Below are 71,657 nucleotides of genomic sequence, written 5' to 3'. Positions count from 1 at the left end.
AAGGAAGTGGAATTTGGTTTTTCCCTCTCTCCAGATCTCCAACATATCCAGAGATCCTGAAAACTTCCAGCCTAACTTGATTTTTTGAATTGAATTTGAATTTTATTGAATTTATATACCGCCCTTTCCCGAAGGACTCAGGGCGGTTTACAGGGTATATAAAACATCAATACAAAAATTAAGAGCAATTTAAAAAGATTAAACTAAGTCCCTGAAAAAATATAAAACGATGGTTTTCATTTAAAAGCATTCAATTAAAAATGGACATTTTTTGTGTGTTTTTTTCCCGCCGTACGGGAAAAGCTTCCTCAGGTTCTCGCGCTTTCTCTCTGCCGGAACCTTTCAGAGCTGCTCGCGGCCGGCCCCGCCCTCTCTCGCTCTGGCGCTTTCGTTTCTTTTGTCCCGCGTGGCACGCCGTAGCTGTTGGTTCTCGGAAACATGGCGGCGGCCATGGGCAGCGGCTGCGAGGCTCCGGTGCGTCTCCGCCTGCTCTTCGATTACCCGCCGCCGGTGACTCCGGCCTGCGGACTGTGTTGGCTGTTGGTGGAGCCCAATCAAGTGCGCTTCATCACTGACCTGATCAGCCTCATTCGGGAGAAGTTCGGCTTTAGCCGTCACGCCAGGCTCAACCTCTTCCTCGACGGGGGGCTCCTGCCGCCCACCGAGAGCGCGCGGCTGGTGCGGGACAACGATTGTCTTCGGTGGGAGCCTTGCAAAAGGAAAAAGGGCCGGGGTCTCCTTGGGCACTTACACACGGGCCTGGGCTACGGTGGTGGTGGGGGGAAACGGGCTCCCCCGAGTGGCTGCCTGGTTTGGCTTGGCCAGAGATTTGGTTATTTTGTTTGCGTGCTGGCAACTTTACTTAAATAATTTTACTTTTTCAATGTTAGCTTGATCCTGTTCTGATTTAGGTAGAAGCAACCTTCCTTGAATTGTATCTTCCATTAGATTCCTATCCAGTGAATGGGATTTGTGATCCTAAGTAGTTGGAGGAAGAACGCTGGTGAAAGCCAAGTGCATCATAATTATGTTAACTCTGTGAACTCTGTGCATGTTAAAGTTAGTACATTTAAGGTGGAAATAAGCACCCATAAATGTTTTAACATCTAGAGCAGGTACTCACAAACTGCTGAAGTTAAACTTTTATCAGGTTTATATTAGCCAGGCTTTATCACTCTTGAGGTTTGCTCTCTCTTTTGCTTGTGCAAGCTCATAAAATTTGAGAACACTGTGCCGGCTACATTAAAATGTAATGTGTAAAAGGCACCCCCACCCCATACACATGTAAGCTCCACTCGTTGCCAAAGCTATGGGATGCCCCCCCAACCGTAAATGTAAACTACTTAAAGTACTCTTGTAAGAAAACATTCACAGCAACCTTGACCCTGAGTGGCATCAGAGGGAGGAATCATTGGTCAGAGATAATGTGGGTGCCATGCTGACCTAGTAATGAATAAATAATATGTCACATGGGTGTCTGTCTATCTAAAACATTCCAAGGTCGTGCTGTCTTTTTCCCTTGTCTTCACAATGAAATAGGCCAAAGGTATGTAAGCTCTAGTTCTGCTTTTACTCATGGCTGTTCAGCAAAGTGCAGAAGCATTGCTGGGAGCCCAATATATACTGTTGTTTGCATGCTAATAAAATTAAGTGGTATATTCAAAGGTTGTTTTTGGTGAGCCAGGTTTTGGCCACAACAGTAATTATTACAAGTAAGCAATACACTGACTTGCCCAAACTTGGCCTTAATGATATTCATTTTATTTATTCATATGAATTCATTTATCATATTATTGGGTGATGGTAGTGCTCATTTTGAGAAAACATGACCTGGTGGAAATTACTTGTTCTTCCAGGCTGTGGTTCTAAATACAGAGAAGGCTTCACACATTATGTAACCTTATGATTTATTTATTTTTTTGATTTAATGTGATATATGAACTGAAACAAATGTGGCATGCTTAAACTATGATTCAATAAATCATGGTTTCATGTGATATGATCCCACGCTTTCAAGTATACACATGTAAAACTATTACTCTTAAGGCATAAAGACTCAAAAGAGAATATTGTACTGAGATCAGTATTCCTAACCTGTATCTTTGTTGGATTAAAGGCCAGCTGGATGGCTTTCATTTTTTAGCATGATACTATGTACAATGTGCTGCAACATTAACATTTTCTTTTGTTTGTCGATTTGATAGAGTCAAATTGGAGGAGATTGTTGGACTGAACAGTTACGACACCGTCACCAATGGTTCCAGCAGCTTGTCAAAAAAACAAAGAAAGCGGCAGAAGAAATTGGAGGCAAAGGACTCTGAAAGTGAAGATGAGGAGCCCAACAAAAGAAAGAAGAGTAAATGGAATTTTGAGCAGAAAGAAGAAAAATCTACAAATATTCAAGATTCTGTGACATTGGGGAAAAAGAAAAAAGTGGCACCTGAAAGGAGTGATATGATGGACACTGAGAGTGAGGATGATAATTCTCATTCCAAGAAACCTAGGAAAAAAATTGTGCAGGGGAAAGAACAGGAAGCAAAGAAAGAGAAAAAGAAGAAAGCAAGTACATGTCCATCAAAGAGCACCTCCCAAAAGACTGAGAAAAGTTTCAGTCAAAAAAGCAGAAAGGGAAACACAACAGCACAATCCAACCCAAAGAAAGGCAGTTCCTCTAGTGAATCCTCTACATCATCGTCTGATAGCGACCATAGTACACCGGGCACAAAACAGACCAACACACATGCATCTAAAGGGACATCGCAGCACATGAGCAAACCACAGTTGGCTTCTTTAAAATCTCTTTCCACTGGGAAATATAAAGACAAAATTTCTCTTAAAACAGGAGAAACTAAAAAAGCCAAGAACCAGTCCTCTAGTTCAGATTCAGATTCTAGTTCAGAGGAAGAGCAGCAGAGCAGCGACCTGAGAAATAAGCTACCATATCAGAAGCAAGCAGCAGTGACAGGCCATTCTTCAAAGACTCAACCTAAAAGCTCCTCGTGGGAAACTGATGATAGCGCTGAATCAGAGACTGATGCTTTAAAGAAACAGAAGGCGAACGCCATAGACAATCTGTCTGTCAGAGGGAATGACAGACAGCCCTCAGCTGTCTCTTATGGACTAGCTTCAAACCTGAAGGAAAATAGAAGGGGGCGTGGAAGAGGAGAAACCCCTTTGTGGAGGGGACCTAGAGTTCGCGGATGCCGTGGGATGACTAGGGGAAGGGGAGAACGCGTTCATTTTTTCTATAATTACAGTAGCGAAAACCAGAAACGAAAACAGTTAAACGAAGCAGCAACAAATGCCTCTGTTATTATTCAGGTGGGTATAGATAGCAGTAACATCTAGTCTATGATTCCGTGGATCAGCGATGAAACATTCTTAGAACAATTGAAGCCATTACATGCCTGTCATTATCATCAAATGATGGAAGTCTGGTTTCTAATTTTTTTCTGCGGAAATTGAGCATCAATTGAATGTTCTATTTCTGACATTGTCTAGAAACTGAAAAGCATGGTATGAGGCTGCTGGAGTTTTATTCTGATTTATTTTGATTTGGCATTTAATGCAACGCTACGAACTGTTTCTGCGCTGCGTCATTTTCCTGTTATCTTTTCTTCCCTTTATGTTGCACCTTTGTATAGTAAATGCTGGGAAGGTAGCCATTCCAACTATTTTGTGCAGTAAGCCAGTTGCATGTGGTCATATGCAATCAGTAGACTTTTGCCAGTACCTTTTCCCCCCCTCTAGGCTATGAAGAAAATCCAGTACTTTAAAATAATTACCTGCCTGGAAGAAGTTGCACCAACTAGAATTGTGGAGAGTTTGCTGTCCTATTTAGAAATAGATAGAAGAACTCCTGAGTGTTGGATGTGGTGAAAAGAACTCTCTGGAACTTACCAGAAACCTATTTTCAAATGTCCACACTGCAAAAAAGAATATTTTTATGAAAAAGTTGGAATAAAGGAACTGTTATGGATGGAGTTTTTTTTTTAAATCCAATATAGGATCATTGGTAGTTTCAGTACTTCAAATCAGTATTTCTCAGATTTTTTTCTTTTCCAGTCATGGATCACTAAACATTAGGAATATGCAGAGACTAACCAATGAAATAAGCCCTCCATACCTCATGCATTACCGTCTTTAAGAGCATGAGTGTTTACATTTATCAGCAAATATATGAGTATTATAGTTCAAGGGTTCTCAATCTTTTCTTCACCCTGGACCCCCTTTAAATATCTTCTGTGGCCCTGGGACCACCAAGATGCAACTCAAGATTTAAATCATAACTTTTCTTCAAGCCTTTGCGGATCCCTGTGACAACATCGTGGGGCCTCAGGGGGCCACAGACCACGGGTTGAGAACCACTGGTATACTTCCATGTATGGGGATTATCTTCCCACCCCTCCATTTTAAGGGGCCTTGTAAACTTTTCTTTGCCAAAAACTTTCCTGAGTGGGCACTGAGCAGTAAGTGGTTTGTCAGCTGGCTGTGTGCATGTGGGGTGGTGAAGCTGAGGCAGCTACCATGAAATAGCTTTGGTAGACCACACACTCTGGAGAGTTACTGTCTCAGAAGATTGAAGGAAGAATAGACAGGCAGATCTATTTTCCCCCCCTCCAGCCTTCCGGACGTGGCCTGTGTGGAAGTCCACAAGGCTAGAAAGGTTTTAATTGAAATAGATACCGTGCTCGTTATCTCTGTCCGGCTTAATTTTTCATAGATTAAATACTCCAGTGAGTGGGTAGTGCCATCACTGTCAAGGCAGCTAATGTGTTAAAAGTACACCTTAATTGGGCAACTTTGCATTCCAATATCTTAGTACTGCACTGATTTTGCACTGATGGTATTTTTAATGATTGTTTTGTAGAATCCCGTGGAAGCCCCGAAAAAGGACTATAGCACACTACCTCTCTTAGCTGCTCCTCCACAAGTTGGCCAAAAAATTGCCTTTAAGGTATTCTTCTTTCAGCTGTATAATACGAAGCGGGGGGGGCATGAAATGCAAATATAAACTGTGAGGCAGGGGGAGTAGCACATTCTGTTTTGTGAGGTAGGTTTGTTGAAACATGATTAAACTCCCAACACCGGAATTGGTTGGTTTTCACAAGGCACTAAATCACAAGCAGTGGTTTACAAAATTAAGTGACACGAACAAGCCTCATCATGGTTTAGCGTTATAGGTGTACCTGGTGTATTTTCTCTGCAGACCCAAAATTGTATTTAAAAGCGACCCAAACCTGCGAGTCCTCTGACGGTGGAAGCTTCTTTTTAGAAGACACATGTGTTCTCATGTCTGAAGATTCTCAGGCATCCAGGTCATAGTTATCCCAAAGGTGCTTTTTTCACAAGGCAACTGGACTTCCTTGTTTTTCTTAGAAGACATTTTGCTTCTTGGATGAGAAGCGAAACGTCTTCAAAGAAAGTCCAGTTGCCTCATGAAAAAAAAGGCACCTTTGGGAGAATGTGTTCTCATGTGTAAAAAAGGGGTAGAGTATTCTTAATAAAAACGAGCATCGCTTGAGAATTAGGATCCATCTTAATGCAAAAGCCATTTAACCACCTAACTACTTTGGATGATCTTGAGAAGCTAAGCCAGGTTGGACCAGGTTATTTCTTAGATGAGAAGTTACTAGGAAATCTCAAGACTATATCTTGGATTGGGAAGTCAAAACAAACAAACAAGCCCCAAAACCATCTTGGAAGAAGCCAGTGGCAAGCCATCTCTGTATTATTGTTTGTTTAGATCAGGGGTAGGCAACCTCGGCTCTTTTATGACTCATGGACTTCAACTCCCAGAATTCCTGAGTCAGCATAGCATAGCTGACTCAGGAATTCTGGGAGTTGAAGTCCATGAGTCATAAAAGAGCTGAGGTTGCCTACCCCTGGTTTAGATAAACAACATGGATGTGTCCATGAGGTCAATAGGCTCCAGCTGGTGCAGAATGCGGCTGCGCGAGTTGTGATGGGGGTCTCCCAAGTAACACCTCTGCTCCACGAGCTGCATTGGCTTCCAGTTGTCTTCCGGGTGAGATTCAATGTGCTGGTGATGACCTATAAAGCCCTAAATGGCATGGGTCCGGGTTATTTACGGGAGCACCTTTTGCCGGCGTTAACTTCCCATCGCCCTGTGCGCTCCCACAGAGAGGGCCTCCTCAGGGTGCCATCGGTCGGGGAATGTCGACTGGCGGCCCCCAGGGGGAGGGCATTCTCTGTGGGCGCACCTGCCCTCTGGAATCAGCTTCCAGTTGAGCTCCGGATGGCTCCCGACCTTCGCTCGTTTCGCCGCGGCCTGAAAACTTGGCTATTTGAACTTGCCAGCCTGGACTGAGGGACTGGGATTTTAGATCTTAAATTTTAAAAAATTTAAATTTTAGCATCTGTTTATTGTTTAGGGCTATTTGATTTAATCTCATTTTAATTTTTTATACATTATGTGTTGTTTATAGTGTTTTAATTGCCCTGTACACCGCACCGAGTCCCTTCGGAGAGGGGCGGTATATAAATCCAAATAAATAAATAGGAGTTGAGGTTGACTGGAGACTTTTGTTTTAGAACTTTTTCTGCCAGTATCTGTATCAGGTGAAGTTTTCCTCCTCTCTCCCCACCAACTGGGAGAGAACATCATTTATCACTGGCACTTATTGTCCAGCCTGCTTGGGGTTATGGATTCTATGAAAGCCCTAATAAGCAGGCATATACATAGAATGAAGGCTACTGCTAAGCTTGTAAGCCGCCCTGAGTCTTCGGAGAAGGGCGGGATATAAATGGAATTAAAATAAAATAAATAAATAAATTTCTGGAGAGCTATAGGTTCTTCTACCTCTCCTGAAGGGTTATTAACCTACTTATTAGCGGAGCTTTTTAGATGGGGTACTCTGTAAATGTTAATAATATTGTGCATTGAATTTATCAGAAGTAATTGGCTGCATTTTTTTATTTTGTAAAGGTTTTTTTTAAAAAAATCAATAAAGCTTTTGTTACTGATTTCTAGTTTCTACGCTAACTTTAGGTGGATGATACAATTTGCGGAGGCTACACATGTATCTGGAGCTTAAACAGTTTGGTTTTTCTTTTAACAGCTTTTGGAATTAACCGAAAATTATACTCCTGAAGTATCCGATTACAAGGTATTGCCATCAACTTTTCAACGTACCGTAATTTGATGCTACTTTTCTATTTATTAAGTATTGCTGCTTTGTTTTGTAAGACAGACATGTTAGTCTGTGGTAGCAAAAAATCAGAAGGAGCACCATTTCTGAATAACATGTTTTATTAAAAGGCCTAAGCTTTCATGAGCTGAAATTACAAGCCAATAATTCAGGTTTCCTTTTGTAATCTGTTTCACATGTTACCTGCATCTGTATAATCATTCTGTCTTCACCCCCCACCCCCATTCCCTCCACCCCAGTTTAAATCCTACGCATCTGATGAAGTGAGCAACATCTAAAAACTTACACCTTTTAATAAAATTGTTCTTATAAAAAGGCCACTACCTTCTATTTTTATTTTTATTTTTGCTTTACTGGCAGTGTTTATTTTAATATTGAATTAAGCAAGTGAGATATCGATTTGGGGGGAGAATTGTCCGATTTGAATCTAATTCTTTGACCTTGTTGTCTTCTTTGACAATAGTGCTACTCTAATTAACAGATGATTGAAAGGATTCTTGAGATTATACATTAAATCTCAAAATTTTTTAGGAGCATAGAGTCTTGTATGAATTATGCTATTTTTTGTTGTTGATGTTGTTTGGGAAATTATCTTTCTTACTCTATGTGTGTAATGGGGAAAAAACCCAATCCATTAAAAGGCAAACTAAAGCAGTTGAGACCAGAAGTTTCCTTACTGAAATATAGAACAGTGAATTCTGGGCTCCCAGACAACCGGTCCAAAAGCACTAAACACAGATTTGTAAAAGATTATATGGAAAAAAAATACATGGTCAAGAACGAATATTTAATGACATTTGCCCAGGCAAGAGAAGCCCCCAACTCTGTATCAACAAAGAGCCAGTTTGGGGCAGGGGTTAAGGCGTTAGGCTAGAAACTGGGAGACTCTTGAGTTCTAGCCCTTCCTTAGGCACAAAGCCAACTGGATGACTTTGGGCCAGAACTTTTTCTCAGCTTAGAGAAGAGGCAAGGCCAAACCATTTCTGAAATCTTGCCAAGAAAACTGCCAGGATTTGCCCAGTGAGTTTCCAGGCGTTCACACCAATTCAAAGGCACACATCTAGACATAGTGCACCAACAATAAACTCTAATCTAGACTCTAATCAATCTAATCTAGACCTTGAGGCTGATTGCCTTAGTCTTGCGGTCAACCTGATCTAATTCCCTTCGATATTCTACTATACGAGCCTTTTTGCATTACCCATTGCTGGATATGTTTATGCCCTGTTACTTGGCTTCCGCTCCAGACTAAACTTCAGGGGCAAAACGTACCTTGGATCCTCATTGCTTCCTTGATTTTTACATATGTTCGCATACTTCCTCCCACTAGCGCGGGAATATAATTTTGTACAGGAAAAAAATATATCAATTTTTAATTAGGAAAATCTACCTTTATAGATGTCTTTTCAACTTTCAAACAGCACAATCTGTAGTTCTGAAGCTTGGGCTAATTGTTGAGAATGATATGAATGTGGTTTCTTCTTTTCTCTTTGGAAATATGATAACAAGGAATTTGAGAATTACTAGCGGAGTTCACTAGTCAAGTTCTCATTGTTAGCTTTTGTATGAAATGCTAGGCATCATGAAAAAGAAAAGTAATGCATTTTACTGGAAAAAACCTTACCCCTGGACATCAAACTACCCAATACAGGTAGTCCTCAACATACAAGAGTTCGTTTAAGTGACCTTTCAAAGTTACAACAACACTGAAAAAAGTGACTTACGACCATTTTTCACACTTATGACCGTTGCAGCATCCCCATGGTCACGTGATCAAAATTCAGATGCTTGGCCACTGATTCGTATCTATGACGGTCACAGTGCCTCGGGGGGTCACGTGATCCCCCTTTTGCGCCCTTCTGACAAAGTCAATGGGGAAGCCAGATTCGTTTAACAACTTTGTTACTAACTTACTAAGGGCAGTGATTCACTTTACAATTTTGGCAAGGAAGGTCGAAAAATGGGGCAAAACTCACTTAACAACTTGTTTAGCAGCAGGTTTTGGGCTCACTTGTGGTCATAAGTTGAGGACTAGCTGTACTTTGCAGAGAGGATGAATTGCTCTTATTTAAACAGCTTCCCCATTACAATAAAAAAACCCTATTCTTAATGTTGCAGTACCTGTTGGGGGGGTTTGGTTTTTATGCTGATTATACCAATATATCATTTTACGATACGGTAAAATACGCGTTATTGAATGCCCTTACAAATGCCATTATTTAATTCTTTCCCATATTTTAAGGAAGGAAAAATTGTCAGCTGGAATCCTGTCAATAAGCAGCTAGAACTTGAAATCCTCTCTTTTTCATCCGGTAAGTATTGCGCAACACCTTTCCTTAAAGTGTTGCTCTTGTGAAGAGGGATCACAGATTTAATACCACTTAATAATGGGATTTTGCAAAATTAATCTGGCTTAAGGATAGAATTAAACCACCATTGGAAAAAACCTCATCTTGGACGAGCGGAATTTCCTTGTCTTTTGTAGCTCACCAGCCCTGAATTGATCCAGAGGGAGGTTCTCAGGAGCAGAGGTTGAGGCCCTGCTGGGGAGGGCGGGTTCCTTCTCTGTGCTGCTGGTGGAATCTCTTCCATCAGTGGAATCCATTCATTTACACCCGGGCTTTTCAACCATTTCACCCATTGCACCACTTTTAGGATATGGCAACATCTGAGTACCACTAGTCGCCTAGCAAGCAAGGTGTCAAAAACTTGATGACCAAAAAAAAAAAAGGAAAAAAGTGATGAAGTACAGGTAGTCCTTGACTTACAACAGTTCTCTTAGTGACTGTTCAGAGTAGTCCTTGACTTACAACAGTTCTCTTAGTGACTGTTCAGAGTTATACAATGACACTGAAAAAAGTGCCCCCCAAGGCACAGCCGAGCAAGACAACTGCCTGCCTGCCCGGCGGCGCTCTTCCTCCTGTCCGAGGTTCTCATTGTTGTGAGGATTTCTGTTGAGGATTGGCAGCGGGGGTGGGGTGGGGGGCGTTTGGTTTTTATTCCCCCCACACACCTCTGCTGGGTGGTTGCAGCAGGTTTTGGTCACTTCACATGACCCTGGGACACTGTGACCGTCATAAATATGAATCAGTTGCCAAGCATCTGAATGTAAATCACAAGGCCCTGGAAATGCTGCAACATTCCAGCTGATCAGCGCTTCTAGGCTCAGCAGAAGCACCAGGATCAGCGCTGAGCTCCAGCTGGAGCCTGGCGCTGATCCTGGTGCTTCTGCTGAGCCCTGACAGCCCTGAAGAAGCGCTGATCCTGGTGTATCCGCTGAGCCCTGCAGCTCCAGCCGTCTCTCACTCAGGCTTGTGCGGTGCTGCCTCCGGTTCAGCTCATTCCCCTCCCCCGCTACCACTTCTCTAGGATGGTCGCGTACCACCTGCCAGGTGCCAATGTACCACAGGTGGTACCCCGTACCACTGGTTGAAAAGCCCTGATTTACACCATCCGTAGACAAGTCCTGCAACCTCCTTGGAAACATCCTGATCTAATTTACATTTTGTTGTGGTCTTTTTTTTTTTTTTTTTTAGTCGCAAAAGAGCCAGGGAAATTCGACCTGGTTTATCAGTCTGAAGATGGAGATGAGACAATTGAATATGCCGTCTCTCAGGACAGGAAGGTATGACAGCACTTTCTTGCAATTGATTGACCATATTCTAAGGCTTTCTTTACGCCTGCTGCAGCGCCTATGCATGGAGTATTTCTTTGCTTGTAAAAGTTACATTCCCTCAGAAAGAGAGCAACGTGAAGGGGGGGGGGACGGAAATTTCTCAGTTCAGGAGCATTTTTCTTGGGCAGACCCTTTTGAGGCCACATTTGGAACTAGTACCAGTATTGTGGAGGGGGAACAGTTCCAAACTTGGTCCTCCTTTCATCCCTTCATTTACACATATCTGACATCATTCCACAATTCTCTCTCCTCTGCTTCCCTTATATACATTTTCCCCTTTCCTCCATTTATACTTTCTTCTGTTTCCCTGTCCTATTTCCCTTTTCTTCTCAGCTGCCCACACTTTGAGGCAACAGTTATACGTATCAATACACACACACACACACACACAACACTTGCATACAGGTAGTCCTTGATTTACAACCATTCATTCAGTTGTTAAAAAGGGACGTGGTGGCTCAGTGGGTTAGGACGCTGAGCTTGTCGATCAGAAGGTCGGCAGTTTGGCGGGTCGAATCCCGAGTGCCGCGTAACAGAGTGAGCGCCTGTTACTCGTCCCAGCTTCTGCCAACCTAGCAGTTCGAAAGCATGTAAAAATGCAAGTAGAAAAATAGGGACCACTACGGTGGGAAGGTAACAGTGTTCCGTGTGCCTTTGGCATCTAGTCATGCCAGCCACATGACCACGGAGACGTCCTCGGACAAGCGCTGGCTCTTCGGCTTTGAAACGGAGATGAGCACCGGCCCCTAGAGTCAGAAACGACTATCACGCATGTGCGGGGGAACCTTTACCTTTACCTTTATTCAGTTGTTGGTTTTTTTCTGTTTACTTTCAAACTTTTATTGATTTATCAAAATATAAAATACAAAGAGAAATTCAAAAAGGTAGTAGAAAGGTAAGGGGGTGTGAAAGGGAAATAAAAAGATGTAAAGAGTGAAAAGGAAAGTAAAAGGCACCAACGTCCGACTCTCTTTAGCAGAAGTGGAAGATATCATTACAACCACAACTTTTTACTTTTACACAGTAGTCGGTACAAGCCATTTCTGTAACAATAAACTTACCTAATTAGCGAAAACACAATCAAAAGTTTCTTTCTTTTTCTTCATTACGAGCACAAAAACCGGAAGCAATTTCAAAATAGAAACAAGGTTAGATATATTCTCTTCTTTGGATAAAAGAATCAATTTGACTATCTGTGCTTGTCTTTGCTGTGGGGAATAACATATGCTTCTGTTAAGTAATTAATCTTTATCATCAATCATATTAAGACAATCCACTAAATAGCCCTTCATTTAGTGACTGTTTGAAGTTACAAGGGCATTGAAAAAAAAAGGCCTGATGACTGTTTTTCACACTTAGGACTGTTGCAGCATCCCCAGAGTCACATGATCAAAATTTGAGCTTTTGGCAACTGGAATGTATTCATGAGGGTTGCAGTGTCCCAGGGTCGTGTGGTCACCTTTTGTGACCTGGCAAGCAAAGTCACAGAGAAGCCAGATTCACTTAATCACCACATTACTAACTTAACAACTGCAGCGATGCACTTAACAACTGGGGCAAGAAAGGTCGTAAAGTGGGGCAGAACGCAGTGACAGCTGTCTTGCTTCATAACAAATGCTGGGCTCAATTGTGGCCATACGTCGAGGACTACTTGCATGTCAATTAGAGGAGGTGACCAAATGTTAAATGCAGTTCAACAGCCTTTGAACAACTCGGTACCGTAGATGAGAGGTCGTGACTACAAGACAGGTTTGCATTTTTAGCTTTTAGAAAGGCTAAAATAATATCAAATGCTTTGCTCATAATGAAACACTTACATTGTCTTGCACTGGTTGAATGTCATTCAGTTGGTGTCTGCTGGCTGTATCAATTTTCAATATTTTATCTATGTTTTTCTCTTTTAGATAACTCAGAGTTGGGAGGCACTAATTGAACCCAGATTAATAATTGATTCTCCCACTAATGAATCTGGCCCCCAAAAGGAAATCCCTTCGAACGTGAATTTGCCTGACCCTCAGATGTTAATACAGTGTGCCTGAACTGTATGGAAATGGTTTCTGATGGATTTTTCTTCAGTTTCTGAAGACCATGTGTACATGTACTTTTTCTAAATAAAATATTATAATATGAAAATGATGTCATTTATTAATGCCTGGTATGATGTCTTGGAAATTTTCTGCAATCAAGGACTGTTAAACGAATGCTTGGAAAATGCAGAGACCAGCTAATTAAACTTAACACCCTTCCTTTTTTCCCCTCTTTTAAGTGTATAGGTGTGCACAATTTTAGACAATTGTGTAGCCACCCCTTCATGTTTCAATTAAATGGAAAATTAAGTATTTGTATTATTTTATGTGTCCATAATCATAACTTAATGTAAACTAGTTGATCAAGAATATTCAAGAGAAATTTCTGAGTACTAAGGGCTGAGTCATTATCTCCAGCACAATGACATCCTGTTTTTAAGATATTCGTTGTTATATATCCTGCCCTATTTTCTTGTTGGGTTGCTTATACAAGATCATAGTTATACTCAGTATATCACATGCAGTCCCATTTATTTATCATGGACTTGTACAATGTATTAACGTTTTGCCTACACTAAATAAAATATAAATGTTAAAAAGATCTATATTCAACTACCAATGTCTCGGCGATCTAACCATGCAGGCCCATAATTACTTAAGACCTGCTTGAGACCTATTCACTATTATCAGTTTCCTGAATTTTAATATTCACGTTCCTGTTTTCAGCCCATTTTCTATTCTTATGAACCAGCTGGCTATCAGAACATTGGTGGGTGGGTGGGTAGTAAATAGATGAAGCTGAGGATGTGAGTACCCTCTGGCCTGTCAATGTGAGCAGGCTGCACTAGACTGCCTGAGGGCCCTCCGTGGCCCACAGTAGCCCTGAGGATTACTGACTAGTGTTCTTGTCTTTGGGTGTCAATGACCACTGCCTCAACAGCCACCTGAGGGAATGCTTGGTTGACTTGAGAGTTGGATACTGCCCTTTGGGGTAGCTACCTTCTCAATAGCAGCAACACGATTCTTCCTGAGCCGAGCTCTGTCAAGGTAGAGCATCCTTCTAGCCTAAAAAGTTGGCTTTCCCCCAAGCCATTGGGATAGGTTAAGGCTAGAGCCCTGTGGTTGTGGGTTTTTTTAAACACTGGGGAGTGTGGGTTTAAAGTACTGGGAGTTTCCAACTCTAGAGGCCGGTGCTCATCTCTGTTTCAAAGCCGAAGAGCCAGCGCTTGTCTGAGGACGTCTCCGTGGTCATGTGGCTGGCATGACTAGATGCCAAAGGCACACGGAACGCTGTTACCTTCCCACTGTAGTGGTCCCTATTTTTCTACTTGCATTTTTACGTGCTTTCGAACTGCTAGGTTGGCAGAAGCTGGGACGAGTAACAGGCGCTCACTCTGTTACGCAGCACTCGGGATTTGACCCGCCAAACTGCCGATCTTCTGATCAACAAGCTCAGCGTCCTAACCCACTGAGCCACCGCATCCCTTGGGAGTTGTTTACTTATATTGTTATCACTGTTGATGACAGCTGCCAAGAGTTCTGGCTGTGTAAGTTTCTTAAATTAAATAATACATGGACCAGACTTCTGGTGGCTCCGCGGCGACGGAGGGAGCCTTCCCGGGCTGCCCGCGGCTCAGCTGGTGTTTTTTCGCCCGAAACAGCGCCGATCAGCTGTTCGGGCGAATCCGAAGCCCCCTCCTCGGGAGAAGAGGAGGGGGCGAGCTCCCAGGTAGGGGTAGAGTTCTCCAGGGCCGCCTGAGCTTATGGCTTGGGCGGCTGAAGGATTGAACTCCCCCGTAGCCTGGGTTGCTCCCAGCTGGCCGTCGCCTCTGCTCCTGACTTCTTGGAGCAGAGCCAGCCGTCTGCGACCACCCCTGCCTGAAGGAATGACTATGATTTAAAGGAGCAGGCAGAGCGATACAAGAGGAAATGGTAAAGAGGATTACTATGTTTTACTCTCCAGCTTGATGGACTTTTTTGGATTACAAATCTGAAGTGAAAGTGCATCATATTTGGTAAAAGATGGCGGCTAAACCACCCCCTAAAACTCTTCGGAGTGCTGGAACTTCTCCCGTGCAACAATCATTATTGCAGGCGCTGCATCCTCCTGATGTATTGACATCAAAGGACTTACAAGATGCTCTTGAAAAACATACCCAGGTAATTTTGGAATCAATTAATATTAGATTTGCACAGATGGAGGAGAAATTGGAGAAATTGGAGGAGAGAATGGAGGAGAGGATGGAACAGAAGCTCAAAGCGATGAGGGTAGACATCTTGACTTCAGTGTTTAAAGTGGCTCGGTGTGTGGAAGAATTGGAGGAAAAGCTAGAAGACTTGTCTCAAAAGAATGCTATATTAGAAGCAAAACTATTGGAGAATGAAAATAAAATGGAAAGGGAACTGTGTCTTGCTCAATATTTCCAGATGCAGTTTGCCATTAGAATTAGAGGCTTAAAGGAGAATACTAAGGAAGATCTAAAGCAGCTGGTTTCTGAGGCTTTTGAAATAGTGTTGAAACAGCCAGCATCTGAAATAAAAGGAGGCATGGACAAAGTGTTTCGTGTGAATTCATGGATTGCCAGACAGAGAAAGTTGCCTAGAGATGTGGTGGTATATTTTGCAAAAAGGGAAACTAGAGATGAAGTTATACAAGCTGCTTATGATACTAAAGTTATGATTGCTAATCAAGAAGTTTTGGTCTTAAAAGAAATTCCTCCAAAGATTCTAAGGAGAAGGAAGGATTTTACATTTCTTGTGCAAGAGCTCAAGCAGCGAGATATAAGGTTCAGATGGGAGATCCCAGTGGGGTTGATGGTGACGCACGAAGGTAAAAAGTACCATTTGGTTACTGTGATGCAAGCGCGTGATTTCTACAATAATGTTTTAAATGCAACGCCATTAACACTTTTGGAAGCTGGAAAGGGATCTGGAGAAGGAGTGCATCAAGAGGCCGAAGATGGTCAGATAGAAGACAACGGTGTTGGAGGAGATCAAGATACAACCTCGTCGGATGAATCTATAAAACAGAGGGTGACGCGTGCTGCTGCAAAACGATCTAAGAAGAGAAAGTAGCAGGAATTGCAGAAGTCTATGGAACTTTTACGATATAGTCAAGTAGTCAAGTAGGGGAGGGGGGAAAAGATTTGGGTGTAGACGCAATATATTTTTATATTTGGTGGTTCTGTGGAAAGGGTGAGCTTTTTTGGATTGTGGTACTGGAAGAGGAACGGCCGATTACAGAAGAGTTGACTTTAAAGTTTTTTGATTTGGGATCCTTGGTTAATTTGGAAAATTATTTGTAAGAATGTTATATCATGGAATGGATAAAATGGATGGAGTTTATTTAGGATAAGTATAGGGTTGAGAAGGGGTTTTTTTCTTCTTTTTCCTTTTTTTTTTGTCTTTAATATATATTTAATACTATTAAGGTTTGTTCCATTCTATATAAGCTAGAGAGTGTCCTTTTCTTATTCTAGTTTTTTTTATACATATATTTAATATTGTTAAGGTTTGTTTTATCCTATATAAGCTAGAGAGTGATGGATTTTAGAATTTATAGTTGTTAGTATATGGTTGCTTAGGTTTGCTTTTTTTTATATATATATATACCTTGTATTCAGCTCTGGGAAGTAGGGGGGGAGGGGGGGAGGGAGGGGGGGAGGAGGGAGGGGGGAGGAGGGGAGGTAGGGGGGGAGGAGGGAGGGGGAAGGGGGTTTTTTAAAGGAAAATTGTATTTTAAAACTTTTCAATAAAAAAAAATAATAATACATGGACCAGTTTTGACACTCCCTATTGTTTCTCCCATGTTTGCCTTTCCTATCAGCTTCTTAGCTAATAAAAGGAAAAAAGTAAGCAGATCCGAAAGTAAGCAGGGGTGGGAGGGGAAGAGAAAGAGACATGGACCTTGCTCTTTCCTGGCTTGCATATTGACAGTATGAGTCAAACAGTGCTTTGAATGAAATGGTTTGGTCCCCTTTAGTACTCTTTGTAAGAAGCTCTGTGAAGCTGCCGTGCTATAAATTGTTTTCTTTCTTTGGAGGAAACAAATCCTACTGAAATCAGTGGGAGTGATTTCTGATTACCGTATTTTTCAGACCATAAGACGCACTTTTCCCCCCCAAAAGTGGGGGGGAAAACGAGGGTGCGTCTTATGGTCCGAAGGTGATCCATATGGCCAGCCCCAACCTCTGCAAGTGGAGCACGAATCGGCACGTGCTGAGAAACGCCGATCTCACGCTCCTGCACTCTCCTTCGCTCGGTTTCAGCTTCCCTTGCTACAAGAGAAAGCAGGCTGAAACGGAGCGAGGGAGTTTGCAGGAGCGCGAGATCGGCCGATTCGCATTTCTGGCAATCTCCCTCACTCCGTTTCAGCTTGCTTTCTGCAAGAGAAAGCCAGGCTGCAGGGCCGCCTCCACGGGTACTGCTCTAATGCAGAGAGGGAAGGACAAAGGGAGGGAAGGGAAGGAAGGAAGGAAGGAAGAAAAGGAAGGAAGGAAGGAAGGAAGGAAGGAAGGAAGGAAGGAAGGAAGGAAGGAAGGAAGGGACAATGGGAGAGGGAGGGTGAGAAAGAGAGAGAGAGAGAAAGAGAAGGAGAGAGAGAGAAGGAGAAAGAATTTTTTTCTTGTTTTCCTGCTCTAAAAACTGGGTGCGTCTTATGGTCCGGTGCGTCTTATGGTCCGAAAAATACGGTAGCTAAATACAGGATTCTGCTGGAAAAGTATCCCTGCCATATAATCTCAAAAGCTCATTCCTAAAATGATTTACACATATGTACTGTAAATCTTCCCTCCCCCAACTATAGCAAGAGAAGGATAATAAATTTAATCTATGTTCCCAGATACTCAGTTGCTACAAGAGTATTATCAATTTGCCCTAGATTCCCTTTTTGCTCCAAGTGCCCATCTGAGCTTTCGAGATACAGAATTATGCCTGCAGTGAGACTGAGGCTGTTTTCACTTGATGGCAAGAGTGGGACTATCCATTTTATATATGAACCTTTGCGCAATTTTACATAACTGGGCTTCGATAATATCTGCTGATGTTGCATAACTTTTAATCAGGTGGTTTGGTTTTTTCGCCTAAGAGTATGGTGTCTGCATAATAGCCATTACTGTGTAGAATAAATAAATCAGGTGACTTAACAGTGATACTTGCTTATATTACAGCTGATACATGGGGTACCTGTTCAGGGTGACACCAAGGTTTGCAGAGGTAGCTGAGTCAAGGTAACAAAGCTTATTCATTATATATAGAAGAATTGATTTTTTTAAAAAGCTGAGTGTTCTCCTTTACATGGACAAAAGCAAAACTGAGTTCAGAGATGCTTTGTTTCCAGGTAATGAATATTTAAGATAGCCACCTGAATATAAAATATGGGAAACTATCAAAAGGATTTTAAAAACCCAAAGAAATACAGCTAGTCCTCAACGTATGACCACAATCAAGTCCAAAATTTCTGTTGCTAAGCAGGACATTTCTTGAGTTTTGCCCCATTTTATGACCTTTCTTGACACAGTTGTTAAGTGAATCACTGCAGTTTAGTTAGTACTATGGTTATTAAGTGAGTCTGGCTTCCCCATTTACTTTGCTTGTCAGAGGTTACAACAGGTGGTCACATGACCTTAGGACACTGCAAACCGTCACGAGTCAGTTGCCAAGCCCCTGAAATTTAATCACGTAACCCTGGGGATGCTGCAACAGATGTAAGTGTGAAAAATGGTCACAGTGGCATTTTTTCCAGTGCCATTGTAATTTTGGACGGTTATTAAACAAATGGTTATAAGGTGAGAACTACCTGTAATTGGTACAAAAGTAATACAAATGAGTGGAAATTTTGCCCAACCTTTTTAAGGAATCCTTTTATATATATATATTTAGGCTGGTGTTTGTACTTCGAATCCAAGTTTTGCCTCACAAAAAAATTCCATTATTACCCTGAGTCAAGATATCACATTTTATTTTATTTTTTGGTTATGAACCGTGTATTTCTTTCTTTCTTTTTTTTTTAAAATTAAAACAACCAATAACATTCTTGAAAAAAAATCTCTCAAAAAAACCTGGATGCTCCAATGTGAAACGAGTCACACAAATTGCTATTTGAATAAGAAAAACATGTGTCAGAACTTACTTATTCTGAGAGCTTAGCCTTCCTTTCCTTTAAAAAAAACATCTCCATCTGCTACTGTCAGGTCCCCCAAACCCTCTGCGCATATGCTCTTGTTTTGGGGCCTGCCATTCTGCTGGGGAGAGGGGGGAACTTCTTTTGCTTCGGATAACTTTCACTTTCTAACTTTCACTTTCCTGGGTCTCTCCACTTGAGAAAGGAACGTGTCTCCCTTATCAGGGAGAGGATTGCAGAGAAACGAAACTGGAGAAGACCTTGAGATGCGTGCCAACTGTGCCAGTTACCCACACATCATGCCACCTGTGGATTGGCTGGATTTCAAATGGACACTATAACTGGTGGGAGGAGGAAGATTGCTGGTTTAACTATGCCGTTTGAGCAGGATTTCCCCCAGATCTTGCCTTGACTTCCCTACTGTCACTAATCCTTAATAAAAGTTTCCTTTTCAGACGATGCCTGTTTCAAGAGTTCTGCTCTCTTGGGTGGTTAGCTGAGGTGGGTCCTTACAGCTACTTCATTCCAATGGAGATATAAAAGGAAGCAATCTTCCATGTTCTAGCATGGACATTGAAAAACACAAGAGGACTGAGAAACACAATAAGGAGAAGACTCCTGCGAGTCCCTTGGACTGCAAGGCGATCAAACCTGTCAGTCCTAGAAGAGATCAACCCTGTCTGCTCTTTAGAAGGCCAGATCCTGAAGTTGAAACTCAAATACTTTGGCCACCTAATGAGAAGGAAGGACTCACTGGAGAAGAGCCTAATGCTGGGAAAGGTTGAGGGCAAGAGAAGAAAGGGACGACAGAGAATGAGGTGGCTGGATGGAGTCACTGAAGCAGTAGGCGTGAGCTTAAATGGACTCCAGAAGATGGTAGAGGACAGGAAGGCCTGGAGGAACGTTGTCCATAGGGTCGCGATGGGTCAGACACGACTTCGCAGCTAACAACAACAACAAACTATTATTTTGAAGTAGTGGTTCCCAACCTTTCCTACACCCCACATCCATAGGAAAAAATTGATTAATTTTGCACTCTCCACAAATGTAATTGTGGCTCCTGACTTATCTTAAAAGGGACACGAGGTACTATTTGTCACACACCCTGAAATTCCATCTCGCACCCCTTAGGGGTGCAAACACCCCAGTTTGGGATCCCGATTTGGACAAAAATGAGACGTGCTTATTGCTTCAGTCAGGTAGGGGGTCCATCTCAAATATTTGATATCAGATACATTATATGGATCAAGCATTTCCAGAGTGAGTGGTACTGCCCCATCCCGTGGGCAGTGGAAACATCATTTCTCTTTATCCCACCTTTATTATTTTTTATAAATTATTCAAGGTAAGGAATCCTTGGTGTTCTCTGAGCGTGGTCGTTTTCTTGCAGATGCTTCATTAACCAAATTGACGTAATGAGACTTCTGCAAGAAAATAACCAAGCTCAGAGAACACCAAGGACCTGTCATTTCAACCGAGCTACAAACATTCTCCTTTATTTGTAGCAATGCAAATACTAATGCTCCTTCCTCAGCCTATTTTCCCCACAGTGGGTAAATGTAACAGAGAAGAGGCAATCCCTCAGATAACGTGGCCCCATCCTGTGTCCCATATGTAGGATTTTAAAAGATCAAAACCAGCATCTTGAATTGCACTCAGAAGCAAACTGGTGACCAAATCAATTCATAAAGCAGAAATGTAACTGTCCTCATAGGGTCACACCTAACTGCCTGCGCCGCTACATTTTGCACCAGTTGGAAGCTTCTGGCTACTCAATTACAAGGTAATCGCAATGTTTGTAAGGGAAGTGACTACTGGGGCACGAGTAACTGAGCAGAGCCTTAAGATTCAGAAGCTGACACAACTGGCCCTGATTGCCACCTGGTCCTCCTTTAGGAGTCAGATAGGCTCTGAGATTGAAAATGGGGTCTATTTGGGGCAGTGCCACTTATAACGGTATCAAAGAGGGTAAAGTCCCAGATCTGAAAGGCCCTAAATCTCAAAGCCACTCGTCTTGCTTGGTTTCAGTTGAAGCCTGTTGTTCCTCATCTAGAGTCCCTTACAGCCTCCAAGCAACAGGAGAGGACATCCGCAGCATTGCTTAATTTGCCAGGCCTGGAAAATTACAACTGAGTTTCATCAGCCTACCGATGACAGATGATCCCGCCCCCTGCCCAACAGTTTCATGTAGAATAGATGTTAAACGGGAGTGGGAGAACACCAAACCCTGCAGCACCCAGGGAGTAGGAGCTGAAACCAGGATCTCCCGATCAACATTGACTAGTATAAGTCCAGAAGAAGGAAAGGAACGAGCACAATACTGTACCATCCACTTCCAATCCTGGGAGCTGATCCAGCAGGATACCATAACTCCGGGGTGGCGAACCTATGGCATGCATGCCACAGGTGGCACACAGAGCCCTCTCTGTGAGCACGTGTGCCATCGCCCCAGTCCTGGGTTTTATAAAACCTTTTCGCTTTAGGCCTCTGCCACCGTGTGCAAAAAAAAAAAGGTTCAATCCATCAATCAATTACAACTTCTTGTGGGGGAAAAAAAGATCTCGCAAAGTTGGAATTGATTGAACTTTTTAGTCCCACCCAGTCTGCAGCCACGCCCACCCAATGAGCCACACCCACCTGGCACCTGACGATACATAAAGTAGGTTTGGGGTTGCAGTTTGGGCACTCGGTCTCTAAAAGGTTCGCCATCACTGCCATAACTGGTATCCAAAGCTGCTGAGAGATCAGGTAGAGCTAGAAGTGATGCCCTATCCTCAATCTGCTCCTGCCAGAGATCACCCAAACACGCAACCAATGCCATTTCCATCCCATGGAATGAATACATACATACATACATCCCATGTTTAGGCCTGAATCCTGACTGAAAGGGAACCAGATAATCTGTTTTTATCCAGGCTTTGCTGAAGCTGCTGCTTTCTCACCATCAGCAAGTATGTTTGAAGCAGAAAAAAAAAATAAGCGCATAGGGAGTTCCCTTATTCCCAGTCAGAACTTTGATCTCTTTAAGGGCTTTGTTAACCCCTGCAGAACAGCAACTCTTTAAATCTTAAAAAAGGATTTTTCAAGTTCACTGGGGAGATGCCAGAGAAAGATTCTGCAGCCCTCCTGATGCAAAAGTTTACGTTCAGCCAATTTGAGAGAGCGGAAGCGCTCATATTGATAGATTTTGCACATGCAAGCATCTTTTCTTTTGGAGTTAGAAGTTGGTGCCTAAATACACACACTATCAGGTCAAAGTTAAGCCTAATCAGCTTTCTGCTTCCACTATGCCCCAGAACCCATAAATGAGGCAAAAGCAGATTAGCCACACTGTTTTCCATACAGGTTTCCAAGATGTAGTATCAATAGGTTTATTTTCTCCAATTTCAGAAATAATAAATAGCCATCTTGTTGCATAATTAAGAGACTCAGACCCCGGAATCAAAAGAAGTTTGTTTTATTTTGCGCAAAAGGTTCAGAGCAAAAAGCAATATCAATGTCTGACCATGTTTTCAGGGAAAAGCAAGTACATATATAGTCTTCAAAAAAGTAGAACACGGAAATGTAACTTGTAAGCTCTGATTGGTTACACGAGTTCTAGGCCCCTTCTAGCTCATCCCTAGCCCCCCTTACCTATGCTAAATTATAGCTAAATGTCTTGCAACCTTTTCTCTGGCAAAGGTCACAAGTGTCTTGCTAAGCGTCTAAGTTTTCGGCACCATGTTTGTGGTTAGCTACAAACGAGACATGTGGTTAGATGTATCAGCTCTATGCTTGACTAAATAGGTATGAGAGACAGATGAACTCATGATTTGGCATTTTCCATTTCCTTGTTCTTTTCTAACTAATACACACGTTTACTTTATGCCTCACTTTTATGTCCTGCCTTCACTTTATGTCCTGTCTCACTTTATGTCCTGCCTCAATCTTGTTGACCATCATGTTGGCTTTTTTACAATTCTCATTCAATATCCGGTACATAACAGGAAAGGACTGGGCCACCCTAATTATTATGTGTTGGTTGATTGACTTGACCAGGAAATAATTGGCTCTAAGTCTAAGCGGTATTGTTCATCCCAGGCCAGCCATTACCAAAACTCTCCTCAGCATCTTGCATACCGGGCGTGCATTTAATCCGAAAAACACAAAACGTCCTCGACCGATAGAAAAAAACAAATAAATAGTTCTCGTTTCCTGGTACGGAGGCGAATTGAGTTTAATCTTCCGGATTTGCCACTGATTTAAAAAAAATATATCAAGGCATCACCGGGGGCATTTAACGGGTCCTCCCATTCACGCCCCAAAGAGGCATCTGGTACTTTTATCCAGGGCCGTTTCCGCCATCCCAGGGATGACAGCCCCGTTGCATTCAACATTTTTTTTTCTGGAAAAACAAAACAAAACAATTCCCGTCGAGGGCGCCTGCGCTTTCTCTGCACTTCTGGGGGAAGGGGCGCTCCCGACCTTCAAGCCGCCTCCGTCGGAAGCCAGCCAACTCGCTTCTATACATGAATTGCCCAGTTTAAAAAAGGGCGAGGCCGCTTCCCGGGACAGCCAAGCCAGCGGTACTGGGCAGCACGCCTTGCTTCTAGGCATGCAAGGGGAAAGGATGGGGATCGGGAAGCAGAAACAGCAAGCAAACCCTCCCCGTCCTCGATGGTGTGACTAGAATTCAGGGGTCTTCAAACTTGGCCCTTTTATGACTTGTGGACTTCAACTCCCAGAATTCCTCAGCCAGCTTTGCTGGCTGAGGAATTCTGGGAGTTGAAGTCCACAAGTCATAAAAGGGCCAAGTTTGAAGACCCCTGGACTAGATCACAGTCAGGCAATTGGGGAGGCTTTCCTTTCCGCGAAGGCTTATCCGTCCGCTCCGTGCGTTGTGCGTTACGCACAAGCGTCTCCGCCCGCCCACGTGATTTCTAGGAAATCCACTAAAGGCCCGTTTCCCAAAGTTTCGGTTTCTTTTCCTTGGCCGCTCGTATACGTATACGCACACACACACACACACACGTATATATATATAAAGCGCCGACTTCGCTCCGGCATCTCAGCAGCAGACATGGCTAGCTCGGTGGAAACGTTGTCTTTGTTTGGGCTGGAAGACGAACTGACTTGCTCCATCTGCCTGTGTGTTTTTCAGACGCCGGTCACTACGCCGTGCGGCCATAATTTTTGCCTGCCTTGCCTGGAGATGACCTGGATGGAGATCGAGGAGAAATTCAGCTGTCCCCAGTGCAGGGCTTCTTTCGAAACTCGTCCCGACTTGAAGAAAAACACGGTGCTTTGCAAGGTGGTGGAGCAACTTCTGGTCAGCCAGGATGACCTCTCCAAAGGGACACGCGAGGAGAAACAGAAGAAGGCGGGCAGCAGCGTGGCCAAGCCGAGGTCTCCCTCTCCCGTGGCCTGCGACAGCTGCTTGGTAGTCCCGGCGGCCAAGACCTGCCTCACCTGCATGGCTTCCTTTTGCCAGGAACACCTGAGACCCCACCTGGAGAGCCCCGCATTTAAGAGCCACCAGTTGGATACACCTGTGAAGGAACTTCAGCAGAAGAAGTGTCAGACCCATAACAAGCTCCTGGAGGTCTTTTGCCAGGACCACGGAGTCTCCATCTGCTGTTTTTGCCTGCTTTCTCACAAGACCTGCTCCACTGCCCCGTTACAAGAGGCCAAGGAAACAAAGAAGGTGAGAAAGGAGTGGGTGGTGGCTACCTTGTCGTGTTAGGCCTGGGGAGACACAGGGTAACATTGACCTCAGCCAAACGTGTATGGAAATTCTCAAGTCATCCAGGTCATGGTTGCCCCAAAAGTGCTTTTTTCAAAAGGCAGCCTGCCTTTTGTAAAAACCAGTCCAGCTTTTGATAAAGCCTTTTGATAAAGCACCTTTGGAACATTGACCTCAGTCCTGAATGCTTCTAGGGTGACTTTGAGCCATCGTGTATCCGGCTGCCATATCCGGCTGCCCGAGACAGCACCACTCCCATTGGTTCAATCCTCCACAACAGACATGTCAAACACAAGGCCCGGGGGCCGGATCCGGCCTGCGAAGTGGTTTCATGTGGCCCCCGAAGCCATCCTGGAAACAGTGAGGGAACGGCCCCCACCGCCTTGGCCCTGGCCCAGAGACCCTCTTCCTGCCAGAGACCCTCAGATCTGCCCCACTCCTGCCCAGGCCCCCATAGGCACCCTTGATGCCAATGATGTAGAGCTGGCCATGCCCACCCAGTAGGCCATACGCACTCCAGCCATGCCCACCCAGTAGGCCACGCCCACCCTGGCCATACCCACCCGCCCCCCCCCCCCAGGGCAACCACAATGCTGATGTGGCCCTCAATGAAATTGAGTTTGACACCCCTGCTCCACAACAATCCCAGTTTCACATGTGGCCCCTTGGAAAAACTAATTGCCCATCTCTGATCTAAAGAAATAATTTTTCAGGATCCAATCTGGATTGGTCACCATACCAGAGGCTTAGTTTTCTGGATTTTCTGAGCTTTTGGACTGGTGCTGGATCCCATCCTCATGATGGCCTCTAGCATGAGTCCAAAAGCTCAGAAGACTAAATTTCTGGTCCCTGTTACTCAGATTGGATCCTGCAATATAATATTATCTAGGGACATGTATATTCATCTTCGTTTGTGAGAAATAGTTCTGACTCCTGGAAGCTGCCTGGATAACCCCTGCAGTTTCCTTGGGAAGGTTTTTTTGGGAGTGGTTTGCTTTTGCCTCCTTCCTAGGGCTGAGAGTGAGTGACTGGCTCAAGGTCCCCCAGCTGGCTATTTGCCTAAGGGGAGACTAGAACTCGCTGCCTCCTGGTTTTTAGCCAATTGCCTTCACTACTACATCAGACTGGCTCTTTCAAATTATCCAAAGCCAAAGCTTGGCTTATTTGGTTTTGTTTATTACCTATTTGCTCAGCCAATACTGTTCAGTAAAACTCTGGTTACAATTTGTGTTCAACTACTCTGTATATAGATCTGATAGACAGTGTATGGAGAGCTGTCTTGCATTTAACCATGTACATGGCAGCCATTGATACCAAAGATGTACACCCAAGGGACTGGATAGAAGGCATGCTGAAGCCTGCATTGGCTGCTTGAGGCAGAAAGCGCCTTCCTCCACAGCTGGCAGATGTCAACAGCTCTTCGGAAGAGAACACAGTTGTTCTGTTCTAAGGAATGCCTTATAGAATTTCTTGCCATGACTGTATTGCCACGCTGGCAGAGTGTCCTGGAAAAAGTCGTCCAACACAACTTTTGTGTTGAGGGCATTAGGCTAGAAAAGTTAAGCTATATGATAATAAATGACCCTCTTTCCTATGCTAGGAACAAAGCAAGTGTACTCTACTCACGCTCAGCCCCTACTGCTGGAAAATAAATATCCACAGGTCTCATTGGTAAAAAGTGATCCATGAATGTACAGAGAACCCTGTTCTACTCTATCCTGCAGGCAGATTGCCAACATAAGCTTATTTTGCACTGGAAGACAAAGTCTGTGAATTTCACAGGTGGCCTAAAATAAAAACTGTCTAGAAAAGAGCACCAAAGGCAACATCAGCTAAGTTACTCCGGCTCCGTTGGTAAAAGTAAATAACACAAAATATACAATCATTTGAATGTCATTACTTTTGTGATACCCTAAATATATATATTTGGTACAATCAGGTTGTACCAAACCTGTTATTACTGGAAGCTTATATGTTCCCTGGGCCTACTGATTCCCGGTTTTAGGCAACTTTTCTGACTTTTAAATTTTTTTATCAGTACATCTATTTTAGTCTCTTGTAAGTCTGAGTTCTGTTCTGGGCATTACCTTTTTTCCATTGTAAATCTTAGATTTGTTAGATTTCATGGAAGTTGTTCAGGCTTTCTTAATACCTTGGTGGAGAGCCTTGGTGGAGCAGTGGGCTAATGCCTCCTTAAGTAACACCGGCTGCCTGCAATTAGTGCAGGTTCGAGTCCCACCAGGCTCAAGGTTGACTCAGCCTTCCATCCTTCCGAGGTAGGTAAAATGAGGACCCAGATTGTTGGGGGCAATAAGCTGACTTTGTAATAATGCCGCTTGGGGTGTGTGTGAAAGCCCTAATAAGCAGGCATATACATACAGTAGAATGAAGGCTATTGCTAAGCACATTGATTTGTGCTTAAATTGTAAGCTGCCCTGAGTCTTCGGAGAAGGGCGGGATTTAAAAAAAATTAAAAAAATACTTTGTATTTTGCTGTGAGACTCGTTTTAACCCTTTTTCTTTTTTTGCATATTGTAGATGGTCCTCAGGTTACTGCCAGAATTGAGCCCGAAATTTATGTTGCCAAATGAAACATGTTAAGTGAGCTTTGCCCCATTTTACAATTTTTCTTGCACAGTTGCATTTATTAAGTTAATAACGTGGTTGTTAAGTGAATCTGGATTCCCATTGACTTTGCTTGCCAGAAGGTCGCAAAAGGTGATCACGTGACCCCAGGACACTGCAGCCGTCATAAATATGAACCACTGCAACTGTCACAAATCCATGTCAGTTGCCAAGCATCTGAATTTTGACCATGTGACCATGGAGATTCTGCAATAGTCATAACTGTGAAAAATGGTCATGTCACTTTGATGCCATTCTTAACTTTGACCAGTCAGACTTGTTTATTGGCTTCGTATCCCACTGTGTTCACAAAAACTTTCAATGACTTTAAATCCATACAGAATCTTTAAAAGAATGTAAAAACTTAAGTTTGGGGGGGGGGAGAAACTGAGTAGGGAAGGTTTGTGTTTTCTTGCCCTGCTATAGGAATCTTGTGGAAGATGAATCTGACAAAAACTCCCCTCTCTGTATAGAAAACCTTAGTCTTTGACTCTTACAGTCAGTTATGAAATATAGATCAATATGTACAGGGGAAGAAAGTGGCTATGTTTCTCTCTGATACATGTATGTCAGCGAGAAGAAGTTTCATGCTACGTTTTGTATTGTTGCAGAATCAAGAGACTCAGACCCCGGAATCTAAAGAAGTTTGTTTTATTTTGCGCAAAAGGTTCAGAACAAAAAGCAATATCAATGTCTGAACACCTTTTCATGGAAAAGCAAGTACATATATAGTCTGTAACAGTAGCAAAACACGGAAATGTAACTTACGAGCTCTGATTGGTTACGTGAGTTCTAGGCCCCCTTCTAGCTCATCCCTAGCCCCGCTTAGCGATGCTAAATTATAGCTAAATGTCTTGCAACCTTGTCTCTAGCAAAGGTCACAGGTGTCTTGCTAAGCGCACCATGTTTGTGGTTACCTACAAGCGAGACATATGTGGTTAGCTGTAACTGAACTCTGGCTTACGAGATGCGGTTTGGCATCTTCCATTTCCTTGTTCTTCTTCCAACTAATACTCGCATTTTCTTTATGCCTCACTTTTGTGTCCTACCTCACTTTTATGTCATGCAGCATTTTTATGTATTCTTTGTATCTTTCTTTATGGCCTGCCTCAGTATAGGGTGAGAGCAAATGCTTTTGCTGCAGCTTCTACTGCTAAATGTTTCTCGAATTTATAAAGATAGTAGAATAAAAGCACCTTGGAGGTCTTCAACCCCCAACACAAATAGGAGATCCTATACCAGGGGTCGGCAACCTAAAAAAGAAAAAGAGCCACTGGGAACCGGTTCCATCACAAATTAAAAAAAGAGGGAGCCGCGTGCGTGTGTCCATGCACGCGCATGCGCAAAAAGGTTTTTTGCGCATGCGCGGATGCACGCGGCTGCCATTTTTTTAAAAATGAGATGGAACCGGTTCCCGGTTGCCCGACGGCGACGGCCCGTCTGCAAAGCTGCCGCTTTCGGCAGCTTTGCAGACGGGCCGTGGCAGCTTCCTCAAAGAGCGGCGCCCCTGCCCATTCCGAGAGGTGCGCGCGCACCTCTCCGAACGACCGGAGGTGCGCGCGTACCTCCGCGCGAATGGGCAGCGGTGCCGCTCTTTGAGGAAGCTGCCGCGGCCCGTCTGCGAAGCTGCCGAAAGCGGCAGCTTCGCAGACGGGCCGCGGCAGCTTCCTCAAAGAGCGGCACTGCTGCCCATTCGCGCGGAGGTACGCGCGCACCTCTCCAAAGGTTTGGGGAGTTGCGCGCGCACCTCCGCCCATTCGGGGAGGTGCGCGTGCACCTCTCCAAACGGGCGGTGCCACTCTCCATTTGGAGAGGTGCGCGCGCACCACTGCCCGTTGGAAGAGGTGCACGCGCACCGGGCGGCTGGGAGCCGCAAGAGACGGCTCAAAGAGCCGCATGCGGCTCCGGAGCCGCAGGTTGCCGACCTGTGTCCTATACCATTTCAGACAAAGGGCTGACCAGTCTCTCTTTAAAAGTCTCCAGTGATAAAGCGCTTAAGACTTCTGAAGGCAAGCTGTTCCACTGGTTAATTTTCCTCCCTGTTAGGAAGTCTCTCCTTAATTCCAGGTTGCTTCTCCCCTTGATTAGTTTCCATTCATTGTTTTTTATCTTGCCTTCTGGTGCTTTAGAGAACAAGTTGATCCCCCCCCTCTTCTTTGTGCCAGCCCCTCAAATATTGGAACAGTGCTATCATGTCTTAATAGATCTTGCTTAATGTTGAGAACTATGTTTTGGAACACTCAGTGAGTGTTTCTTTGCAATCTGATCAATTATGATGGATGAGTATTCAGAGGCAGCCCCACTGATAGCAGTTCTTCATCAGTGGAGAATTGTCCAGATGACCTTTGTCTGTTTCAGTTCTTTCACAATCTGCCTGCAGGATAGAGTAGAGCAGTGTACATTCATGGATCACTTTTTACCACTGAGACCTGTGGATATATATTTTCCAGCAGTAGGGGCTGAGCGAAGAGCCCTATGTGTTAAGTGGACATTTTCCACCAAAGTTCCAAGTCTGCTTGAAGTGTGAGGACATTGTTCCAAAATAATCCCCCCGCTAATCTGATGATTGTGTATCTTGTACAAAGCATCCAGGAACATCTTACTACTGAAATCAGTTCAGAGATGGTATTGTTGACCAGGAATTTAATAATTCTGATGATTCCCCTGGAGGAACATACGGAAGGAACATACGTTCAGATTACACAGTTACCTCAGGAGGCCTTCAAGGTCATGGAAAGCCTCTAGGGGACCACCCAAAACCACAAAGGGCGTGCTTGGCTTCTTTATCTTAATGTTCTGTCCCAGCCTACGAGAGTCCTTGTTATGCTCACAAGGAGAAACCCTTCTTCCAAGAAATAGTCAGGATCTGCAAGAAAAAACAAACCCCTTTTATTCTCACAGACCTGAGTCAATGTCCAAGGCAAACAAACACAGTCCACAGAAACTCAATGCTCAACACGAATGGTTGCCTTTGGCAACCAGCAACTCCCACACCTTTCCTTTTATAATTCAGCCAAGGCGTGGCTTCCTAATGCCTTCTCCTTTGCCTTTGGAGCTGCCCCATTGCATTCCTCTGTCCTACTCATTTCTCTTGCCTGCACATTCGTGCATCCTGGATTTGTCCCAACTGTTCTTCATCACTGTCCAACTCAGGCTCCCAGCACAGCTGTGTCTCACCCTGAGCATGAGTAGAGGGGCCAGGTTCCTCATCCGAGTGTAAGTCTTGGAGCTCCTCAGAGCCTTCCTCTGACACTAATATCATTCCAGGCCCCTCCTCCTCATCTGATTCCTCAGATTCAGCTGCCGGATCCACTGGCTGGTGAGGAATCACAACTTCTTATCTACTGGATGCCCGCTCCTCTTATGGGGAAAAGTGATAGCTAAGAAAAGTATAAATATGTGTCTAGTTCTCTATTCAGGGTTCCCTCTTTGAGGGACCTGTCTATTTAGCTGAATAAATGTGTACAGGTAGTCCTTGGGTTACAAGTGTAATGGAGCCTGCTCATTCCACTTGTAACTCGTAGAGTGAATCTCGTTTGAGGTACAAGATTAAAGGTAAAGGTTCCCCCGCACATGTGTGCTAGTCGTTTCTGACTCTAGGGGCAGGTGCTCATCTCCGTTTCAAAGTCGAAGAGCCGGCGCTTGTCCGAGGATGTCTCCGTGGTCATGTGGCTGGCATGACTAGGCGCCAAAGGCGCACGGAACGCTGTTACCTTCCCACCGTAGTGGTCCCTATTTTTCTACTTGCCTTTTTACGTGCTTTCGAACTGCTAGGTTGGCAAAAGCTGGGACGGGTAACAGGCCCTCACTCTGTTACGCGGCACTCGGGATTCGACCCGCCAAACTGCCGACCTTCTGATCGACAAGCTCAGCGTCCTAATCTTCCTTCCTCATTAAAACGCACGTGGCTCCTTAAGCGAACATGAGGTATCTCTGGGTGGGGAAGGCCTTAGAGGGCCTAGTGCTGGAACAGGTGCCCAAGACCTCCCCGACCCACTAAGATACGCATGCTTCCCTCTCCCTTCCTCATGCACTGGACTCAGCTTGAAAAGATCTGTCTCCTCTCTGCTGCAGTTCTTGCTGCTGCCTGGATTTGAGGTCAGGGAATGCTTCCACGCTCCCTCCATGGCCCAATCGAGGCTCTGGAGGCCTTTACCAGGCTGCTGCCATCCACATTTGAGGCCCGGGAACGCTTCTGCACCACCACCACCACCCCGGGCCCAATTGGGCCTGGAAAATGCCTCCGCAGCTCGGATCAGGCCGCAGAAACATTCCCTGGCCTTAGAACCGGGCGGCAGCAGCCTGGAAAGTGACTCTGGAGCCCGGATCGGGCCACAGGGATGGAATGGAAGCATTCCCTGGCTTCAAATCCAGGCGGCAGTAGCCTGGAAAAGGCCTCCGGAGCCTGGATTGAGCTGTGGGGATGACACAGAAGCATTCCCTGGACTCAAATCCAGGCGGCAGCAGCCTGGGAAAAGGTCTCCGGAGCCCGGATTGGGCCGTGGGGGGTGAAGAAGCTTCCATTTCCCCCCCACTCTGCACAACATTAAAAACCTCATTTTTAAAAAAACAACAACTTTTTTTTGAAGTTGTGACTGCAGATGTGTCACTTAATCAGAATCCTGAAGCAAAACTATATCCCCTATCAGTGGTTTTGTTTCCTTAGTAGCCGGCATGGATGTTGTTTTTAATCTAAAGAAGACTTTTTTTGTTCCCTTAGTTACAGCTGAAGAAGAGATTAACAGAACTCTGTGCCCTGAGTGACAAGACTGCTAAGTCCTTGGAACACGTACGAGCGCAGCAAAAGCAACTCAGCGTAAGGAAAGAATTCTTTTTTTAAACAGAAGCTCACTTCTCTTTGGAAGCAGGAGGTGGTAATGCAAGGGGGCTGCCTCGGTTTCAAGATATAGACTTTAGAGTTAGGCATTGTACTTAGTGAGAGTGTGTGTGTATGTGTGTATGAGAGAGAGAGAGGGAGGGAGGGAGAGATTTGTGTCAAAGGGCTTGGGGCTTTGCTATTTCAAAGATTGCCTTCTGCTGTCACCATTTACTTGAATTTTGTAATATATGAGTTAGGTAGCTGGGAGACAAATAGGGGAAAAAATGAAGTTACAATTCTTTTGAAACATTTTAAGACTGAATTTGTACTATAAAAAATGCCTCCTTTGAATTGACTCATGATTTCATATACACACTACTGGTAGCCCTCGACTTACAGCCACAATTGAGCCCAAAATTTCTGTTGTTCAGTGAGTTTACCCCCATTTTACGACCCCTCTTGCCACAGTTGTTAAGTGAATCACAGTAGTTGTTAAATTCATCAAAATTTTGTTGAGTGAATCTGAAGGTTGCAAAAGGGGATAATCATCATAAATATGAGTCAATTGCCAAAGGTCTGATCTTTGATCACATGACCATGGGGATGCTACAACAGTCGTAAGTGTGAAAGCTGGTCATAAGTCACTTTTTTCAGTGCTGTTTCAGCTTTTGAATGGTCACTAAATGAATTGTTGTAAGTCGAGGACTACCTGTATGTATGTTTCTCACCTGGTGAAGAATTAGTCTGCCCTTGCCTTTCCTTGGAATGTTTGTTTCAACTTTGCCGTCTAGTCAACAACTCCAAAGTTTCTGGTGACTTCACTTTCAAATGCTAACCCTATCCTATTCCACTTAACTTTCTAGATCAGCCAGATACTGTCATTTGTTGAGGAAGATTCAGTTCATCCTGTATTTAATTCATCCTATCAAATAAACCAACTTCTTCCTTTTACAAGATCTAACAATCTTAATCTTTCATCCAGTCAAGTAATGTTGTAGAATTTGATTTCTTTTCATTTATTTTTCCCCCCTTCTCATAAGATTCATCTAAACTGTAACAAATCTCTTCTGTAAATCCAATATATATGAATTATGCAGGTCACTCTGTTGGCTTATTATTTGTAATTCTTTTTTGATTTTTAAAGCACCAACTGATTTATATATCCAGTGAGACATCTTTTGCCATGTCAATCTTGTAGTCTTGTCATTTGTAGATCCACTTTTAGTCAATTCTGCCTCTCTCTTGTCAGAGAAAATGTCTTCCTCTTTCGCCCTTTCTTCCCAAACATCTTTTGGACACAATCTAGTGATAGAAGTAAATTTCTCCATTGTCGCTGTCGGTATTAACTTCTGGTTCCATTTTGCAAAAATATTCTTCAGTATTTCCAGTGTTATAATATTTTGCTTCATTCTGTAGCTGCTAATCAGGTTTATGTATTCTGCTTTAATTAACTAGTTCTCTCTAGTGTCTAATTTTTTAAATTTTTTAATCTTATTGTGTCTTAAACAAAATTTAAAGCAAGTCCAAAGACTCCACAGGAGGGATTCTTTATAATTCCCAAATCTTATTTCAGATTTATCTGGACCCTTAAGCTGTTTATAACTTTCTAACGTCAAAGTCTTAATTAGCTTTTTGCTGTTCAATTCATTTTTTAAAGTTTATTTTATTTATTTATTTATTTATTTGATTTTTATCCAGCTTTTCTTAATCTTGTAGTTAAAATTTGCTTTACTTAAGGACTGGAAACAGAATTGCTCAGGTTTTCAGTCATGTCAATTCAAACATTTCTAATAGCTGAAAAGTAGTTAACAAGCAATTTGTGAATATGGTTAAAAAGGAAGTACTGTATGTGAAGTTGGTGTCCTTTTAAAGATGCCAACTCTAGTTTGAGCAAGATGGTTATTGCCTCTTCTCCCTGTGCTCAAAGCCTATAGAAGACTACTGCCTTGTGGTCTCCTCACGAGGAGTAACTGAAGCAATATTGGGCAATCTCCCATCCTCTCTTTGTCTGAAGAGGTTCATAGAGGTGGTCTGTATTATTTTTATGTATTTATTAAATTTATATGCCGCGGATCTCATTGTCAAGTGACTCTAGGCAGCTGTTTACCAGCTGTTTATTCTTAGTTTTGATTGTCAGCTTCATATTCACCAGTTCTTCCTCCAGAGGTCTCCCATCTGCCTCCTCCATTTTCCAGCCTCCTAATAAGTAATGTTGCATTACTTCATTTCCAAATCATGTTTTATTTTGATGATATTGTCCCTACAGAGTACCACTAGTCGGAATCTGGATTTGCTGAAATCAGAATTCCTAGAAATAGTAGCCTTAATTCATGAAGAAGAAAAGAATTCTTGGAAGACAATCAAAGCAGAAGAAAAAAGAGTTCTCGATAAATTTGAATATGTCCATACAGTCCTGGGTAAGAAGAAGAATGAAATCCAGAGGGAGAGAGATGAAATTGAAATGACCTTGACAGAGATGGATGACATCACATTTTTAAAGGTAATTTTCAGTTGGGAGAAACTCTTCTGAACAGCGATTAAAGGGCTCCCTAATTTCTCCAATTAGGGAGGCACTTTCTCCAGTGAAATTTTTCCTGAGTTGCTTGTCCTACAGATGTATGGGTTGGACTCTCAAAATTCCCCCTTTGCTGATAATTCAAAGAGTTGCCCAGAAAATTGCACAGAGTGGGGATGCTCATTCTAGTGTCTTTAAACTAAGAATACATAATGGTAGCAGTCCTAGCTTAAGCCACCGAACCTGAAGTTCCCTGGGTGTTGTTAGTTTTCAACTTCTAGAATGAACAAATACTGACATTTGAGTGGGGCATGCCTTTCCCTGCCTGGGGTCTGTTTAAAAAAAAGAAAATGCAGGACGTATGTTTCATCATTTAATACAGGTGAAACTCGAAAAATTAGAATATCGTGCAAAAGTTCATTTATTTCAGTAGTGCAACTTAAAAGGGGAAACTAATATATGAGATAGACTCATTACATGCAAAGCTAGATAGTTCAAGCCCTGATTTGTCATAATTGTGATGATTATGGCGTACAGCTCATGAAAACCCCAAATCCACAATCTCAGAAAATTAGAATATTACATGCAATCAATAAAACAAGGAGTGTACATAGAACAATATCGGGCCTCTGAAAAGTATAAGCATGCATATGTACTCAGTACTTTTTTTGGGCCCCTTTTGCAGCAATTACTGCCTCAATGCGGTGTGGCATGGAAGCTATCAGCCTGTGGCACTGCTGAGGTGTTATGGAAGACCAGGATGCTTCAATAGCGGCCTTCAGCTCTTCTGCATTGTTCAGTCTCATGTCTCTCATCTTTCTCTTGGCAATGCCCCATAGATTCTCTATGGGGTTCAGGTCAGGCGAGTTTGCTGGCCAATCAAGCACAGTAATCCCATGGTCATTGAACCAGGTTTTGGTGCTTTTGGCAGTGTGGGCAGGTGCCAAGTCCTGCTGGAAAATGAAGTCAGCATCCCCATAAAGCTCGTCTGTGGAAGGAAGCATGAAGTGCTCCAAAATCTCCTGGTAGACGGCTGCGTTGACCCTGGGCATAATGAAGCACAGTGGACCAACACCAGCACATGGCATGGCTCCCCAAATCAACAGACACTGGAACCTTCACACTGGACTTCAAGCATCTTGCAGTGTGTGCCTCTCCATTCTTCCTCCTGACTCTGGGTCCTTGGTTTCCAAATGAGATGCAAAAGTTGCTCTCATCAGAAAAGAGAACTTTGGACCACTGAGCAACAGACCAGGTCTGTTTTTCTTTAGCCCAGGTAAGACACTTCTGATGTTGTTTGTTGTTCAGGAGCGGCTTGACAAGAGGAATACAACATTTGAAGCCTATGTCCAGGATCCGTCTGTGTGTGGTGGCTCTTGATGCATTGACTCCAGCCTCAGTCCACTCCTTGTGAAAGTCTCCAACACTTTTGAATGGCCTTTTCCTGACAATCCTCTCCAGGCTGCGGTCATCCCTGCTGCTTGTGCACCTTTTTCTTCCACAGTTTTCCCTTCCACATAACTTTCTATTAATGTGCTTTGTTACAGCACTTTGGGAACATCCAACTTCTTTTGCAATTACCTTTTGAGGCTTTCCCTCCTTATGGAGGGTGTCAATGATGGTTTTCTGCACAACTGTCAGGTCAGCAGTCTTCCCCATGATTGTGATTCCTACTGAACCAGACTGAGAGACCATTTAAAGGCTCAGGAACCCTTTGCAGGTGTTATGGCTTAATTAGCTGATTAGAGTGGGACACTTTGAGCCTAGAATATTGCACCTTTTCACAATATTCTAATTTACTGAGATTGTGGATCTGGGGTTTTCATGAGCTGTAAGCCATAATCATCACAATTATGACAAATTAGGGCTTGAACTATCTTGCTTTGCATGTAATGAGTCTATCTCATATATCAGTTTCCCCTTTTAAGTTGCACTACTGAAATAAATGAACTTTTGCACGATATTCTAATTTTTCGAGTTTCACCTGTAAATACTCCGCTATATAATGCATCGAGCACTGTAGAAGGAAGTAGAGCTCTTTGTTGGTTCAGATGATTACAATATCTTAATACTTTATTTCAGAAAGCAAGAAAACTGCGGCAGATATCCTTCAGTGATGTGTTTGTTCCCAGAATAGAGTTGGATCAAAAGCTGCTAAGCACTGTTTATCAGAAAGCCTTTAACCTCAAAGAAGTTACAAAACGATTTTTGGATATATCTCTGGAACAGAAAAAAAAAGGTGCTTTTATTTATTCATTTACTTACTGATATATATAAAATATGCAAACCGTGTGTGTGTATGTATGTGTGTGTATACACACACACACACACACACACACACACACACACATATATACATATACATATATGTTTTCTGAGTTTTTCGCGGGTGTTTGTGGATATACATACATATACATATATGTGTAATTTTTTTTTTAGATTTAATCTAAAAAAAAATTACACAAATATGAGCTGTCACTGTTGTGACTACTGCCTGTCGATGGCCTTCGGTTAGGCTGAAACAGGAAATAAAGATTTGTCCCATCCATGTTTGGGGCCTAGCAAGGTAATGTAAATAGTTAACAAGCATTTAACATATATATACATACATATACATATACATACATACATACATACATACATATATGTTTTCTGAGGTTTTCGCGGGTGTTTGTATGTGGATCTTTGGTCATTCGGGTTTTTTCCCCGCATAGAACTAAAGGTGTAGGAGCAACGTTTCGACGGAATCCCATCCGTCATCATCAGGCTGGTGGCTTCAGCTTCCTTCTTCCACCACATACATCGGACAGACCAACAGAAGAATAAGTGCACGCATTGAAGAGCACAAAAACTCACTCAGAAAGGGAGAACAAACTTCATCCCTGGTCCAACACTTTGAAGCCACGGGACATGAAATTGATTTAAAAAAAACCAAAACTATCGCCAAAATTGAACATTTTAACAACAGAATAATCAGAGAAGCCATTGAGATAGAAAAACGCCCCCACAGCATGAACAAACGAGATGATACCTCTCGCCTACCAGCCATTTGGAAACCCGCCTTGATTGACAGACGAGTCCCAACCACCAAGAATGATACCAGACCCAAACTCATGATAACATCACATGACATCACCACACAACCATTCAAAAAGCAAATCCGAACCCACAATGATAACGAGGCACAACCACAAAACAGAAACCTAACTACAGCTACAACATCAGCCACTTTAAACCCCTCCAAACCACACAATAAGCAAACTGACACCCACTATAAAAACATGGCACCACCACAAACACGAAGCCGAACAAAAGCAGCACAACTCACCAGCTCAGGTCTAAGGCTGGCAGCTGAGACCAGCCCATCCACTCAAAACACACCCCCACCCAATCAGAACACACTTAATCCCCCACCCAATCAGAGCACACCTCCACCCACAGAACACACCCCCTCTGGCAGTTTAAAAAAGAGGAACAAACAGCCACTACCACATGCTTCTCCCAGAAGAAGGAAGCTGAAGCCACCAGCCTGATGATGACGGATGGGATTCACACACACACACGCATACACACATATACACATACAAACTAAGCGAACACTGGGATGGAATAAGAAAAACTAAAACAGTTTTAGTTTTTCTTATTCCATCCCAGTGTTCACTTAGTTTGTTAATTTTAATATGCCTTGGATTTGCATTTTTAATCTTATCAAGGAACATACACATACACACACACACACACACAGTTTGCATATTTTATTCGAGCTGTATTGCTAACCTATTGAAATGTTTAAAATTAACTGACTTTAGTTAATAAGACTTGTGAGATAGTACAGATAGTCCTCAACTTACAACAGTTCATTTAGTGTCCATTCAGAGTTACAATGACATTGGAAAAAGTGACTTATGACCATTTTTCACACTTTCGACCATTCCAGCATCCCCATGGTCATGCGATCAAAATTCAGATGCTTGGCAACTGACTCATATTTATGACGATTGCAGTGTCCTGGGGCCATGTGATCGCCTTTTGTGACCTACTGACGAACAAAGTCAGTGGGGAAACCCAATTTCCTTAATCGTGTTACATCTCAACAACTGCAGTGATTCACTTAACAACTGTGGCCAGAAAGGTCATAAAATGGGGCAAAACTCACTCAGCAAATGTCTGACTTGGCAACAGAAATTTTGGGCTCAGTTGTAGTCAGAAGTTGAGGACTATCTATATTGGTAAACTGTTGCTTATCATGGAGAACCATGTTTGCAAATACACAGTGGACAAGGTAGCTGTGGTCTTTCTACAGCATTTAACTATAAAACATTACTTTGAATTGGCGCTAAATTCCTTTTTTGCCTTGGGATGAGGGCACTTGGCTCCTATCTTTCAATAAGGTCATGGCTCTTGGGTTCCCATATTTCACCTGGGGAGAAGACTGGGGTGGGTATACATACATAGTGCAGAATAGTTCTGAAAAAACCATCCTCACTTCATACCAGCTTAAAGTGATCTATGAATGTGGTTCTGGAGCCCCCACATAACTGTAGGCACTATGTAGAAATGTTAGTTTTGGCCATTGGAGTAAAAGGCTCCCAGGCTAGGGTACCAACCAGCCCAATAGTGCAGTGGTCCCCAACCCCCGGTCCATGGACCAGTACCGGGCCACAGCATGCCAGCAACCGGTCTGCACAAACAAGCAAAGCCCCATCCGCGGGATACAGGCAGTACACAAAACCACACACGGAAAAACCTCTCTCCACAGATCCGGTCCCTGGTGTCCAAAAGGTTGGGGACCTCTTCAATAGTGCAATCAAATCCTTCCCTGCCTCTCGGGTAGCAAAGAGTAGTAACAGTAGAGTAAAATTTCTAGATGGACTGTTGTGCGCTACCATGAACGTCAGGATAATGTTGCTAGTTTCTGGGCAAGATCTGTTTAACTTGTACCTATTTTAATCTTGTATTTTATATTTTAAATGTTACATCATATAGTATGCCTTATTTTAATTGTGATGGTTCTGACATGAATAAACAAACTTCAGGATGAGATCTAAACTTCACTAATGATAGTATAAATAAAGCTTAGTTCACCTCTCCTCCAAGAAGCTTCTTCAGTTCTGACCGAGGAAGCTTCTTAGATGGGAAGTGAAACATCCCAAGGCAAAACTAAGAAAGCCCAATTGCCTTTTGAAAAAGCACCATTGGGACAACCCTCACCTGGATGACTGAGAATCTCCATAGACAAATGTCAGCTATGGGAAGTTGCAGGTGGCTTGTAAATAGTCATGGGGGGGGGAGTGCAGGCTGTTGAAAGTAAGAGTTAAAATTGAAAGTAAGAGTTAAAAATTTGCTCCAGGAGAATCTAGATGCTTTCTGAGATTGCCTGGGGGATGTTGGAGGAAGACTGAATTGACAGAAGTCATCATTCAGATCTTTTTTGCCCAGAGGGGGAGGGCAGCACTTTTTGGACTTTTTTTTCCTCTGTGCATAAAAGGATTTTTTTTTTGGTCCCAGATAAATCAGAAGAATCCCAAAGGTTACCCCTAAATCAGTTTAAAGAATTGGGACAGGACATGCTAAATGCAGAGGCTAAGTTGCTATGATTTCTCTGATTTGCTTACTTATTTATGCACCTTTGTCTTTTTCTTTCAGAAGGGACCAAATCAGAAGCTCCTACACCACAACCAAAAGAATATAGATCAAGTAAGTGAGAAATCACCACACACAGAGACACACACACACAAACTCACACACTCGACTTGTACTTGTCAGACTGTTTTTACAGGAGCAAATATAGTTAGTCGTCAGCTTACAGCAGTTCATTTAGTGACCATTCAAAGTTATAATGGCAGTGAAAAAAATCATGACTTATGACCGCTTTTCACAGTTACAACCTTACATCCCCATGATCATATGATCAAAATTTGGATGCTTGCCAGCTGGTTCATACTTAAGACCGTTGCCGCGTCCCAGGGTCATGTGATCATCTTTTGCAACTTTCTGACCAGCGAAGTCAATGGGGAAGCCAGATTGACCTGACAGCCGTGTTAAAGTAACTTAGCAACTGCAGTGATTCACATAACAATTGTGGCAAGAATTGTCGCAAAATGGGGCAAATTCAGGTAACGAATGTTTCACTTAACAGCAGAAATTTTGGGGTCAATTATGGTCGTAAGTCGAGGGCTACCTGTATGTTTCTCTCCAAACATATTAGCTGGTCTCATGAAAGCAAAGCTACACTGCACGCTTCTTTGGTTCTGCTACCTCTCGTCACTTGCAGGCTATTTTCAGAGTCGCACAAATGCTGTTCGGCCTGAGATGATGGTAAAAGATGATCAAGGATAAAATGCAGATGGGAAAGATGGGAATGGGAAAGAGAGCGCGCGCGAGAGAGCCACTCGGGGTGCTGTATAAGATGTAATGCATCAAGAGTTGTACCCTGCAGAGAATTGTTTGGGATAAACTTCTGATGGCACTCAGGCACTAATATTATCTCCCATACTCTGTTGTGGAGTGGCACACAATAGGCCAGGGGTGTCAAACCCGCAACATCAACATGATGTGTCGCAATGTATTGCGACTTTTTTTCCATTGCCTTCAATGGGGTGGGCGTGCTTTCGTCACGATGCATTCGGCCTGTGGGCCGGCAGTTTGACACCCCTGCAATAGGCACTACACCATCCCTCTTCATGCTTACCTGCTTATTTGACTATTGAGGATAGAACTGCACAATGCATTTCATGTGGAGATGATATTTTATTTTAAGTATGGGTGGCCCCAGATGGGGGACAAAATTATCTGGTCGCCCGTGCCCGTATGACATCTTCCAGGAGAAGAAAAACTCCTACTTTCTGCCATGTTTGTTTTCTTCCTCTTTTTAATGCATTGATAACTTTTATAGTGGCTACAAGGAGTGTGATGACTCAGTGGTTAAAGATGTGAGCTTGTCAGCTGGAATGTTGACAGCCCGAGTTCGAAACCCTAGCACCATATCATGGGGGTGAGCTCCCATTACCTGCCCCAGCTCCTGCCCACCTAGCATTTTAAAAACACGCAAACGTGAGTAAATAAATAGGTACCACTTTGGTGGGAAGGTAACTGTTCTGTGTGCTTCAGCATAATATAACAACAACAACAGCAACAACAACAATAGTTGGAAGGGTCCTTGGAGGTCATCTAGTCCAACCCCCTGCTCAGGCAGGAAACCCTATACTATTTCAGACAAATGGCTGTCCAGTCTCTTCTTAAAAACTTCCAGTGTTGGAGCATTCACCACTTCTGGAGGCAGGTTGTTCCACCGGTTAATTGTTCTAACTATCAGGAAGTTTATCCTTAGTTCTAGGTTGCTTCTCTTCTTGATTAGTTCCCATCTGTTGCTTCTTGTCCTGCCTTCAGGCACTTTGGAGAATAGCTTGACTCCCTCTTCTTTGTGGCAGCCCCTGAGATATTGGAACACTGCTATCATGTTATTAAACTAGACATACCCAATTCAAAGTTTTTTTTTGTTATTTTTGACTTTGGTTGCAAGCCTTAGTTCATTTTGAGCCTTAGCTTTCCTCACTTCATCTTTGCAAGCTCAGTCTATTTGCCTTAGTTATGTGCCCCTCTTTCCACTTTTTATAGTTGTCCTTTTTTGTCTTTCAGTTTATCAGAGAGTTCTTTATGCAGCCATGCTGGTTTCTTTTGAGAGCTTTATTTTTCTTCTTCACTGGTATTGTGCTAGACTGGTCTTTCATAATCTCATTTTTCAAAATTGCCCAAGCCTCTTGAATTTTTTTCCCCTTGAGGATTCTCATCCATGGAATCCTTCCCAAGCCCTCTCTAGGTTTATTGAAATTATCTCTCTTAAAGCCTAAGACTCTAGTTTGACTGTGTTCTATTGCTTGTGCTTGTATAATGTTGAATTCCAATATTGATTGATCGCTCCCTGCCCACCCCCAAGGTTTTTGTGGTTTCAACACCTTCCATCATTTCATCTCTGTTAGAATTAAGTCATGCTGACCACATGGACACAGAAATGTCTTAGGACAATACAGGCTCCCTCGGCCAGGAAACAAATGAGCTCACTCCCTAGAGACGACTGGACAGGGAAACCTTTACATTTAAAGAGTTTATAGAGGGAAAAGATCCTTAAAAGGGGGGGGGGGGAAATTCCCTGTCAGACACTTTCTGTAGTGTAGATGTTCTATATGCTCCTAAGTTCAGCTTATGGTCACTCAACTCACACACGTACACTTGGTTGAGATCTTGTAAGCCCCCCTACCTTTCTACCTGTGTTTTCCAGACAGGAACTGCTAGGGCATAGAAGACAAACCTGGTCAAGAGCAGAGAAATATTAAGGAACACAAGGATCACTTTCAAATAAGTGAAATGCTGAGGAACGTCAAGTTCTTCTTGAATTTACAGAGAAGCAATGAATTTAAAGTGGGGGGAGAATTTTATTGGTTGCTGTGTACATTTGCTCACTCTCATACCCACAACTCCAGTAACTGCTGATGCGGTGGACAGAATTACCTTGTGCTTAGCACCCAGCCTCCTTCCTCTGCTTCCAGCAACATTTCTCTTTTGTTCCTTGTTACCTACCTCCTTTTGACAAGATTCCTGGCTTTTCTTGTCTTTGTTTATGTGCTTTTAGGTAATGTCGGCATTTTTGTAGTCCCATTGAAGACACCCATGGTAGAAGAGGCATATCCAGCAGCTGTAGGAAAAACTAGTGAGTATTTAGAGCAAATCAGAGTGATGGATGTTCTTTGCGCATGGTGGAGTTTTTGAGGTCAGAGCAGGCAGCAGGAGTCCCTGGAACAATTGATCTTTCTGTCTGAAGGATGCTGCTCTTTAGCTTTGTCTTAAGGAAAGGAAGGATAGAAAGAAGCTTCCCTCATTGTGCTGTTAAATGTTGGAAGAGTTGGAACTTTATGGATCATTAAAACCATTTCATGAGATAAAACGAGCTAATGATGAGCAGTGGGCATTTTGTTTATAACAATCCTCCCCTTTGATTCTTCCCTACAACCTTACGAATCAGTCTAGAGACTAAGAGCACTCTCCCAAAGGCAGTCAAGCTGAGTTAGGACTTTTGGGTCACTTCATTGTAACATCATCATCATCATCATCATCATCATCATCATCATCATCATAAGTAGTAGTAGTAGTAGTAGTTAGAAGGGACCTTGGACGTCATCTAGTCCAACCCCCTGCTCAGACATGTTTTATCACACAAGTTATTTACCCTTTGTTTATGTATACATCAATTAATGTGGCCACTTACCTATCCAAAGAAACCAAATTGAGGCTCAGTGAAATTTCAGTATCCCCTAATCACATATAATTATACTAGCATCCTATCCCAATAGCAGGGGGTGATGGTGTGGTTGGTGGAAAGCCAGGACTTCAAGGGCTTCCAGAAAGCTAGTAGAGTCAGGGCTGACTGTGTCTCATAGGGAAGCTTGTTCTGTAGGGTGGGCACTGCAACAGAGAGAGCACGCTTCCTGGAGCCCTTCATTGAACATGCCTGGAACACGGTCCCACAACCAGATCTGGTGGAATGAGCATAAATCAAACTAGGGAAAGGTGATCTTGCCAGTAAACTGGGCCCGTGCCATGTAGGGCTTTAAGAGTAGCAACCAGCACTTTGAATTGCACCCAGAAGACTGCAGTGCAGCTCGCAACATAGTGGTATCACATGGGTGGAACATGTAAATATTTGGTGGGGTTCTCTAGTTGTTTACACTATAAAAGCGCCTCTTCTAAGCACTATGTCATATACAGTAGGTGGTCCTCAACAACAGTTCATTTACTGACCATTCAAAGTTACAGCGGCAGTGAAAAAAATGTGACTTATGACCGTTTTTCACTGTTATGACCTTTGAAGCATCCCCACCGTCCTATGATCAAAATTCAGTTGCTCGGCAACTGGTTCACATTTGCTGTATCCCAGGGTCACAGGATCTGCATAAAGAAGTCTCTGATAAATTGAAAGATAAAAAGGACAAGTATAGAAAGTGGAAAGAGGGGCACATAACTAAGTCAGAATATCAGCAAATAGCCCGAGCCTGCAAAGACGAAGTGAGGAAAGCTAAGGCTTGAACTAAGGCTTGCAACCAAAATCAAAAATAACAGAAAAAAAGCTTCTTTCAGCATGTAAAAAACAAGAAAAAAGTGAAGGAAATGATTGGTCCATTAGTGCGTGAAAGTGGCAAGAAGGTGACAAGCAGCAGGGAGAAAGCAGAACTATTTAACTCGTTTTTTGCATCTCTCTTTACACAAAGGGAAAAAACAGACCAACCTATCAAAAATAGTGCCATAAAAAACAGAATAGAAACACAAGTTAAGATAGGCAAGAAAATGGTGAGCACCTGTCCAGCCTAGACGAGTTCAAATCACCAGGACCAGATGAATTACACCCCAAGGTTCTCAAGGAACTGGCAGATGTGATCTCAGAACCACTAAACTATATTTTTCAAAGATCCTGGAGCACTGGGGAACTACCAGAGGACTGGAAAAGAGATGTAGTCTTCAACAAAGGAGAAAAAATGGATCCAGGAAATTACAGACTTATCAGCCTGACCTCAATACCTGGGAAGATTCTGGAAAAGATAATCAACAAATCAGCGAACACCTTGATGAGAACAAAGTTATCACTAAAAGCCAACATGGGTTTGTCAAAAACAGATCGTGCCAGACAAATCTTATTGAATTCTTTGACCAACTGACAAAACTAGTGGACCAAAGGAATGCTGTAGATTTAATTTACTTGGATTTCAGTAAGGCATTTGATTAAGTAGATCACAACCTACTACTTGATAAGATAGAAACATGTGGGTTAGATAGCATCACCACCAGATGGATTTGTAGCTGGCTGACAGGCCGTATTCAGCGTGTGGTCCTCAATGGAACTGCATCTACATGGAAGGAAGTGTGTAGTGGGGTGCCCCAGGGCTCTGTTCTGGGCCCAGTGCTCTTCAACATCTTCATCAACGATTTGGATGAGGGGATAGATGGGGAACTCATCAAATTTGCAGACGACACCAAGCTGGCAGGAATAGCCAATACTCCAGAAGACAGGCTTAAGATACAGGAGGATCTGGACAGACTTGAACACTGGGCGCTATCTAACAAAATGAAATTCAATTGTGAAAAAAGTAAGGTTCTGCATTTAGGCAGGAAAAATCAAATGCACAGGTATAGTATAGGTGGTACCTTGCTCGATAGTAGTAACTGTGAGAGGGATCTCGGAGTCCTAGTGGACAATCACTTAAATATGAGCCAGCAGTGTGCTGCAGCTGCCAAAAAAGCCAACACAGTGCTAGGCTGTATTAACAGAGGAATAGAATCAAGATCACGTGAAGTACTAATACCACTTTACAATGCCTTGGTAAGGCCACACCTGGAATACTGCATCCAGTTTTGGTCACCACGATGTAAAAAAGATGTCGAGACTCTAGAAAGAGTACAGAGAAGAGCAACAAAGATGATTGGGGGACTGGAGGCTAAAACATATAGGGAACGGTTGCTGGAATTGGATATGTGTAGTTTAATGAAGAGAAGGGTGAGGGGTGACATGATAGCAGTGTTCCAATATCTCGGGCCACCACAAAGAAGAGGGAGCCAAGCTATTCTCCAAGGCACCTGAAAGCAGGACAAGAAGCAATGGATGGAAACTAGTCAAGGAGAGAAGCAACCAAGAACTAAGGAAAAACTTCCTGACAGTTAGAACAACTAACCAGTGGAACAACCTGCCTCCAGAAGTGGTGAATGCTCCAACACTGGAAGTTTTTAAGAAGAGACTGGACAGCCATTTGTCTGAAATGGTATAGGGTTTCCTGCCTTAGCAGGGGGTTGGACTAGAAGACCTCCAAGGTCCCTTCCAGATTATTATTATTATTATTATTATTATTATTATTATTATTATTATTATTATTATTATTATTATTATTAATTTACTTGGACTTCAGTAAGGCATTTGATAAAGTAGATCACAAATTACTACTTGATAAGATAGACAAATGTGGCTTAGACAGCATCACCACCAGATGGATTTGTAGCTGGCTGAGTGGCCGTATTCAGCGTGTGGTCCTCAATGGAACCTCATCTACATGGAGGGAAATGTGTAGTGGGGTGCTCCAGGGCTCTGTTCTGGGCCCAGTGCTCTTCAACATCTTCATCAACGATTTGGACGAGGGGATAGATGGGGAACTCATCAAATTTGCAGACGACACCAAGCTGGCAGGAATAGCCAACATTCCAGAAGACAGGCTTATGATACAGGAGGATCTGGACAGACTTGAACACTGGGCGCTATCTAACAAAATGAAATTCAATTGTGAAAAAAGTAAGGTTCTACATTTAGGCAAGAAAAACCAAATGTACAGGTATAGTATATGGGGTACCTTGCTCAATATTAGTAACTGTGAGAGAGATAGACAATCACTTAAATATGAGTCAGTAGTGTGCTGCAGCTGCCAAAAAAGCCAACACAGTGCTAGGCTGCATTAACAAGAGGGATAGAATCGGACTTCCGGTGGCGGCGCGGCGCCGGAGACAGCCTTTTCAGGCTGCCCGCGGCTCAGCTGTGTTGTTTTCACCCGAAACAGCGCCGATCAGCTGTTCGGGTGAATTTGAAGCCCCCTCCTCGGGAGAAGAGGAGGGGGAGAGGCCCCAGGTAGGGGTTGAGTTCTCCAGGGCCGCCTGGGCTTAAAGCTTGGGCGGCTGAAGGATTGAACTCCCCCGTAGCCTGGGTTGCTCCCAGCTGTTCAGCGTCTCTGCTCCGTGATTTCTGGAGCGGAGCCAGGCGTTTGCGACCACCCCTGCCAGAAGGAAAGACCATGGAATAAAAAGAGCAGGCAGAGCGGTACAGGAGGATAAGGTGAAGAGGACTTTTATTCTTGCTCTCTAGCTTAATGGACTTTATAAACTTAAAGTGAATGTGCGTCATAAGTGAAAGTAAAAAGATGGCGGCTAAACCTCCCCCAAAAACTCTTCGGAGTGCTGGAACTTCTCCGGTACAACAGACATCATTGCAAGCTTTGCTTCCTCTTGCTGCACTGACATCAAAGGACTTACAAGATGCTCTTGAAAAACATGCTCAGGTAATTTTGGAATCAATGGGTGATAAATTGGCAAAGATGGAGGAGAAATTGGAGGAGAGGATGGAGGAGAAGTTCAGTGCGATGAGGGTAGACATTTTGTCTACAGTGCGTAATGTGGTTGAATGTGTGCAAGATCTGGATGAAAAAGTGGAGGACCTGGCTCAAAAGAATGCCATATTAGAAGCAAAGGTATTGGAGAATGAAGATTTAAGAGACAAAATGGACAGAGAACTGGGTCTAGTTCAATATTACCAGATGCAATATGCTGTTAGAATCAGAGGTTTAAAAGAAAATGTTAAGGAAGATCTAAAGCAGCTGATTTCTGAAGCTCTGGAAGCAGTACTGGGTCAGCCAGCATCTGAAATAAAGGGAGGCATGGATAAAGTGTTCCGTGTTAATTCATGGAATGCTAGACAGAAAAAGTTACCTAGAGATGTGGTGGTATATTTTGCAAAGAGGGAAATTAGAGATGAAGTTATTCAAGCTGCCTATGATACTAAAGTTGTGATTGCTGACCAAGAAGTTTTGGTCTTAAAAGAATTTCCTCCAAAGATATTAAGGAGAAGAAAAGATTATGCATTTCTTCTGCAGGAGCTTAAACAACGTGATATAAGGTTCAGATGGGAGATTCCAGTTGGATTGGTGGCGATGCATGAAGGTAAAAGGTACCGTCTGGTCACTGTGACACAGGCGCGGGATTTTTATAACAATGTTTTAAAAGCAACCCCACTATCACTTCTGGAAGCTGCAAAGGGATCTGGAGAAGGAAAACTTCAAGAGTCTGAAGCTGGACAGATAGAGGAGAATGGTGCTGGAGGAGATCAAGCTACAACTTCTTTGGCTGATCCTGGAGAGCAGAGGGTGACGCGTGCTGCTTTAAAACGAGCAAAAAAAATAAAAGAACAAGATCAGCAGAAGTCTATGGAACTTCCAAAACCTACCTACAGCCAAGCAGTGGGAGGAGCACGGCCTAAAGGAGAGCCTATTAAGGAAGTGCTCCAACAGCTTTGGGATGATATGCATGGCGACTAAATTTTTAACTTGGAACGTTAATGGACTAAATTCACCACAGAAGAGGAAGAAAGTTTTCCAATATTTAAAACAATTCAAGATAGATGTTATATGCTTGCAAGAAACGCATATTAGGGCTATGGACCAAAAGTACTTATTGAACTTAAGGTTGGGCACGCAATTTGTTGCTTCTGCAATGAATAAGAAAAATGGAGTGGTTGTTTATGTTAAAAGTGCCTTAACAGCGGACTTAATTGAAGCAGATAAGCATGGAAGATACGTTATGATAGAGTTGCTGTTAGAAGGTAAAAAGACGCTTTTAGTTGGATTATATGCTCCTAATCAACAACAAGTTGATTTTTTTAGTTTACTTCACACAAAGCTTACTCAGTTGGATTATAAATCGTTCATTTTTATGGGGGACTGGAATGGTGTTTTGGATGTACAGATGGATAAGGCTGGTTCTTTTAAACACGTTCCAAGTCATGCTAGACTGCCTAAATCCTTTTTTGAAATGAAGGATGACTTGGAACTGCGAGATATCTGGCGTGAAATACATTTGCATGAAAAGGATTATACTTTTTTTTCTGACAGACATCAATCTTTCTCCAGGATTGATTTTATTTTGCTGACTAATGATTTTTTTTCAAGGATTAAAAAGATGAAGATATGTGCAAGAACTATTTCTGATCATAGTCCAGTCTGGCTAGAGATTAATAAGGAGAATAGAGATAGGCGCTCATGGCGCGTAAATGAGAATTTGTTTAGAAATCAGAAAAATGTGGAAGAATGTAAACAGCGGATGAAGGATTTTTTTTGAAATTAATATGAACAAAGAGACTTCTATGGACATGGTTTGGGATGCTAGCAAGGCCTATATGAGAGGGGTGTTGATATATATGAACAATAAACATAGACGTATTTTGGAAGCCAGGAGGAAAGAATTGGAGAATGAAATTAAGGAAAAAGAAAAGGCTTTGATCTTGAATCCAGCGGATGTGAAGACTAAGGAGGTTATTAAGCTATTAAAAGGACAATTTGACAAATTAATGGCTGACCAAGTGGCAACCAATTTGCGGTTTGCCAGTCACAACACCTTTTGCAATGCTAATAAACCAGGTAGATGGTTAGCTTATAGACTGAGGAAAAAGCAAAGGGCTTCTAATATAGATAAAATTGAGCATAAGGGAAGGGTGGTGTTTCAACAGGATCTTATTAAGGATGCTTTTGTGGATTTTTATTCTAAATTATATGCTAAGGAGAAGATTAATGAGAAAGACATTGATATATATTTGGAGAATGCTAGCATCCCGGTTCTTACGCAAGAACAAAAAGAGGGGATTAATCAATTGATAACAGAAGAAGAAATTCTTATAGCAATTAAGGAATTGAAGGTGGACAAAGCGCCAGGTACGGATGGTTTGACTGCGGCTTATTACAAAAATCTACAATTAGAGATGATAAAACCGTTAAAGGAACTGTTCCAGACAATTCAGAGGGGGGGAAAGGTGCCTCCGTCTTGGAGAACTGCTTTTATTTCTTTGATTCCAAAGGAAGACCAAGATGCTACTCAAGTTAAAAATTACAGACCGATATCGCTTTTAAATACAGACTACAAGATATTTGCTAAGGTGTTGGCTAATAGATTGATGAGGGTTCTGCAACAGACGATTCATGGGGACCAAACGGGGTTTATTAGTGGTAGGCAAATGAAAAATAATGTGAGGCATATAGTTGATGTGTTAGAGTTTTTGGAAAGGAATAACCAGATCCCTGCGGCGCTAATTTTTTTAGATGCTGAAAAAGCTTTTGATCAATTGAATTGGCAATTTTTGATGAAAGTCTTGGATAAAATGAATTTTGGGGATAATTTTTTGCAACCAATTAGGGCATTATATCAAAAACAAACGGCCCGAATAATAGTTTATAATAGCCTGACAGAAGCATGTAATATTGAGAAGGGCACAAGGCAAGGGTGTCCATTATCGCCCTTGTTATTTGTACTAACATTGGAGATATTGTTGGTTAAAATACGGAATTCGGAAAAAATTAAGGGTATACAAATTAGAGATCAGGATTATAGATTGAGAGCGTTCGCAGACGATCTGGTTGTTACAGTGACCCAGCCGGAGAACTCTGTTGTGGACCTGATGGAGATAATAATACAATATGGGAAGGTTTCTGGATTTAAAGTTAATACACAAAAAACTAAAATTCTGGCCAAAAATATGACAGCTTCGCAAAAGGCTCTCTTAGAAGGATTAACTGGATTTGAGATTGTTAAAAGGGTTAAATATTTGGGGGTGCTTTTGTCGCCCTCTAATACAAAGTTATATAAAAATAATTATGAAAAATTATGGGGGAAAATTCAAAAAGAAATGGAGAGTTGGGAAAAATTGCAATTGTCTTTGTTGGGGCGAATCGCAGCAGTGAAAATGAATGTCCTGCCTAAATTCTTATTTTTATTTCAAATGATACCGGTTCTTAAGAAAGATTCTAATTTGGAGGAATGGCAGCGAGGTATCAATAAATTTGTATGGGCAGGGAAAAGGCCACGAGTTAAATTAAAGATAATACAGGATACTCGTGAAAGAGGTGGTCTTAAAATGCCTAATTTTAAATTATATTATGAAGCTGCTGCTTTAGCAGGAATAAGTGATTGGGTTAATTTGACACAGGAGAGATTATTAAATCTTGAGGGCCATGATTTGTTGTTTGGCTGGCATGCATATTTGTTGTATGATAAGAAGGTAGATAATGTTTTTAGAGTGCATATTTTAAGACAGGCATTGTTGAGGGTTTGGAAGAAGTACAGACATAAATTAGATTGTAAGATACCATTGTGGGCAATTCCAAAACACGCAATAGAAAATATACATGCTGGTTTCAAATATGATGTGACTACGTACAAGGAGATTCTAAGCTTGGAAAGAAATGTCTGGTGTTTGAAACCATATAGTTTCTTGCGAGATGAGAAGATTGTTCAGACTTGGTTTCAATATATTCAGCTACGGGCCAGGTGGAAAGAAGATCAGAAAAATGGTTTTACAATGACTGATGAAAATCTGATAAAGCAAATCAGAAAAAAGGGTCCAGCACATATTAAACGGATATATCTTGCCTTGATAGAAATTGACTCAGAAACAGAACTCGTTAAGGATTGTATGATTAAATGGGCCCAAAATATCCAAGAAGTTATTACAATGGACACATGGGAAAGGATTTGGGTGAGGAATGTAAAATTCACACAAGCTCAAAATCTAAGAGAAATTTTTTATAAAATGTTTTACAGATGGCATTTAGATCCTAAAAAGCTGGCAAGTATGTATCCGAACTATCAGCCTAAATGCTGGAGGTGTGGTGAAGAAGATGCAACATATTTTCATATATGGTAGACTTGTAAAAAGGTTAAGGCCTTTTGGATAAAAATTTGGTGGAACATGCAGAAGATTTTCAAGCAAAGGATAAAGTTTTGTCCGCAACTTTTTTTGTTGGGTATAATTACAGATGCTACAGTTGTGGACACTAAGCTGATGTTGAATTTAATTACGGCAGCAAGACTCTTAATAGGCCAATATTGGAAGAAGGAGGAACTGCCGACTGTAGAAGAATGGACTTTAAAGGTTTCTGACCTGGCAGAGATGGCAAAGATCTCGGCTTATTTGAAAGATCACTCGCAAGAACGTTATGTTATGGAGTGGAGAAAATGGATTGAGTATATCCAGAACAAATATGGGACTAAGAAGTTTCATGTAGCATTTGAATAAGTCTTCCTTTTTTTTTCTCCTCTTTTTTTCTCTTTTCCTTTTTTTATATATCTTATATTAATAGTGTTTGTAATTACCCTATATGAGCTAGAGAGAGATGGATTTCAGAGTTTATGGTTGTTAGCATATGAATGTTTACGAATGGTTTTTTTTTGTTCTTTATACCTTGTACTTAGCTCTGGGAAGTCGGGGGGGGGGAGGGGGGTAGGGGTAGGGAGGGAGGGATAGGGGAGGGTTAGGGGGGATTGTTAAAGATAAAATGTATGATAAAACTTTTCAATAAAAAAAAACAAGAGGGATAGAATCAAGATCACGTGAAGTATTAATACCATTTTACAATGGCTTGGTAAGGCCACACTTGGAATACTGCATCCAGTTTTGGTCACCACGATGTAAAAAAGATGTTGAGACTCTGGAAAGAGTACAGAGAAGAGCAACAAAGATGATTAGAGGTCTGCAGGCTAAAACATAAGGAACAGTTGCTGGGATTGGGTATGTCTAGTTTAATGAAGAGAAGGACGAGGAGGGACACGGTAGCAGTGTTCCAATATCTCAGGGGCTGCCACAAAGAGGAGGGACTCAGGCTATTCTCCAAAGCTCCCAAGGGCAAAGCTCCCAAGAAGCAATGGATGGAAACTAATAGAGAAGCAACCTAGAACTAAGGACAAATTTCCTGACAGAACAATTAACCAGTGGAACAACCTGCCTCCACAAGCTGTGAATGCTCCAACACGAAGTTTTTAAGAAGAGACTGGACAGCCATTCGTCTGAAATGGTATAGGGTTTCCTGCTTGAGCAGGGGGTTGGACTAGATGACCTCCAAGGTCCCTTCCAACTTTACTATTAGATTATGATTATGACCTTCTGACAAGCAAAGTCAACGGGAAACCCAGATTCACTTAACAACCATGTTGCTAACTTAACAACTGCAATGATTCACTTAACAACTGTGGCAAGAAAGGTTGAAAAATGTCTCATTTAAGAACAGACATTTTGGGTGCAATTGCGGTTGTAAATCGAGGACTGCCTGTTCTTGATTGAGAGTGTAAATGCAGACCTTGGACTGAGGTTGGATGAAATTGTTGAGATCATCCAAGAAAGGGTGGTAAGACGTCTAAAGGTCAAAGGCTTGAAGTTCTGTATGGATGTGGGGGAAGAAAGTAGTGAATGGCACTGATGAAAAGTACATTTAGCTATATTTCCTTCTCATCCCATGTCTTAATTCATTTGGCTTACTATTTCTTATTTCTTTTCTGCAACTGCAATAATGCTGCTTAGCTTGGGAAGAACAGTGTGGCGATTTTAACATTTCTGTCATGACGTGGTTTATACCTGAGTCCATACATTTGTTCAGGGATACAGTGGGTTAGGACGCTGAGCTTGTCGATCAGAAGGTCGGCAGTTTGGTGGGTCGAATCCCGAGTGCCATGTAACAGAGTGAGCACCTGTTACTCATCCCAGCTTCTGCCAACCTAGCAGTTTGAAAGCACGTAAGAATGCAAGTAGAAAAATAGGGACCACTACGGTGGGAAGGTAACAGCGTTCCGTGCACCTTTGGCGTCTAGTCATGCCGGCCACATGACCACGGAGATGTCCTCTGACAAATTTTGGCTCTTCGGCTTTGAAATGGAGATGAGCACCGGCTCCTAGAGTTGGAAATGACTAGCACGCATGTGCGGGGGAACCTTTACCTTATACATTTGTTCAGCATTCTCACAGTATTTATGATGTTCTTTTCAGCATTTTTTTCTACACTTATTATTTATACATACATTTCAGCATCATTTCTTCACATCTTGCTGTATGCAGACCTCTCCTGCTTCAGTTTCATCCCTGATCTTTTTATCACATTTATTTTTAATTTCATTCACTCCGGTAGAGGCTCTTTTCCAGTCTTTTTCATCTATTTCCAAAACAATTTGCTTACATCATGATGATTCGGCAACGTGTTTTCCTTCCCCCCTCTTAATCTTATCTGTTCCTCTCTATTGCTGATTGTATTTTTGCAACTGTCCTTTGTTTCTCTGTTCTTCTACTTATTTTGCAGCTAATGTTCCCTACCTAATACAGGGGTCCCCAACCTATAGTCCGCGGCTCTCTGCTGGGCCATGCTCTGCTGGCCAATGCGAGCATGTGCGTGCATGCACTTGCTTCCATTCGCGCTAGAGCGCACACACCAAATTGCACATGCACACGGGGCTAGCAGTGGTGATGGCTAGCAGCGGTGATGCCTCTAGCACCGTGCAGATTGTGCGGCCTGTTTGCATATGTGTGCAGGGCTAGCGGCAGTGGCGGCTAGTGCCCGTGGAAATGGGCTGCTAGCACCATGTGTTTGTGCGCAGCCCCGTTCATACCCGGCCTTGTCTGCACACATACATGCATGTGTACACGTGTGCAAATTTCCCAGCTGTTCCCTTTCCCTCCGTGCTGCCAGCATAAAAAGGTTGGTGACCTCTGCCCTAATTCACAATTTTTCTCACCTCATAGGTTTTTAAAACCTTATCTTTTTCACATTTCCTGCTAACATTTTAAAGTATTTAATTAAATTATATTAAATTAATTTTAAAATTTTAATTTTATTGTTATTAGGAATTGTGGGCCTGTACTAATTTAATTCCATTTTATTCTGTTTTGTACTGTTTTAATTGCCCTGTGAACCGCCCTGAGTCCTTCGGGAATAGGGCGGTATATAAATTCAACTAATAAAATAATAAATAATAAATAAACATCACTGCATTCTGTAATATATTGTAATTCATTTCATGTCAGATCTTTGCTCCTTCTAATCTATAGGGATCAGGAATTGGTGGGATGCAGGTAACAATTGTGTTGGCTCGCAAGTCTCAAGATTACAGTAGAAATACTAGCTTGCGTAGAAAACTAAAAATGTACTTGGAATAAAGCTGGACTCTGCTTGTACTTGTGACAAAATTGAATGGCATTCTTCTTTTTTTTTTCCAAGGAGACGGTGCATATGCCACTGATAAAAATAACGGTAAACTAAACTGCTTTTTTTCCCCAGAAAAGCTTTTCCTCCCCTTGTTGCATGATCTCTTAGACCAGGGGTGTCAAACTCAATTTTATTGAGGGCCACATCAGCATTGCAATTGCCCTCAGGGGGCTGGGTGGGTGTGGCCAGGGTGGGCGTGGCCTACTGGCTGGGCGTGGCTAGAGTGCGTATGGCCTACTGGGTAGGCGTGGCCAGCTCTACATCGTTCGCATCAGGGGTGCCTATGGGGGCCTGGGCAGGAGTGGGACAGATCTGAGGGTCTCTGGCAGAAGGAGGGTCTCTGGGCCAGGACCAAGGCAGTGGGGGCCGTTCCCTCACTGTTTCCAGGATGGCTTCGCGGGCCACATGAAACCACTTTGCGGGCCGGATCCGGCCCCCGGGCCTTGTGTTTGACATGTCTGTCTTAGACTGACTTTTGACTTGATTCTGGCTTCTCTACTTTTCCAAAAGTCTTAAGCTTATCATTGGATCCGTGCTTTCTTGTATTCCAAATACACGATTTTTTTATAGCTTTTGATTTTTTTGTTTCAATAAACATGTTGAAATTTAAGTAAATTTACTGGTGGTGTGAGGGTAATTTCCACATTGCTAAAATAAATCATTGGGATAATCAAGTCAAATTGGTAACGCTTTTAAAAACTTCTGTAAATCCTAATGAGAGCTAGCCACAGGATCCAATGCTTGTCCATTCTGAGAGAGTTGTTCATCTCGTTCCCAAATAACTAACTAGACATATCTTTTTCTTTTCAGAGCAGAGAAATCGCCCTGCCAAACGCGGTAAGTTCAGTCTTTTAACCAATCGCGTGACTCCGCTTGCCAATGAACTCCACTGATTAAAATTTGAGGAATAGCTGCCTCCGCTGAAATTTCAGGAAGTTCAACAGGGCATTTGTTGACATGGAGTAGAAGTAATTGTGCTGTGATCTGGCCATGAGAAAATTGCACCTGTGGCTTTAACCCCCTATGTGATACTTTTTCTTAACACAATTAGATTTTGTTTGCTTTGTTTGCTACCTCCGCGCTTTCAGTTGTGTCTACCAATTTAATGTAGTCCATACATTGTGATACTTTTTCTTAGCACAATTAGATTTTGTTTGCTACCTCCGTGCTTTCAGTTGTGTCTACCAATTTAATGTAGTCCATACATTGTGATACTTTTTCTTAGCACAATTAGATTTTGTTTGCTTTGTTTGCTACCTCCGCGCTTTCAGTTGTGTCTACCAATTTAATGTAGTCCATACATTTTCAGTGGCAAGTTTTACTCTTGAGATATTTGGGTCCTTAGCTTTCAGAAATGCGCATCTCAAAACAGCATTCTAAATGTACAAGGGAGTAATGGTTACGTAGGCCTTCTTAAAATCACAAATATTCATTAGTGGCCTTGGCGTAAATCTCTCACCATCTGTTCTTTACAGATGTTAAGTTATTGGTTGGTTGTAAAGGATCTCCCAGTTTCTTGAGAAAATGCTATATTTTTGTAGTCGCTTCCCCCTTAATCTTTTTCATTCCACAGGGCAAGAGATCTAGCAATAGCAATAGCACTTAGACTTATATACAGCCCTCTCTAAGCGGTTTACAGAATCAGCATATTGCCCCGAATAATCTGGGGTCTTCATTTTACTAACCTCGGAAGGATGGAAAGCTGAGTTAATCTTGAGCCGGTCAGGATCGAACTACTGGCTGTGGGCAGAGTCAGCCTGCAATACTGTATTTTAACCACTGCGCCGCCATAGCTTCTAGTGAGCACTAGTGAGATTAATGCTGAAATAGAATAGTAAATAATGCTAAATGGCTACTGCCAGGTTCCAGAGAGAATATTAGAGCCAAGAAAACTAAGTTCACAGAATTAGTTGGATTGAGGTTAGATGGAATTGTTGAGATCATCAGAAAAAAGAGTGGTAAGAAGGCTTTTAAAAAGCATTCTTGTTGGAAAAACAGATTAGTGGTGTCATGAGCAATGGGCAAAAGTGACTCACTTAGGGCCATTGTGTATGTTTACTACTTTTCAGTAGGAAATTTTCATGCACTACAGTTCTGGCTTGTAATAATGATTGTTGCAGCCCTTCCTCTGTTTTCCTTTAAACAGGATTCTTCTAGGCTCTGGAAATCCATAATTTAGAGTTAAGAGCTTTAGAAAGCTAGAGTCTTGTACACCTCACAATACTAATGCTGTTCTCTACTGCCAGATCTTGAATCTTGGTTTGTCTGATGATGAATGTAAAATCCCCTACCACAACTTTGTGCCCGTGGAGGCATGCAGAGCAAATAGAAGCAGAAGGGAGAAGAATTCCATTCCTGAAATGTTATTGACCACCAGATCTGAAAGGAGCTGGAGATTCTGACCTGAGTGTAGATTATATTCAGTGGCTGGTTCAGAATACCAATAGAAAAGAATATTGGTAGTTTAGGATTAAACTGTGAGGTCCTTGCTGCTTGAATTGGAAAGTATTCCACCAATTGACATGGCAGTGGGGGACAAAATGCAGGACAGGTTGTTCTGAACCATGCAGCCCTTGGCGCTCTTTGAGCGTGGTTGTTTTTTATTCTCTGTTTAGATACAGATACAATAACTATGTCTGCTTCTGATTTGCTGATGGTTCTACCCATCAGATTAAATCTTATGTAATCAAAACCAAATGTCAACCACATATGGAATGATGAACTAAAACTACATGTCAACAGCTAGTACAAATTTTTGCCTGTCTTGTAGAGATGTATAAAACTTGGCAGTCTTCTCATTTCAGTGTAATATATATATAATAACTTTTAATGAGTTTATAAAGGTGTGACTTTTTATCTTGTTTGGTAACTATAGTGCAAAGTCCCAGGAGGAGAGGACAAAGCTCCAACAGAGCTGAGACGAAGAGTGAAACAACAACTCTTGATACTTTTTTAACAAAATCAAGACAGGAGCTTCTGGAATGTAAGTAACTAATGTGGTATAAATTTTGGAAATGAGGCAACATTAATTAAAAATCGTGGGATATTAATAATTATGATTAACATTCATTCTGAGAAAACATTTAATAAAACAAAACCATCCAGTGTAAAATAGAGCATATAAAATGATCGACATCTAGCTTCATATTGGGTTGTTCCAAACTTTAACCAATTAAGGTTAAAAGTCAGGTGGAAGGTTAAGGCTTTCACCTTTTAAAGCAGACATGTCAAACTCGCAATGTCATGTGCCGGCAATGGGGTGGGTGAGGTTTCCTAATGACACATCCGGCCCAGAGGCCGGCAGTTTGACACCCCTGTTTTAAAGATCAGCTCAAAAAGTACCCCCAAAATTGGCACACCATTATAATCTCACCAGTCATGTTTCCGTAGAAAACATGTTTCTGATTTCTGGCCTATTTCTTTAAATAAAACAGTAAGGCTACAGTATGTTGAAAAAGAATAATTTGCAGAAGTAATAGTAATAAGTCCTTTCTTCAAATATTTATAAGGGTTCGTTGAATATCAACTTATGTTGATGGCGTTGACCTGAGAGATCGCTGCTGTTTGGACTTCATGAAATATCATTGCTTTGGGATTGACTTACAACATTTCATTTAGTGACCATTCAAAGTTACAACGGCACTAAAAAGTGACTTATGACCGTTTTTCACGCTTATGATTGTTGCTTGGCAACTGACTCCTGTTTATGACGGTTGCAGTGTCCTGGGGTCACGTGATCACCTTTTGTGACCTTCTGACAAGCAAAGTCAATGGGGGAAGTCAGATTCACTTAGCAACCGTGTTGCTAACTTAACAGCTGCAGTGATTTGCTTAACAACCATGGCAAAAAAGGATCGTAAAATGGGGCCAAAATTCACTTAACAGCTTTTCACTTAGCAACCAAAATTTTGGGCTCAATTGTGGTCATAGGTCGAGGACTGCTACCTTTATTATGACTGTGGTTTTAGTGGATAGCTCCTTTTATGCATCCATAACTTATTGGGTTTTCAGAAATACATAGTGGAACAAAATGTTCTCAAGATCATTTCTTTTTACCTTGTTGATGAATTATCTGGAGCTAGAAATGGATAGGAAAATGTTTCTGATGTCACTAAGTTATTTAGGATGAATAAACTAAAGCAATTTGCAAAGGAATCCAAAAGAATTTTGCCATAATTTAGTGGAATTATTTCGCCAGGACCTAAAAACTTGGCTATTTGAGCTTGCCAGCCTGGACTGAAGGTTTTGGGTTAAGGTTTTAATTTTTAATTATTTTGGGGCTATTTAATTTAATTTAATTTAATTTTAACCTGTATATATTGTACTGTTTTAATTTGCCCTGTAAACCGCCCTGAGTCCCTCGGGAAAAGGGCGGTATATAAATCAAAATAAATAAATAAATATGGAGGAAGATTTTTTTTTGTTAAATGTATGTGCCATATTATAGTTAAGGGATTTTCCCTTCTTGTCATGCTATTGAACCTGGAAAGCTGCTTCGTATCCTGGCGACTGTACTGCAGTGGATTTTGTAGAACAGAAAAAGTGATAGAAACAGAGCAATGATAACAGAATCTATGCAGTTCCTTCGGTGGTAGCGTTTGGTGGCTTTTTGTTTGATTTCTTAGAGACGTGGTGAAAGCGTATATAGTATGGAGGGAGAAGATCTATTTCTTCCGCTTTTTTTGTGCAAAATGTAGAATTCTGGGATCCTTTGAGATAAAATAAAAGTGAGCATTTTTTTATAGAGTAGGTAAATTATATATGTGGCAAATGCTCATGATGACTACATGGGGACCAGGAGGGAAGCTATTGGCACTTCTGTATCTTGAGGGCTTCTTATAGGTATTTGATTAACCTCTTGAAGGAATTCTGTGGTAATCGGCATAGACCTTGGATTCTTCTCTGGGCTATCACTGAGAAATGAGGCTCAAGTCTGAAGCTGTGTAGATGGGACCGAAGCTCAGTGAAAGTAGAAAAGTGGGGATGAGGGCCCTTTTCGAGCCTTTAAGAACATTTGGGAATGTCAACTGTTCCAACACGTTGTTCTTAATATCTTGGCTGAAATGTCTTTTTTTAGGATGGTGGCCCTTTTGCCTCAGTCGCGCCTCTTTTCTAATTGGCTTTGGGGTTAGGGGAGGAGATGCATTTTAGAAAAAGGGAGCCTGCTGCTTATTAGGAGACAACAAAACCGTAGAGCTAGCCTTTTCTTTCTTGCTGCCTTCTCGTTTCCAAGTTTCTTGCTGTTTTCTGATTTCTCTTCCGATTGAATTTGTTCCTAGTTGCTACACAATTTACTCTGGATCTCCACACTGCTCATAAGAATATCATCTTATTGGAGAATAAAACCAAGATGTCTGTCACGGAAACAGTGCAGGATTACGAACCGCACCCTCGGCGCTTTTTTAACTACTTCCAAGTGCTTTCCTTCCAGTATTTCAAGAAGGGAATCCATTACTGGGAAGTTGATCTGGAGAACAACAACTTCTGTGCTGTTGGCATCTGCTATGGGAGCATCCCAAGACAGGGGCCGGAAAGCCGCCTAGGACGCAATAAGAGCTCCTGGTGCATCGAAAAGGTCAACAATAAGATCTCAGCTTGGCACAATGATAAAGAGACATGTCTGCCCAGCAACAAAGCAACGAAGATTGGCGTCCTTCTAAATTATGATGCGGGTTTTGTCATTTTCTTTGGGGTCACTGAGGAAAAAATCATCATGCTCTATAAATTCAAAATAGAATTCACAGAAGCTGTCTATTCTGCCTTCTGGGTGTTTTCTAATGGAGCCACCATTTCACTCTGCCACCTGAAGTCATAACAGGCTGTGCACGAAATGGCCTCCTGCTGAAGACATGTACCCACACGCTATGATGTTGCCTTTCTACAGGCTTTCCTGTGGAATGAAGAATGAATGTTTTGATTTTTAAGCTCTGTGCTTGCTTTTTGGAAAATTCTGGGGTTAATCGATCAATATTTTAGTCCACTAACAGAGGTCCTCGGCAAACTCATTGGGGAAACTTGCCTTAGAGGGTTCTTAGTGGACTGCATCCATCAGGTTTATTGTTTGCCTCATAACTCTACGGTCTAATGGAAAGGTACTTCCTTCATTTTGTCTCATAGTCTACTATAGAATAAGAAATACAGAAAATAACAACACCCCACCCCCACCCCGGATTTTCAGTGACCTAGTTGTTAACTTCTGCACAGGCTGCACTGTTCACAGTTTTCATCAGCTTCTTTTTGTGGTGGGCACTCCTTGTTTCTCACAGGGTAAATATTTCAGGGGTGTTCTCTTACTTGCCTAGAATTTGCTGCCCCATTTGGCTGTATGAACAGCAATCTGTTAAGGGTCTTGTTTTGCAGATGACTGAAAACAAGGCTGTGCTAGGAGACAATGAATCTTTTTCATCCCTTTATCAAGGGCCATGGAAAGAAGGGAAAGCAGTACTTTGGTAGTGCTGCTGGGGGGAAAAGTGATAATAAAAAGGCAGCATTTTCATTTCTGGAGCTCCTTTTTAAGACCACGTTCCATGGATTTCTTTTCCTCCCTACCCACTTTTCAGATGCTCTGAAGTTGTAGTAGGAAAGGCCATTTTGTGCCATCTGATAAATCCTTTGCTCAGCCTTAGGTCCTCAGAATTATATGTACTTAAGCTAGAGCTGTTTCTCAGTAGGTGTCCAATAGCTTTGGACTGTGTTCTGCATGCAAGTTAGGCTGTGAATATCCTTGGCCATGGTTACCAAAAAGAAGTGGGTTTAAAAAATCATCTGCTTAACCAACCAACTCATATTGAACATTGTTCTTTGATTATGCTTGACTAAAAGAATGAGGTTCCTGTTCCTTGAAGGGCTACGTACCTTCATAATGATGTTCTAGATTCTAGATATATCTAGATTCTAGAAGATAGGTATAATGTCTTTACCTAATATTATAGGCTTTGTTATGCTTGTCACTGTTTGAGGTAATTAGATTACTCTGATTTTCTGCATGCTGTTCTCTGAGCATAGACTTTGATCACATTTGGCTGTGGAACCAAGTGTTGAAGATCACTTAAAGGACTTCTATTAAGTGTGAAAACCCATTCAGGGTGCCATTAATTTCTGTCTGCAAGCTCCCCAGCCAGCATTTCAACTTCAGTATGTCTTCTGCTTTCTTTTAAAAAAATGAACAGTAGACTGGGAAGATCCACAGAAATTGTAAGCGAATGGTTTAGGAAACCCAGTTTTAGACTGCTGATAGTTTTCATCCTGGGGTAGGAAGGCTCTTAATGGCACGTGGTTATGAGAATTGCACATCTAAGCCATTGAATACTTTGCTACACTTCCTCATTCATTAGAGGTATTCTAATTGGCATTAGAAGAATCCATAACCCAAATGTAGTGGCCTATGGAGCTGTCAGCTTTCAGAAATACTTCTGCTAAGAAATGGGAGGAAGTATCCATATGGTAGAAGTAAATAAATAAACTACAGTTTTTGCCAAATCTAGATTTCTGCAAATCTAGAACATAATTTGAGATAAAAGGGCAGTCTGACTGTGGCATTCTGGTTCAGTTGTCGGGTTATGAACAAGTAAAGGACTCAGTCTCAGGACGTCACAGGAGAACTTGCTTTCTAAGTATGTCTTTTATGCGATAATATTATTTGACTTAGATAAATGTTTTAAGAGTCAAATAACAGGCATTAGGAAAGAGATCCTCTGGAAGTTACTGAAGTGGAATGGACCATTGCAAAAAAATAAATTGAGCATTATCCATTCCTTAAGGTAATGTTGGGGGGAAAGGCTAATTAGTTTGCTGCAAGGTATGAAGTAAAAATAGGAACAGAATAGTTCCACAAAAAAAAAAAAAGACAACCATCTTATCTAGATTGAGATCATGGCTGTATGAAGATGAGAAAAATTGGCATGAGACCCTGTGGCTTCCTCTGCAATGTGACACATATTTTGAAGTGGAGGGGTACTAGGATTGTCCCTCTTATTATGAGGCTTGCGTAGTTGCATGTTTCTCTTCGTTTTTTTGCGTTATTCTTGAGAGCATATGCTCCCATAGGAAGTATCAATGAAGCATTATTTCAACAAATCATCACTTAGACATGTATCTGTATTTTTTTTAAAAAACCCACAAATCCTAAGGCACTGTGTATCCAGCCTCTTGTTATCCAAATACCATGTGGATAGCATTCACTGTGGTGTCTTTGCTGGTATCTAAATGCCTTTAGGTCGTGATTACACTAGGTGACTAATTAATACTGAAGTCTTAATGATTATATTGGAACCACCTAATGATCTTGAATTATCTCTGCGACTCATAAGAATCTCTTTACATAGTTTACTAACTAAATATTTTAAAATGTTTATCCAGGCACAATATTGTTCTTTGGCTAAAAGTTGGTTCTTAGCCTTTTTTTCTTATATTACAAACCAGGCTTCGTTCAGATCAGCCCCAAATAATGTTTTATCTTATGGCAAGTCAGCTATCGGTATATTGTCAGTGGGTAGGATCGAAGCATAGTGAAGCATATTATTTTCCCCTGATTTTAACAAAAAGACAACCAAATCTCATGCTTTGGCTTTGAAATTATGTGTTGTTGGTTCTGTATCTCCAATGGTCATATTTGTATTGCTAACTCTTGTTATGATCTAGCCTGTGGCTTAATATTTTTTTTCCTAAGCTTTTCAAAGATACAGGCAATGTATCACAAGCAATTTTGGCATTAATAACACTTTGGAAAAATGGTTTCTTTGGGACCTTTGCAGAAAAGTTCTTCAACATGCTTATATTATGCTGTTATGTTGACAGTAACGTATATAGATTTGTGAGCCAGTTTGTGTTTTATTTTGAATTGTAAGGGGGGAAAAACATTTGTGGCTTGCGTTAACAGTGGCCTCAAATCTCAGATAGTTGAAAATGATGATGATTTCTGCTGAAGTCTTTACCTTGCTTAATTAAGAATCAGCCTATTGTCTCCGTAGCTATAAAAAGGTAATGGTGATGAACCTCGTTGCCTGGTCTTCCAATGAATCAATGCTTGTTAAAATTAATAAAGTTTATCATGGCTAATCATGGAATGGAGTTTGTGCTAAACTCAAGCCTGTTGCTTCTGCATAGAAAGGTTTCCACGAATGAAACAGACATTCGAAAATATATTTATGTAGTTGAAAGGAATTGAATCCAGTAAAGTGCACATGAAAATAAATACGTTGCAGTAATATAGGGCCTAAAGCTTTAATTCCAAGCAAATGTACTTGAGAGGAAACTCTCCTAAAACTGATAGTGTCCCACAAATAAACCTTTGTGGGATTCAGATAATACCACACAAGCAGAAGCACTGCTTGGAAGCAAAAATCTCCAGCCAAATTTCACTGAATTGTTTAAAGATGTTTAAATCCTTCAAAAAGAGCCAATCTTTGCTGCCTATTTGGGAACCATCTTTGTCTTTCAAAATCATTCTAACAGGTTTCTCTGCCATTTCCTCCTTAACCGCCCCTATCTCTTCATCTCCCTTCTGCGTTCACTGGAGTAGCTGTTCTTTCTCAAAAAAATCAGGATGTCCGTTTAAGCATGTCCTGATATCTGCCAAGCTCCCACTCACTGTCCACCTCACTTAGACTTTCATTGGCAGTCCCCTTAAAAAAGTTCAAGACCGCAATTTGTGATTTCTCAGCAAAGTAGACTTGTGAAAAAGCAGTATTTTAAAAGTCAATTAATTGGTGTTTCTTGAAGGCTTTTGTCATTCCCTTTTATCCAGGCTTTATCATGGGCCTGCATGAGCTTGCTTTCCAGGTTTCTCTCGGTTGCTGTTCATTTTAAATAATGATTTATTTATGGTACTTTGTGTGGGAGATATATTTGTCTATCCTTTTATAGTGTAACCATCCATTTACATAAAATATAGGCAATTCTGTGAATAACTCCCACTCCAAAGGCTGTGAAAAGGAGGATCCACCATTAAAATTAGAAAGAGACACCCCAGTTAATTCACTTTGAAAATAATTCCTTTTTTTCACAGTTCTAATTGGCTGAGTAGGATTCACAAACTGAAATTTATTCATTTGTTTATTACATTTATACACTGCCCATCTTGCTATCCAAAATGACAGTGTGGCAAATGCAGATGATAATTTAGGAGACTGTCCATACTAGGGATTCATGATTCCAACAGAAACCTCAAACTTCAGTTTATTTATGAAAATCATTGCTGCAAATGTCAGTGAGCATGAGAAGATCCATATTATCACAAGAAAGGCACACAACTAAAACACAATTACAGCAGGATTTCCCTAATGATGGCTCTGTGACATTTGTTCTATCCAGATTTAATTAATCTATTCAGTTATAGCACTGCTCAACTCCAGAACAACACTGGACAGCTCACAACATAATAAAATACAATGACCAAGGAAAGAAACAACAACAAAATAAACAGAGAACAAAAAATAACCAAATAGCCAAAATACACACACACAAAAAACATACAGATGAAGCTTGAACAGACTCCTTCAGCAAAGCCATTTGTATTTGCTCCATTAAGAAGCAAAGAGTTCCTTATTGTTTCTGTGATCTTCACAACATAGTTGGAGCATCACACAATGTTTCTAGCGCTGGCTATTTCTAATTCACTGACCACATATGGTCATAACCTTGTAGAAAGAAGAGGGAACAGCCTTGAAGAACAGGAGGAAGAGTTGCTACCATGGCAATGGTCAGATCAGAGGGGCTTGAGTCCAGGCCAGGAAAATAACTTAAGAAAATGCTTCAGAGAATTACATCCCTACTTCACCTGAAGATAAAGGGAGGAAAAGGGAAAACATATTTAGACTTGCAAGATTCTGTTACTATACAGGTAATCCTTGATTTACAATAGTAATGGAGCCTGGATTAACTCTGTAGTTGCACAAATGTACTTAGCTCTGCTATCTAACAAGAACAAAATGACCTCCCTAAAGTGTGGAATTAACTGTCAGACCTCCCTAAAGTGTGGAATTGGGATTTTGCACACGGAGGCCAACAGCAACTTTATGCTTTGGCAGGTGGCACATGCTCAACTCTTGTGTTATCATTCACCCCACAGTTCTCAGGGGTAGCAGGCTTCAAGGCCACCCGGTACCTTGTGGCAAGTAGAAGGTTCTCATCTTCTCCATGGCTGCACTGTGGCAGTAGCTGCTCAAAAGGAAACTCTTCAACTCCTAGGCCAGGGGTAGGCAACCTCGGCTCTTTTATGACTCATGGACTTCAACTCCCAGAATTCCTGAGTCAGTTATGAATCAGTTAAAGTCCATGAGTCATAAAAGAGCCGAGGTTACCTACCCCTGGCCTAGGCAGTCTGCTGTCAATGCTTTTGCCATTATATGAGGCTGTACTCAAGATCGACCACGTAAAAATGCGAATCAAAGTTTCTTTTTTAAATATCCTATTACAAAATGACTGTCTTCAAGTGTAAGGCTATATTGGACCATGAGGATGCTGGTTATTGGACAATTTGTCTGAGGTAATTAAAATTAAAAAGAGCAAAATAAAAGCAGAAAATCAAAATAAACAGAAAAAAAGGAAAATATACGTACCTTAGCCAGCAATGTGAGGGGGAAAAAAATCTTGGACATTACATGATTTTTGGGGGGAATTATTTTCTGAAATAGTGATAAGTCACAAGTTCTCAAGTCAAATCCGGTTGTGATTTAGGGCCTCAAGCAAAGCTGCAAGGAAGAAGTGCTTCTGAGTGCTTTTGAGCTCCTGTACCTTTTGTTTCCAGCAGAAAACTGTTTTCTAAAACTTCTGAGCTTAAATGTTTCTCAAATGTTTCTTGAGGATCTGAAAATAAATTTTACGGCAAAACTTCCATATGGTTTCAGCGTAAGGATGAAGAGCAAATGTAAATACAAAACAAAAGAGCCAGTGCAGAAATACGAGATTATGTGGGAGCAGATGTTTCAGCTTCTTTTATAACAGGTGCAGGAAGCATATAGAAAAATAAAAATTTCCTTGAATGACAACACAAATATACTAACTCCTGGAAGATGCATGGTTGGTAAACATTTGTAAAACTCAATACTTGGCAGACAATTGCAAATTTTGCTTTCTCAAGTCTTTGAACATTTACCAGCCTTATGTGAATAATCCCTTCCAAAGCAGCTAATCCTTTTGGCAGAGATAACTTCCTTTCAATATCTGAATATTGTTTGTCTGTTGTTGGTTTTTTTTGGGGGGGGGAGACATATTGCTTACATAATAATATGTGTCCATAAGCATAAATGTAGAAGTAAGAAGTAGTTCCAGGCTACATGAAGTTCCCTTTGAGTGAAAATGTTCTCTGAAGGATTTTAAACTTATCTGGTTCAGTTCATACTGGCTGTAAAAACAAACAAAAAAAAACACACACCACAAAACCATTTTATATGCTGTTCTTCAAGATGAGCCATCCAACAGCTTTCCAAAGATCATAGCAGATCAGGTGCAAAATGCAGCTGCACACTGAATGTTACATGGTTTTGCATGGACTAATTGACCTCAAACTTTTATTAGCTTGTTACATAACAGTAATGTTGCTTTAATGTGTTTTAAAGTGGTTTCTGGCCTTGATTAATTGCATCTAAATGAAACTGTTTACATATGCCGTCTACAAAGGATAGACAAGAAATAATACCGCCCTTCTGTATAGTCGAACACAATGCAATGCCCAGAGCAAAGGGATCAAAACTGTATGTTTCTCTAGGATAGCAAACTGTAATTTCAATGTAGTTGCTGAAAATAATTCTGCAGTTGCTGGCCGAAAAGGGGCCAAACCCTCACAAGATCTTGTGTTAATTTTGGCAGCTTAATGATCTCCACAGTTGGGGGTGAGACATTTCTGACACTGCTCTAAGCCAAGCATAGTCTGAATGTGTCTGGCCCAGCCTCATTCTGCAAGCAAAAGCTACATGCAGAATACAGGAAACCCCCGAGTTACGAGCATTCACTTAACGCTCGTTTAAGTTACGTGATCAGCGCCCCCTAGTGTTTATGAGCAATTCCCAAAATTACAACTATTACAGCACCATGGCAGTCGTTCGCCCTTACGAGCGACCGCAGAGGCTCTGCAGTACAGTATTCACCCTATTCCCTTCCCCACACCTCACAACTGCTTCCTCCTCCCTTCCTGCGACGCCAGAGTCCCTTACCTTGCAAAATCTGTCTCCTCTCTACCACGGTTTCTTTCCTTTGAGGGAGAGGAGAAAAGCTTGCAAATGCTTTTCGTGCTGACAGAGGAAGCTCCTGGGTGCCGTAATATTGCGTGAGTTCAAACACCCATTCTTTGCAAAAGAGATCATGGCCCTGGAAGCTTCCATTCTCGGGCGGGAGGGGGGAGAAGGGTTTGTTTCATTTGCACGCCTATGGGGCAAAGCGTGGAATCAGAGTCGGCTGGGCGCAAGAACTAATACTGTCAGTGGCCCGGCTGAGCCGTTTGCTTGTGTGTGCCGGACTTTGAGGGTGTGAATGAAGCCTTCAAATGAGTGGGGAGGCATTGCAGGGCCAGGTCCCTTGCAGCTGCATCCAAGCCGGCAGCGACGGAAACCACCTGAGCGGCCATGATCCCCCTCCCCATCCATCCATCCATCCATCCATCCACCCTGCCTGACCTAGTGCTTGCCTGGCCGCCCAGCTGGCACAAATCCTTACCGCTCTTCTACTACTCACTCAACCTGCGGCAGGAGCTTGGGTTTCTCGGTTCCATCTGCACTAGCCCATTGGCTGCCATCTGAAAGTATTCAGGCATTTGATGTCTGGCCCTCTTTACATCCAACAATCCACCACCCCTTTTTGTCCTTTCACTGTTGCAGATGGAGGTCATGGAGAATACGCCTTGAGCAGAGTTTTCAAAATCAGGCCTGTACAACTTCAAAGGGGGAATGCCTGACCTCATTTTGAAACAGAACAGATTTATAGCCCATTGACAGTTAAAAGACATATACCTGCCTTGCAAGATGCAAGGTGGGAAAGGGGCCAACATATATCCTGGAGAAATATGATCCAAAGTGTGGGGGTTACAACAGAGAAAGCCCGCCTAGCCACGCCTCCATTTCCTAAAGGGCAATTCTAAGCAGATCTTCAGTTGAGGTTTCAAATATACCAACCAACTTGTGCTATGTTGGGTCATCATTTCAGAGATATGTATTTACCTAAACAGAGAAACAGAATGACCATGGGGAGGTTAAAAAAGCTGCAGGAGCAGGAGAGCCTTTAGAATTTCTGCCAGCTTCCCCATTGTGTTTCCTTGTGGCAAGTTGGCAAGGAGCATTGGAAACTCCTTTCCTTTCCTTTCCTTTCCTTTCCTTTCCTTTCCTTTCCTTTCCTTTCCTTTCCTTTCCTTTCCTTTCCTTTCCCTTGAATATTCTTGTATATATTCCCTTCCCAGGAATATTTTTGTATTTCTGCTTTTAAATATAAAGAACTGGATGCACCAGTCTGGTTTCAAAGAATTCTCTTTTTCAATAATTCTATTGCTCCATTGAAAATATTTTGTGCTTCTATTTCTTTGTATTTCATCATTTTAAGTGTTTACCTGATATATCAGCCTTTCTCAGCCTGGGGCCCCCTAGCTGCATTGTACCATAATTCCATCTTACCCAGTCTGAACAAACTTGCTACAGGCTGATTTAAGGAAGCGTTGTGTCAGTCATTGGCACGTTAACTAAAAATAAAGGGACACAAAAACTAGGTGCCAAAGTTACTTTATTTTAGCTTATGGAAATAGGCATCCAAGATGGTAAGAGTGGAACACGGCTTCAGAAACACACAGATTTCCTTCAGTTTAAATTTACATAGAGAAATACATGATTTATTGACAGACATATTGGGGAACATTTGTAGATGTCTCAAAGGTATGAAAATAGTATTTTTTAAAAACAGTGTTTAGAACGTATGAAGCAGACATTCTTGAAGACCCATCTCTAAAATAAGTGCTACCATGTTTTCACTTTTCTATGATGGAAAGAAAAAAAAAGGGGGGGGGGGAATGCCTTATAATGACAAAAACAAAATGTAGTCTTGTTTGCAATGGAACCAACACACAAAGTAATTCTCTCTAGATCAGGGGTGTCAAACGTGCAACGTCATGTGACATGTCACCGCTTTTTTCCCCATTGCCGGCAATGGGGTGGGCGCAGTTTCGGCATGATGGCAGTTTGACACCCCTGCTCTAGATTTTAAGTTTTGTTTCTTCACTTCTGCAGCTGCCAAACATATACCAGAACCAAGACAGATAAATACAAACAGCTGGGAAACTATCCTAAAGCAGGGCTTTTCAACCAGTGGTACGGGTACCACCTGTGGTACATTGGCCCCTGGCAGGTGGTACGCAACCGTCCTAGAGAAGTGGTAGCGGGGGACGGGAATGAGGTGAACCGGTGGCAGCACCGCACAAGCCTGAGCGAGAGACGGCTGGAGCTCAGCGGAAGCGCCAGGATCAGTGCTGCTTTCCAGCTGATCGGCGGTTCTTCGGGGCTGTCAGGGCTCAGTGGAAGTGCCAGGATCAGCGCCAGGCTTGGCGCTGATCCTGATGCTTCTGCTGAGCCCTAAGGAAGCACCAATCAACTGGAAAGCAGCACTGATCCTGGTGCTTCTGCTGAGCCCAGAAGAAGTGCTGATCAGCTGGAATGTTGCAGCATCTCCAGGGTCTTGTGATTTACATTCAGATGCTTGGCAACTGAGTCATATTTATGATGGTCAGTGTCCCAGGGTCATGTGAAGTGACCAAAACCTGCTGCAACCACCCAGAAGAGGGGGGAAATAAAAACCAAACACACACACCCCACCCCCACTGCCAATCCTGAACATAAATGCTCACAACAATGAAAACCTCAGGCAGGAGGAAGAGCGCTGCCGGGCGGGCAGTCAAGTGTCTTGCTCTGCTGTGGCTTGGGGGCCACTTTTTTCAGTGCCACTGTAACTTCGAACAGTCACTAAGCGAACTGTTGTAAGTGGAGGACTACCTGTACTTCATCACTTTTTTCCTTTTCCTTTTTTTTGGTCATCAGGTTTTTGACACCTTGCTAGGCGACTGGTGGTACTCGGATATTGCCATATCGTAAAAGTGGTACAATGGGTGAAAAGGTTGAAAAGCCCTGTCCTAAAGTATTCCTTAAGGTAAAGGTAAAGGTAAAGGTAAAGGTTCCCCTACACATGCATCCTAGTCGTTTG

General features: G+C 42.1%; 2 protein-coding genes across 7 annotated transcripts; both read left to right on the top strand.

The window, feature by feature from the left end:
- The first annotated feature begins 399 nt into the window (after positions 1 to 399).
- On the top strand, positions 400 to 13,013 carry COIL (coilin). 3 transcript variants are annotated; one of them, XM_083351416.1, is made up of 7 exons: positions 400 to 701; positions 2,205 to 3,321; positions 4,871 to 4,957; positions 7,083 to 7,130; positions 9,415 to 9,484; positions 10,709 to 10,797; positions 12,753 to 13,012. In XM_083351416.1, the coding sequence occupies exons 1-7, from the start codon at positions 439 to 441 to the stop codon at positions 12,885 to 12,887; spliced, it is 1,809 nt and encodes a 602-aa protein (XP_083207542.1). In that variant the 5' UTR covers positions 400 to 438; the 3' UTR covers positions 12,888 to 13,012. The 3 variants fall into 3 exon arrangements, with proteins under 3 accessions (XP_083207542.1, XP_083207543.1, XP_083207544.1); XM_083351418.1 differs by lacking the exon at positions 400 to 701 and adding an exon at positions 851 to 1,546; XM_083351417.1 differs by lacking the exon at positions 4,871 to 4,957 and having other exon boundaries at positions 12,753 to 13,013.
- A 10,989-nt stretch (positions 13,014 to 24,002) lies between these two features.
- TRIM25 (tripartite motif containing 25) lies at positions 24,003 to 64,544 on the top strand. Of its 4 annotated transcripts, XM_083353615.1 has the most exons (10): positions 24,003 to 24,679; positions 32,064 to 32,159; positions 34,429 to 34,662; positions 36,760 to 36,916; positions 40,324 to 40,374; positions 43,307 to 43,384; positions 55,500 to 55,532; positions 56,298 to 56,324; positions 58,363 to 58,470; positions 60,767 to 64,544. In XM_083353615.1, the coding sequence occupies exons 1-10, from the start codon at positions 24,056 to 24,058 to the stop codon at positions 61,300 to 61,302; spliced, it is 1,944 nt and encodes a 647-aa protein (XP_083209741.1). In that variant the 5' UTR covers positions 24,003 to 24,055; the 3' UTR covers positions 61,303 to 64,544. The 4 variants fall into 4 exon arrangements, with proteins under 4 accessions (XP_083209741.1, XP_083209743.1, XP_083209742.1 ...); XM_083353617.1 differs by lacking the exon at positions 43,307 to 43,384; XM_083353616.1 differs by lacking the exon at positions 55,500 to 55,532.
- The last annotated feature ends 7,113 nt before the right edge of the window (positions 64,545 to 71,657 follow it).

Source organism: Vipera ursinii, assembly GCF_947247035.1.
Source record: "Vipera ursinii genome assembly, chromosome: 2".
NCBI classification, from domain to species: domain Eukaryota; kingdom Metazoa; phylum Chordata; class Lepidosauria; order Squamata; family Viperidae; genus Vipera; species Vipera ursinii.
This window is presented reverse-complemented; position numbering and strand designations above follow the sequence as displayed.

Excerpts from the sequence above, each read along its gene's own strand:
- COIL (XM_083351416.1), top strand. The coding sequence starts at position 439 with ATGGCGGCGGCCATGGGCAGCGGCTGCGAGGCTCCGGTGCGTCTCCGC. Across the intron at positions 9,485-10,708 it reads AATCCTCTCTTTTTCATCCG|TCGCAAAAGAGCCAGGGAAA; the intron begins GTAAGTATTGCG and ends TTTTTTTTTTAG. Across the intron at positions 10,798-12,752 it reads CCGTCTCTCAGGACAGGAAG|ATAACTCAGAGTTGGGAGGC; the intron begins GTATGACAGCAC and ends TTTCTCTTTTAG.
- TRIM25 (XM_083353615.1), top strand. The coding sequence starts at position 24,056 with ATGGCTAGCTCGGTGGAAACGTTGTCTTTGTTTGGGCTGGAAGACGAA. Across the intron at positions 24,680-32,063 it reads AGGCCAAGGAAACAAAGAAG|TTACAGCTGAAGAAGAGATT; the intron begins GTGAGAAAGGAG and ends TTGTTCCCTTAG. Across the intron at positions 43,385-55,499 it reads AGCAGCTGTAGGAAAAACTA|GAGACGGTGCATATGCCACT; the intron begins GTGAGTATTTAG and ends TTTTTTTCCAAG.